Genomic DNA, 72089 nt, shown 5'->3' on the forward strand with positions numbered 1-72089 from the left:
TTGGAATGATTGACCAAACAAAGCCTCTCGTAATGGCTTTGTCAATTTCTCTAAATTAGACTTACCAATTCCGGCCGCCCACGCGTACTCACCAGAAATATTATACTCAAGGAGTAAGGATGATTTCTTATTTGATTGAGTTAAATTGAGAATATTAATGGGTGATTTCAGATCTTGAATTTAAAAAATTATGATTGTACCCAAAGAACCCTCAATAGAAATTTATAATGTAAGCAAATATTATTATTAATTTTTTTAAAAAATTTATTCAATCCAACCAAAATGCAGACGATTAACCATCGACTTTAAAAGTGGTATTAGAATTAAACTAAAATTGATTAAATTTATATCGACTGAAATTAAACTTAAATTAAATCGAAACCCGCCAATATGATTTAGATCCAAAATCAACGTTTTTCCTAAGAGACCCTTAAACTTGGTGTTAGGTCCCTAGGCCTTAGAATCAGAACCGCTAATTGGATTTCGGCCGGAAAGGGAACTGGACCGTGGCCGGCCCTACTAGTAATCATTAGTACTACGGCCCAAATCCTAATGGACTTGAGCCCGAAACAGTGAATCGTCGTATGGGCTTAAAAGCAAATATGAAATAACCGGATTGTTCTTCTTGACAATAATTTCTAGTCCGAGAAGCGAAGCCCTAAAAGTATAACGAACTTTGTGGAAGTGGAAGTGAAAGAGGAAGAAGAAAAAAGAGGTTTGTTATCAGTTGAAGAAGAAGAAGAGGATGGACGAAGAGCAAGTTGTGAAATTCGTGGAGACTTATTTGAAGAAGAAAGGTTTTAAGCAAGCAGAGCTCGCTTTCCAAGATGAAGTTCAGCACAACTCCAATGCCAATTCCGTCGACATCCATTCCGATCCCGATCTCTCCCTTCTCCTCCTCTCCCTTTCTCAGTAACTCTCTCTCTTTCTCTTTCTCTGTTTTGTGTCTTTTCATGTCTATTTTGCTCAACTGGATAGTAGTATTCTTTTTTGGGGGAGATTTTAGGAGGTAGAGAGAACATGCTGCTCTTGTTGAAGGTCCAAAACCATAACAAGTCATTTAAAATTTCATAAACAGTACTTCTTAAACGTTTATGATTCACATGCTAAAGTGGAGAATGCCAATAGATGCAAACAAATTTTTTATGTGTAAAAAGCTCCTGATTTTCAATTCCTTGAGCTGTTATAATGCAAAAGTTTGAAGAGCTAACTTACGAGCGGAGTTTGTAGGTGTAAATGCTGAATTAGGAGAATTCTTTCTGCTAGATTCTCAAATGGGTTACTTTTATGAGTTTATTCATGGGCTAATTATGCTCTTCAATGGATGGTTTAACTTTTTTTTTTTTTCTATTTTTTTTTTTCTCTAGGTCAGAGGATACTCCAGCACGATACAATGATGAATATAGTAAACTAAGGTCATGGACCCATAGTTCACTTGATTTGTACAAGGTACCTAGTTTGTTGAGTTATTTACTTACTTGGTAATTGCTCATTTTGCCACATACTTCTGTTTTATTGTGACATTGATTGTCTTTGAATTATGCAGCCTGAATTGCTTCGTGTGCTTTATCCAGTATTTGTACATTGTTATATGGATCTGGTAGCAAAAGGGCATATGCAAGAGGGTAATGTATCCTTCCCGTGTCTTGAAATTGCATATTTTGAAGTGGCACATCAGTATAATAATTATGGCATGTTATCTTATGCTATTTTGGTTTGTCTTCCCAGCTAGAACATTTTTCAACAGCTTTCGTGAAGATCACGAAATGATGCACTTACGTGACCTTCAAAAGTTGGAAGGAGTTCTTTCTCCCTCACATTTGGAGGTTGATACAATTCTGAAGTATTGTTTTGCATTTTCATTTTTATTTTGAATAAATCACTTCCATTAAAAAGAAATAAACTCGTGTTCTTATTCTTTAGGAAATGGAATTTGCTCATACTCTTAGGCAGAGCAAAGTCAACATAAAGATATGTCAGGTAATACCTCAGTTTCTCTTAGTTTATTTTGAAATATATCCAATTACGATATGAGTTGATGACTCATGTTTCTGGTATACTTGGTTTATCATACTTGAATACGTTTGGTTGCATTGAGATTCTGCTGGGGCGAGTTACCATGGGCAGTCTCAAGGTGAATTGAGATAAATGCTAGTGCTGTTAATATGGGTGTGCATAGTTATTAGGGATCTTGAACTAAACAGTTGTGCTGAATTGAACTTATTTTACTATTTTGGTTTGGTTCTTATATTGCACTAAGAACTAAACCAGAACTGTACCAAACCCGTAGCGAACTAAAACTAAACCAAAAATCAATTTTATACATATGTTTTTCCTATGATTTTGTAGATATATTATATACTTATATTTATATGCAATAAATTGTAATATATATATATATATATATATATATATATATATATATATAATTATGGACTATATACAGTATTATATTATTTTTCATTTCTTTATCTTTTCTTAGTAATTTTAGTAAATACATTATTCATCTTATAATTCATAAGTATAAGTGTATTAATGTATTGTATGATATGCTTAATCTTTAATTATATATGTGTTTCATAATTAAAGATCATATAATTAAGAAGTAGCTAAAAGGTATATTATATGATATAATGTATATTAACAACCAACTTTAAATTTTAAATGGTAATTCAATTATGACTTTCCATGACAACAATTGTATAAAATCTTTTCAAGAACTGAACCCTATTGGAACTGAAGTATTGAGAACCAAACTAAATCGGAACTGAAGCATCGAAGAATTGAATTGGAACCATATTGAAATTTCGGATCGGTTCTTGTTCCTAGACAAACTTCGAATCCAAACTGAAATCGCACACCCTTAGCTGTTTGTGCTTCATGGTTCAAATCCAATGCTTTTAGTTTCTCACTGAACCCTGCAGGCATGTTTACTTTGAATCATTGCCTTTTGTTTACATAGATTGTTCAGCTAAAAATAAATGGTTGTTGATTAGTAAATTAGCATGATTGAAATCTATTCACCAATTCATGCAAATTACTGAAAAGCTGGCTGTCAATCAAATTGCCAGTACTCCAATGAGCTTCTGATGCAGTATCTACGCAATACAAAATCTACTATGATGCTTGGGATTGTTAATGATCATATTAATTTCCAAGGTACATCTGTTTACTTCCCATTTCGTTGCATGTAGTGATTATTCAAAACAGGATGTGCGAAACTCGCATATAATTCATGTTCTCATTTGCTGGCAGTATCTCCTGGACAGCCCAGCTTGATTTCAGATGATGCTGAGGTTGTAACATTAATTGGAAGCAGCCAGGATGCAGCTAATCAGATAAATAAGAAAGAAATACATTGGGGGGTGAGTAAATGAAGCTTTTGAGGTTCTTCTAATTTCTTATTTCTGCATATTGAATGGGCAAATGACAAATTGGGTGTTGTTTGCTTGGCATTTATATAGCTTGTTCTTTTTTTAAAAAGATAAGGATCATCTGATTTTGCTACTCGAAAAGAATGAAAGCTTAAAAGTTTGAATGATGTGTTCTTATTTGCATTTTGGTTCCGAGCTCGTAATTGAGTTTCTTTGAATTGCTGAAAATACTGCCCAATTGATGGGACTTCTCTCAAGAATGTGATGCTTGCTTAAGTTAGGTTTATCATTGCTACACTTTCTATTGTTGCTTCTCCTCTTTTCTTTTTTCCCATATAGTTGTTGGTTATGAGCTTTAATCATATAATTGTTGTAGCTGCTTGAAGATTCTTTGGAGGAGCGCTTAGAGAACGCAGGGGCTTTGCTCTCAGATTCTGAAAAGACTGAAGGAGAAGCCAAAGAGGGTGACCTGGATGAAACCAAGGTACATATGCTCATAAATCACTATATCTTTTCCTTGCCTGCTTGTAGAGCATGTACTAGTGTTAATAATTTGTGTGTTTTTCAAATATCTTCTAGAACTATGTGGATTATAAGATTACTGTCATACAGCTGCAATTTTGATTCTGTTTATGGTTCATGTTGTGCTGTGGTGCTATCTGTTTCTTGTTCAGAGAAGATCAATAGAAGGTGGAAAACAAGGTGCATCTGTTAAAAAGTTGAAAAAGGACAAAGCTGCTAGTGCAACTGCAAAAGTTGTGCGTCCTGAGACTAATACTGGATCAATGGCACCACGAGTCAAATCAGAACTTCCCTTGCCAGTAATGTATTTTCTAGAATCTTATTTCTCTTTCCATATAAAATATACATTATGGCTGTTACCTATAGTTTTGTTTTCTTGTGGAGCTAGATGGTATGCATTTGGTGTTAGGATCCAGCAAAAAGATGTAGCAACGTGATGTTCGTACCACATGCGAGGAAAAAATATATTTTGCAGTGATTAAATACAGGAAATAGGAGATAGATTGTAGCTATTATCTAATAATTTGCAGCATACTATATTGTAAAAATAAAAAAGTATATTTGTTGGTTGGAGGCATTTCTTTTATGGTTTTTCTGAACTGTCCTGAAAACAGAACATTAGCAAAATTCCCGCCCACCTCACTTACACAATGCATGAATGCTTGTTCTCATGACCATTAAATTACCTTAGATTCAACTAAGATTTAATTAGATGATCAGTGAATTTTTGCTGGTGTTTCATATTGACTCTTTGATGTCATTCATTTCTGTTTTCTTTTTTCTTGCTTGCTTGATGGCTGTAGTTTATCAATTGTGCTATGTCTTGTAATTTTTGGATTGTATGTAATCTGAACTTAGTCATGGTTCATTCTCTACAATCTACATAAATATGATTTTTGCAATGTTTTCCACGGTGAGGCCCTTGCACAATTCCTTGGTCCAGGAATGACAAGAAAATGAAACTGATAATGCTAAAGCATTCTTCTAATTAACATTTTAATGATTCTTCAGCCCAACAGAGGTGGAACAGTCTATCGTTGAAGACTTGAGAAACCGTGTACAGTTGAGTAGTGCGTCACTGCCATCTGCTAGCTTTTATACATTTATAAACACTCACAATGGGTAATACTTATTGTTCAATGACCCTTTTTTTATAAGGTTTTGATTGACTCTTGATTTGTTTTCACTCGCTTATTATTTTTACTGAATTTCCCCAGTTTGAACTGTTCTTCAATATCCCATGATGGATCTTTGGTTGCTGGTGGATTCTCAGACTCCTCCTTGAAGGTTTTTCCCTAGCGCATAACTTAGCCCAATATATATCATGTTTGCCATTCTAATTGGTAATTTTGAACTGTGCTTTCTCAGGTTTGGGATATGGCTAAACTTGGGCAACAATCTGGCAATTGTAAGTCTATAGAAATAGGAGATAATTTTTGTAATAATTCGTTATTTCTTTCATTGGCACGTACTGTTGTGAGTATAAACATGCAATGTGGGTAAAATTTTCTTTACTTGGTTGCTATATTATTAGTGAAGCATTTGCCTGCATATAGTGAATGGCAACATTGTGTGTGTATTTTATGTATTGTTTACCAGTTTAAGAACTTTTATCTTATTAATTATTGACATGTTAAACGGCCAAATTACAATATAGGAGATGCATAAATATGTTCTTTTGAGAACCATAGCAGGCCGTAATCAAGGGTTTCTGGTTAAGAAAATTATGATATCTCTCTGCATTTTTTGTTATTTATTCTAAAACTCTCCTATAATCTGAAAAATAACTTTGTTGAATCATCATTTTTCATTCTTAGTTCAAACCTAACCTTAGAGCTTCAAATATCCTGGGTCTTAAATAATTTGTGCCACAATTGCAAGATGCTTTTGCTTAATGGAAATTATTACCTCTCTTATGATATGGTTTTATGTGCTTATATGTTAATTTATGTCATGCAATGACTGACATTTAAAAGAAGATTTGGTGTTACACAGTCTTGTTGTCAGCTGTTTTGCAGGGTGAAAATGATACCGCTCCAAGTGAACATGTCCTAGGGCCAAATGGTGTCAAAAGATCCTACTCGTTATTTCAGGGTCATTCAGGGCCTGTTTATTCAGCCACATTTAGTCCTCTCGGGGATTTTGTTCTTTCCTCTTCAGCAGACACAACGAGTATGTTATCCTATTGATATCACCATTCTCTCCAACTGTGTGGGTCTTTGCCTTCATTTTAATTGTATCTTGTTACATCTTATGGTCTGCTCTAAAAATCTTCTCTTCTGCAGTTCGATTATGGAGCACAAAACTAAATGCAAATCTTGTTTGCTACAAGGGTCATAATTATCCAGTATGGGATGTTCAGGTACGGATTTCATATTTATTTTTATTCTACTGTTTAATATATCCCTTGTACTTATCTAATATTTGAACTTGAGGAGAGTATAACAGGGTGGTAAAGTCATGCTTCTCATGCTTTCTACTTTATCTACTGGTGCAGTTTAGTCCTGTAGGACATTATTTTGCCAGTGCTTCTCATGATCGAACAGCAAGGATTTGGTCCATGGATAGAATACAGCCTTTAAGAATAATGGCAGGTCACTTGTCTGATGTTGATGTGAGTAATTTCTTTTACTCTCTCTCTGCAACTGCTTTTATAAATATTTTTTTTCTCATTCTGAATCTCTAAGCAAAATCAAGTCATACTTTTTTTGTTTTAATAGTAATTAATAATATTGTTGAGAAAACTTAGGTTGTGGTTGGAAGTGGGGGCAGCTCATTTGACTTGTGTATAAGAGAACAAAACTTATTAATTGTATAGTGGTCCTTGGAACAGGGCTATTGTTATCTAAGTTGGATGTTATTATGTTATCAGATGTAGATGATCTAGTTTCAGCGATTAACCATTTATTTCCAGCATAGGATGCTTCTGTTGAGGACCCTTCTTTTTCCTCCGTCTCATCTGCTATTGTAATGGCTTCAGTCTAATAAACTGCATTTGTATGTCATTTCAATTGTCTTAGACGACAGCAATTTACCAACGTAAAAGGTGGCCTGTTGCAAAACACTTGGTAATATGATATAGGATAAGTTTACATCTGAAAAAAAATGAAAAACACGTGTTGTTTATGTAAAAGCTTGTCTCATTTTCAGCCCTGTCAACTCTGTTGCCTGATGATGTGACCTGGAAGACTGATTTTGTTAATTACCTTACCCATTTTATCCAATTCCTCACCATCTCCTTGTGTGATGTCCGTTATTTTCAGGCATATTTGTTGCCATATGCTATGCTGTAAAGGTTGTCAAGGACATCAGCCGGATGTTGCAACAGATTTTTATTAGATTTAATGGACTATTCTAACAAGAATGGAGAATTCTGTTCTTGTATATTATGATTGGCTTTATATATGTTATGAGATGAGCAAAGATTTATTACTGTGTTTTCTAGTTCTGAAAAATCATTGACATTGAATTATATGATTTATTTCAGTGTGTACAATGGCATGCCAACTGCAACTATATTGCGACGGGCTCAAGTGACAAAACAGTTCGACTCTGGGATGTACAGAGTGGGGAGTGTGTCAGGATTTTCATTGGTCATAGGAGTATGATTTTATCACTTGCAATGTCACCTGATGGCAGGTATATGGCATCTGCCGATGAAGATGGCACGATTATGATGTGGGACCTTTCAAGTGGCCGCTGTGTTTTGCCTTTGATGGGCCACAATTCATGTGTGTGGACACTAGCTTTCAGGTGAAAATCCTTTGTTGCTTATGAATGCTGAGAGAACTTGTTATCTGTGTGAACAGTTGTTCTAATTATTGATAGCTGGATTACTGATAATTTCTAACAATTCTTTCTACTCCTGCCAGTTGTGAAGGTTCAATGCTTGCATCTGGCTCTGCTGATTGTACTGTGAAATTATGGGATGTAACCACAAGCGCAAAAGTAACAATGACAGAAGAAAGGTGAGGTGTTTTTTTTCTTTCTTTTTTTCCTTTTATGGATTCTTTCCACTTTTTTTGGGTGGTGCTTGGTGGGGATATTTACTGAAATATATTTCATTCAATCAGCAAAAGTGGAAGCGCAAACAGATTGAGGTCATTGAAAACTCTGCCAACAAAATCGACACCAGTGTATACATTAAGGGTAATTTCCCAAACACTCAAATTCTTTTACTTGATATCCTTCCCAGTCCTTTAATATGTTGTCTGGTGGTATATAATGTTTGCATGTTACTCTGGTATCAGTTTTCTCGGAGGAATCTTCTGTTTGCTGCTGGTGTCCTTTCAAAAAGTGTGTGAGGTGCTTGCAGCATTATCAAGGCATGACGTGACTGAAGATGTTGACCAACTAAAGAAGTGCAGATTGGGATAGAACAAGGTTATTAGCATATTTTTTGTCATAGTATTAGCTAAAATTGGCCCCAAGAAAATACCTTAGTTCGGCCAACCTTTGTGTAATCTACTGAGCGCCCTTCTGTTTCTGCCGGGCACCTGCCGGGCTGGTTATCTGCCATTATTTTAATGTAGAAGTAGGTTGCAAGTTTGGATTCTCTGAAATGAAATGGCACAAGAATGTCAAATTAGAAATTACTAGTGAAAACATTCATAAGCATATGAATTATGAGAATTGAATGAGTAATCTGCCAGTTGCCTGCCAATTAGTTGATGAAAATGAATTATATTGAAAAAGATTTGCTGATGAAAATTGTTGTCATGCAATTCACTCAAGTCCTGTGCGGTATATATATATATATATATATTTTTAACAAGTCCTGAACAGTACTTTGACGGGGAAAATAATGCACTCAACAGAAACATTTTGACAATTGGCAAACCTATGGGATTTGATAGGGATTAGACTCGAGCAAGCACTGCAGCTAAACATTTATCTAGAGTTTCATTTTCATTAACATCTTTTTCATAATTAATTTCCACGTTTCGCACCCGGGAGTAAGCCAAGCACCTCGACCTTGTCTAATCTATTATTACTCTATATCTGCCAATCCAATTTCTACATTCGTTCTTCAGCAATCAAAAAAGTAATCCAATTTAACAAAAAGGATATATTTTACATGAACAGTGATTAACGGCTTCATAATTAAAATATATTTAATTATTTTAATATCTTCTAATTAATATATTTAAGAAAGTGATAGTTGAAGAGCCACCAGCCAAGAATGTGTACGGGTTTTTATTACTTTCCCGCCATTACCGCTTTTGTCCCTTGTTCTCTCTTATCCAATCCAACTGAAAATTTTCATCACCTACAGCCTAAAGGTTTGGGCTGGGTAGAGATTAGGATTCAATAGACATACTTTGCAAGCATCAGGTATATACTCACTAATTTCTTCTTCATGTACTGAATTACCAGAAATTATTCCTACGTTCTCATCTTTTCCCTGACTTGCCCTGTGTAAGATCTTTGAAGCTGAGGTCCAAGCAGTGAATGATCGCTTCTGCACAAATATTTCCTCTGTCAGTAATCTATTGCGGCATCAAAGGTAATTGAATTGCTGCTTTTTGTGGTTTATGCTGCTGCTGGTGTGTGATGTGATTTGCATATTTTGTGTTTGATGTTGAAATTTTCTACTAGAAGGGAATCATTTTTGGTGCCATGAACCCTAGACAATTTTATGAATTAATCATATGCAAACTTGACCGTGAATTTACAACTAGGCTTCACTAGTCTCTAACAACCCCTAGTTTAGAATATCAGTGCAGTTTTGGTGATTAATACGACGGAGTTATGCTTAGCAAAAGGATTCATCTCTGATGATTTACCTCTTGGAAACAAAGAAAAAGAAAAAAAGAATTCATCTCTGAAATTAATTACCCTGAAGTTCTACCTCATCACTTGATTCACTTGATGTTTGGGCGTTATTGGAATTGACTCCTTCTCAACTAGACACTATCGCAATGTAAAATTGTCTGTCTACTGTGTTGGACAGAAACTGTTCCTGAAGATGGTGACATCAAAACCCCACTATGGATTGAAGAGTGGTAATACCTATTTCATCAACAGATAGTAATCTAATCATTGCTTGAAATATGTGGTAACACTGTTATAGGACTTATGCATCAACTGATTGTTCAAGAATAAACTCATGAATCTACTTGAAAAGATCAAACTATGTACAAACCTTAACTCAACTAAGCCTTTATCCTAAAAATTTGGGGTCGGCTATATAGATTCGTTTTTTCCACTCTAAACGATTTTGGGTTAAATCCTCAGAAATATGTAATGCTTCTAGGTCATGTTGTACTATTCTCCTCCAAGTCAATTTAGGTCTACCCCTTTTTTTCTTTCTATCCTCTAACCTAATGTGCTCTACTTGTTTAACTGGAGCCTCCGTATGTCTAAGCTTCACATGACCAAACCACCTCAATTTTCCTTCTCTCAACTTATCTTCAATTGGCACCACTCCTACCTTTTCTCTAATACTCTCATTACGGACTTTATCTAGTCTAGTATGGCCACTAATCCACCTTAACATTCTCATCTCTATAACTCTTATCTTAGATGCATACGACTCTTTCAGTGCCCAACACTCACTACCATATAACATAGTCGGTCGTATGGCTGTATGGTAAAATTTTCCTTTCAACTTATTGAGAATCTTATGATCACATAAAACTCCCGTGACATGTCTCCACTTCAATCATCTGGCTTTAATCCTATGACTAACATCCTTCTCACATCCCTCATCTAATTGAAGGACTGAGCCTAGATATTTAAAGTGATTACTTTAGAACAGTACAACTCCATTCAAACTAACTCCTTCCCTATCATCCGTTTGGCCTTCACTGAACTTGCAATGTATGTATTCTGTCTTCGTTCTACTTAACTTAAAACCCTTTGACTCTAGAATACTTCTCCAAAGCTCTAGCTTTCTATTGACTCCTTCTCGTGTCTCATCTATCAAAACAATATCATCCGCAAACATCATGCACCAAGGAATACTCTCTTGTATATGTTTTGTCAATTCATCTAAAACTAATGTAAAAAAGTAAGGACTTATGGCTCATTCTTTGAGTAATCCAATTGAGATCGGAAAATCTCTTGTGTCCCCTCCCACTGTATGCACAATAGTAGTTGCTCCTTCATACATATCTTTCAACACTTGTATGTACCTAATAGATACCCTCTTTTGTTCTAACACATTCCATAAGACATCTCTTGGAACACTATCATAAGCCTTCTCCAAATCAATAAAAACCATATGTAGATCTTTCTTCATATCTCTATATTTCTCCATCAAGCTTCTAATGAGAAAGATCGCTTTCATAGTTGAACGATCGGACATGAAACCAAATTGATTGAGAGATAGAAGTATCATGACGTAGTCGATGCTCCACAACTCTCTCCCACAACTTCATAATATAACTCATGAGTTTAATTTCCCTATAGTTTGAGCAACTCTTTATGTCTCCCTTATTTTTAAAAACTATGTACAAACCTTAAAAAAAAAAAAAAAAAAAAAAAAACACACTAAAGCCTTAATCTCAAATTAGTTAGGGTCTGCCATGTAGATCTTTTTCCATCACTCAGCTATATTAGACATGTATAAACCTAACAATAAAGAAAAATAATAACAATAAAAAAAAACCATACCATAAGCAATGGAAATCTGTAATCTCACACAAATAGGAAATTGCCTAGTGAGTGCCTGTTTGGTTCAGGTAATCATGGAATTGAACCATATACCTTGGGTTTAGATATCATGGAATTGAACCATATACCTTGGGTTCAGATATCTAACTGTTCATACACCTATGTTCAAACATCAAAGTACATTCTAGCTATTTAATCAATGTGAAAAAAAAATGAATTGATTTTCTTTTTGATTTCGAAGAAAGTTAAAGGAGCATTGTTCACATTATTCATCATGAACATGTTCATCAAAAATTAATTAGACCAATATTCTCCCTTTTCCCATAGTTCATTCTGCTTATAATGAATAGCAAAATTTCTTGAAACCTAGTGTATACCCTGTCAAATATTATCTAATACAAATTCTTAGTAATATTCCACATAGCTTTCTACTCTTATTATGCCTAATTATATTAACCCCCTTACCACAATCCACTCTCTTCTCTCTTGATGAAAGCAATAATCACACATCAACTCTCCTTCTTTTGATCTTATCAAGTGTTCTTTCTAATCAAGTAGGTAAGTGAAATCACCTAATCAGGTTTATATCAAGTTTAATTCAGGTATATAGTGCTTGATTCTAAGAGCTGCCTTCTAAGAGCTATTTGGTCCTTGGTGTTCAATGTTTAGTCTCGGTTGTATTTTGTTCATCTCCAAGGTTTTCTTTTAGCATGATGCATCCTAGATTCGGGTGTAATGGGACTGGCATGGGGCAGTATGAATGTTCCCATGCTAAGTTTTTCATGGATTATAATTTTAATAAAATAATTTTTTCTTATAAAAAAAAATAGTGCTTGATCTAGTTGCACAAATGCCTCCATAATAAAATATTGTCATTGTGTCTCAAAATGCTTTTTGTTACATACAAAAACTCAAAATTTAAAGAATTTGAGCACAATTGAATACCAACAATGCTTTTTTTAAATCATAAAAGTAAAGAAAAAAAGGAAAATTTTGATAGATTGAATAGGTTTACTACGATAGATTTTTAAATAAATGATGCATAGTTTTGGGTTAACTCAAGAATTGAACAAAACCATTCAATTTCTCAGACAATTTAATGATGTGTCATAAATATTCCACTGTTGTAATTTCTTCTGAAATTTGCATTTTAAAGGCACCACACTGCTACTACACTGATAAATTATGGATGACTACAAATACAAATGCAAATTGCATTGTCTCCCACTGAGTAAATAACTCTATGCAAATAAAATGAGCATGATTTAATAAGGAAAAATACCATGGAAACTTCTATAAATAGGCTTACCTCTAACATAGATTATAGTAAAAGGTGGTATTTTTACTTTTTCCTCTAGATACTACAAATGATATATTGTGGTTGTATCATAAGATGTGTCATGGCTGCCAAATAATCAACTACTATGTACTTGATAATAGAGACTTGTTGATCCGACCAAAAAATATTGAACTTGACAAAAATATTTTTTCGATTGCCCTGACCCAACTCGATTAAGGCTTGCTTCCAAGGTGGATTGAACTTGGGATTTCACTTTTCGTTGGGGATCAACCTGCTTGACTCCACCTTCCAAAGTACTACCTTTTTGAACAAAGGATTGTTATGCTGTATAAAATTTTCATGTCGTATATGTTTGAGAGGTTTGAAATATAAGCACACTGCAGGTAGCACATTTCTATTTCCATTCATAGCAAGGTTTGCTGGGGGAAAATGGAAAAAGATTGAGATAGCTTGAATTTGAAATATATATATATATATATATATATATATATATATATATATATATATTTCATGATTATTACTATATATTGTTTATGGTTAAGGTGCAAAAGGCAGTGAAACCATCTTTTTTTTTTTTTTTTGGTCTCTACCAAACTATTTACAAAAAATAAGAAGTTTTTGGTAAATGCCCAACCATGGAAGCGCAAAAATGAGGATAGATTATGTTCATTATTACAATTTAGTAGTGCTATAATATTTCTAAATACTGTTTTAACATGGAAGGAACTAGAATTCACAATTCCTGGACAATTCAATCTTTTTTGCCTTTTTTTTTTATTTCAATAAGTAATTCAGGCTTTTTATGTATTGATACCAATTATTTTGGTGTCAAAATGATGAGCCAGCTTTTATTTTTTTATTTTTATTTTTTGTGTTTCTAAGCTTACAAAATTAAATTAAGAATGAAACAAATACAATTTATGTAAATATTCAATTGTTTATATTTTATAAGATTTCTAGTCCTAATATAAGAAAATATATTATTTGCATTTTAAAAACGTTAGAAAGCTAATATAGGCCATTAAGAAGGAAATTGATCTGACAAGTTATCAACATAGGGCATGTCAAAACTATACCTTCTTGTTAATATACTTGTAACATTTGTGTATACATGTTATGAAAACTGCTACGAGAATGTATAAAGCAAAGATATATTTCTCACTTACCTATATGGTTATCTTATGCATTGGTCAAAGATATTTATGTGTTATGCTTAAATAACAAAATTTATGCCATAAACAAATTGTATTGAAACTATAGCATGTTTGGAATTGTGATTCTAACCTTTTTTTTTTTTTTAAGAAAAGTACTATTTCAGATACTATTGGAAAAAAGTAATATAAAAAAGTTGTTTAGTTATTTTGAAGTTCTTAAGACTCAAATAGGTCAAATTTAACTTAAAATCAATCTCTAATGGTCTCTAACAATATATTTAAGGAAGTATTTTTCTCAGCAGCAGCTCAAACAATAATACTAAATAAATCATAAAGTAACAGAACAACAGAGAGTAGTGGAATAAAGATATTATTTCACAGAATTTAGTGCTTAAACTAACAACAAAGTAGTGACTGAACTACCAGAAACATACAGTACCATGTCACCTTCAAAGAACAAGAAAACAAGTGCATCTTGAAGCAAATTGAAAATGTATACCTTGTCCCTTGCAAAGAATGTGTTATTGTAAACTCCATGGACGGAAACATTTGCTTTCTAAACCATTTGAGCATCCAGCTCATATATTTAACATCTGCAATGCAATTATAGGTTTTTGTTTGCATAAAATAAATACTATAGAGCAAGAAATATCATATTACATGTATTCTTGTCAATGAATAAACCATAAGAATTATTCCATGAACTTCTGATGATGTTGTATAGATCACAATTTCATAGGGAAGAATGTGATCAAAGCTGTCCACTGAATGCTCAAACCAAGTACAATGACCAATAAGGATGCAATTGATGATCCTATAATCTGAGAAATTTTAATTGCCTGTAATTTCTTGAAAAACTACTTATTCTTTATGTAATTTTAGATATATTTTTTTGCCTAATACAGCATCGATGTGAAATATAAGTTGCCAAGAGACACAATAATCACAAAATGAGATGATTTGATAGGTTATAGACGGAAGGAAAGAATGAAGTCCTCAGTAAACCAATAATAAACGAATAAGATATAGATTCCAACAAAAGAAGAGAGAAAATGCAAGGGAAATCCATGAAATACATAGAACCAAGTGTTATATATGTATAAATGCAAGAAAAAAATGTTTTCTCGAATATATCTTAAATTTCTGACCTGTTGGATTAGATTTCTTCTAGGGAACCTTTCGCCCATGACAAATAGGTTGACTTTTCTTAATCGAGTACCTAGCTATCAGCAAAAACTCAGAACATACGAAAAAGTTGCAGAAAACTTCCCATATGAGGAAAGAAGCATCATTATTGTACCTAATCTAAAGAGTCCTTCACCCCCTCATATGCACCCAAAAACATCACATCGGATCAATCATCCACACACATATACACTAAAAGAAACAACTCCTTTGAAACAACCAATACAGAAAATCTGGAAAAAGAAGTAAAATCTTTTCAGAACCCACTTGAGTTACTGTGAAAGTGACCAGATAATGTCGAAAATCATAGCAAAAAGGAGCCACAAGATATCCCTTGTGCAATAGCAACACAAGCAACCCTATTCCAGGTAATTAAGATAGGGTTTTTTGAACCATAAAAAGGAAAACCCATTTTTCTATTGAAAGTTTTGAAGGTAGTAGTAGATTCAGGTGAATACAAAGTCCAATCAGAAGCAAATCTCGAACTTGGTACATAAAACCATGCGCAGGAATAAAAAAAAATAGAATGCATATTATGCAGAGATGATAACGATAAGAGTAAGAAGCCAAAAAAATGGAGAGAAGGTTTTGCAAGTGAGGACCATGCTATAAACTTAGATAACGTGAATCATCTCCCTTCCCCATGCTATATTCATTGTTTTGCCGCTAAATCTGCACAGTAATCTCGACTACCTCTTAAGCAAACACCATCAAAAGCCACGCTTTTGAAGCTATTAAATATATAATTTAATGCATAAACTTAAATAAATTCAAAGAAAGGCAAATACATATTCCCTTTTTGGTAATAATTAATAGTTGGCACCATTTTTTCTCTGTTTGCTCAACCTTCATATCCCATCTTCGTCCTCTTGGAAGCGAAAAAGCTCTTTGAAAACCGATGACGAAAAAGAAAACAAGAGAGGTATCAATCTGGAACAAAAACAGGCCAGGAATTTAAATGACCTGAGAGAGATCAAATTCCGGCGCTGGAAGCTGACAGAAAGAGAAGTGAGCACACAAAAGCAAAGGTATAGATTTATACAAATGCCTCTGTGTGCTCACTCTCTTCTGTCAATTTCTATGTCCCAGAAGTTGATGAAAGGAGATAGGTATCAAAGTAAAGATGAGAGGAGATCATCGGTAGCAAAGTAAATAATATAAAGACAAGCTACCCAGAAATGGAAAAATAGAGAAGAAAGGAAAAAGAAGCATAAAATGTACAAAAGAATGGAAGTCAGATCTGAGAATACAGTGAGACCCATTTAAGGAAAGTTACCATAAATCTACGGTTCACACTCCTTATCCTGTAAGACTGAAAGGCTTTAATGACGATTTAGGGTTTTAATGGGACCAAGAAAGACTGTAGCCACCAGAAAGTCAAGAACCCTCTCTCTCTCTCTCTCTCTCTCTCTCTGCTCTTCCATGACCTTCTCTCTCTGTCATGCAAGACGTACAGGTGTCGGTGAAACGTACCAAATGTCCTGTCTTTATCTGAATCTGAACAAATCTAACAGTGAATACGCTCAAGCTCAACTCTCAACTACTGAATACCAATATGAACGGCTTTAAAAAGAAAAAAAATAATCCAGATGTGTTGGGAGGAGAGAAGAAGAAGAAGAAGAAGAAGAAGAAGAAGAGGAAGAAGGCGGAGGAGAAGGAGCAAGTGGTCTCTCTCTCTCTTTCTATCAATTTCTCGACTCCTCTCTCTGTGCCTGTGTTGGGCGTATGTACTCCTTAGGGATGTGATTGGTTGGCTGACAAAGGTGAGGGTACGTGTTGCTTTCATGCGCCTCACTTTCGATTGATTTTTGCCCGTCCGATTTTTAGGTTTTTTTTTTTTTACTCGTATTCGCCGCCGTTGGATTGTGGTAATGGTTGGGATCTGAATATTTTCGTCCCCAAGTGGTCTTTCTCTTGGTAATTGGGCCCCGATGGAACTGCGCGTCTCTGGGAAACAAGTTTTATTCTGTTTCCTGCATCCGTTTTCTTTCCATTTTCCTGCATCCTATGAGACGTGGCACCCTTGCAATTTAACTTCAATTAAATACTATTTTTTATTAAGTTTTAAAATTATTACCCCTTTAATTCATATTTCAATTAAAATTAATTATAATTTTTTTTAATTTTAAAAATACTATATTTGTTTAAAACTTTGATGATGATATCATTTAATTATAATAAAAAATATTAAGAAAATTCTTTATTTAACAAAAGAGTTATCCAATAGAAGCATGCATGCGATTTTGTTTTTTTTTATTTTAATCCATTGTTTTGAGGAAAAACTTATTCTAAAACTCCTCAATTTCTTGTACTTTTGCTGAGGATTTGGGTTCATCTCAAACCCTAACCTTGGGCAACCAGCAGATCATCAACCGTAACACAATTAATAGTCTTTTCTCTCTGCGTTTGTTCCTTCGCGTTGCATGCACCTGTAAATCATTGGTCTTGGGGAAGATGGTTGATCTTCAACTAGCATATATGCAAAACCTTGTTAGAATAGATATTGAACTAGATGATTGATCTAAAAGAAAGATGACAGATCTTGGAGTAGAAAATTAATAAAAAGTGATCCAGTACACGAAACATTTCATACTTATAAAATTTAGAGAATTGATGTCACATGTTATTTTTATGGCTCAAATCTACGATCTTCAAATTACATATGAAATAACTTTATGTTATATCAAAACCATATCTTTGATTTAGGGACTTGAGAAGTGAGCCCTCACACTCCTACTTGCTATATCTCTGCTCATTCCAATTACAGTATGATATTGTTTGTGAGTATTGAGAGAGATTGTGGCAATATATGTGTTTCTCTGTTTAGTTTGACTTTTGTTTGTGTGAGATATTTGGGCTCATAAATGGAATGAGATAGTTTAGAGAGAGTGAGGGGAAAGGAGAGGAAGAGAGTTTAGGTAATTTGTAAATATATAAGAATAGAAAGAGATGGAGAGAATTTGATGATCTAATTTAGGAAAAGAGAGGAGGGAGAGAGTGGCTGAAGAGAGAGAAAATATCTATGTTTGTTTTTTTATTTATTATTTTTATTTATATCAATGTCATTAATTAATTTAATTTTTTTTATTATTTATTAAAAAAACTCTTATTGTATCAATGAGTTTTAATTTAACGATGCTAGAGTCGTTTCAATATTATAAAATTTTGAATTTGAATCCTAATTATAAGAAAAAAATCTTCAATATCTTAAAAATGAAAAATGCCCATTAAAAAAAAAAATCAACTCTTTGTATCTCATTTGTTCGTTTTATAATGTTGATGTACTTTATTATCCAAATTCTTTCAGTTAGCATAGTTTATCTTAGGATGGATGTTTTGGGAAGGTATGCTGATAGTGGGATGAGCCATGCAAAGTTTTTTCTGGACATTTATTAATAAAAGTTCTTATATTTATAAAAAATAAAAAAAAATTGAAGAATTGAAAATTAAGATTAAATTTTATTTAATTATCATTGCATATTATGTCAAATTATTTCTTTTTCTTCTCACTGATCATTTTAAAAAGTATTAAAATATATATATATAATATAACTGAAAATATTATTTTATAATACTAAAAAAGTATTTGAAACTGATAAAATTTTATGTGCTGAACATAAAAGTGGATTAGGTAATTTGGGAGATTGCGGAAATTAAAGAAATAATTGGTGCATTGATAATAATTGATGATTGAAAAAACAAAATAGAACAGAACGCAGAGGAGCACACCCTTTTCTGTTTAATGGAGAAGCCTCGCCTTTAAACCTGCTTCGGGAGCTTGTATTTATTATTACACAGTCCAGTGGGCGGGGACCGACTGTACTCATTTATATTTCCTCTCTTTTCTTTTCTTTTCTTTTTTTAAAAAATATATATATATATTAATTTTATGAGTCACTTTAATTGTTAAATATATTTCAATTTTTTAAGTATTACTTATTAGTCTATGATTAATTATTTTATATATAAATTTAATAAAAAATTAATTCAATTAAAAAATAACAATAAATTCCTTTTTTTAATTAATTAGAATTCAATTTTATTAAAAAATTTAAAATTATTTATTCTGATGTAAGATAATATGCATTTATTTTTATATGCTAAATAATTTTTGAATAGAGTAATATAGAGAGACGTTGGTAGAAAATTAAGAAAATAATGGGGTTTTATGGGGAGCAGAGACCACGCCATTAAAGGACCTAAAGACCCACATCTAACATCTCTTTCCTTTGATTTAAGTACTCGATAATTTCGAAGGGTCAATTGGACCATTCATACTTCCAAGGCATTACTATTAAAAACCTACTAAGCTATCATGCTTACTATTGATTTCTTTCAATATTAAATTTTTATAAATCTTTTAACAAAAATAATATTTTTTTTATCTGATTTTTCTTGTATATTTAACAAATAATTTAATGCTCTATTACTAACAATTTTAATTTAACATACATTATGAGACAAGTATGTAATATATTATTATATTTTATGGAAGATAATTTATAAAATTACATATATATAGAGAGAGACACTCTGCAAATTGCAAACAACTTGGATGAAATGTGTGATTTTTTTTTTTTAAATTAAGTATGAGGTTTCAAATTTCATTGAGAAGAAAAAATTAATGGTGTATCTAATATAAATTTAAATTTATATAAAAATTAATTTAATTATTATTAAATTAAATATTTATATTGATACATGTATAATATTAATTAAAAAATATATATATATAATGTATGAAATTATATGTAAAAATTTAATTTAATAATAAATAAATTCATTTTTATGTGAGTTTAAACTCTTTATTGATACATTCAAGATTAATTATGAATGAAATTACTTTCAATCAATATAAATTTTATTTTTATTTTTGGTGATTTCAATAAAAATCATAAGAAGTAAAATAAAAGTTAGTGGCATTATTATTATTATTATTATTTGAGAAATGGTGTTGTCGCAGTTGGAAAGACATGATTCGTTAGTGGTTTTTTGCCTATCCCGACACTCCATGTCAGCACGAACGAATCACGACAATTAGGGGATCGCAGCCTTCATCTGCCAAGTGTCATTTCCAGCCATGCTGCATCTATTCCTAGGGTTAGATATACATATACATACTTGATAAGCATAAATTCCAAGTTATAAATGAATAAATTACAATTTAATTTTTAAATTTAATAAAATTTATAAATGAGTTCTTTCCTCTGATTTTTAATTTAAATCACTGCTAATTTTAATAAAAATATTAAAATTTCCTTTATCTATGAATATTAATATAAAATAAAAATAATCTTTGAAATTTTAATTTATTAACAAACTAATTACAAAATTAAAAATTTATAAAGTACAGAATAAAATGTTTAATATAATTAATAACTAATTTTACAAAATAACTATTAATTACAAAATTAATAGTTAAAGTAAAATTTTGCAAAATTACGTATTATTAAATCCCAAAATAGTCCCTTGTTTTACGGAATATATTTTCAAGCTTATCATTATTTTATTAATATAATATTTAAAAAATAAAATAAAGTGAAAATAAGACCTACACCCATCCCTCTCTCCTCTCTTGCGAATGAGCCCTTCTCCAATCAGTGTTCGCCAACGGAGCTTCGGCCACAAAACCACTAGGACCCACCCTAGTCTCTCCATCTCCCTCCGGCAAGCATGTTGATACCTGTAGCAAGATCGATGGTTAACGACAAGCAAAAGAGCCCACCAATGTTAACCTCTAGAGAAAGCCATTATTAGGTTTTTAGTTTTTTAGTGATTTTTCGTGTCCCTACCATCGCGAATCAGCTTGCTCTGACATGGAGAGACCTTCCCGACCACTTTCGTTGTCCAACTTTGCCGAAGAACACAAATCGTCGATGAGAGAGAGAGAGAGAGAGAGAGAGAGAGAGAGGCAAAAGGAAAGATTTCTGAAAACGTCAAGATGAGCGAGTAATTAATTTATATTTTATTATTAATAAGATTCATATTATTTTGAGTGGCTATGAAGAGTTCAAATTATAATGAGTGTGAATTTATTAATTATTAAATTAAATTTTTATATTTAAATTTATATATTATATACATATATTTTAATAATATTTATTTAATAATTATTACACTCATTCTTATATAAATTTTAAGTTATATTGAATGCATTGTTTCTCATTTTAATGTTTTTTTATATCATTATTATGACTTTATTTTTATAAAATAAAATTTATTTTATTAACAATTATTATTACAAACTAAAAACAAAATAAGCAAATTTCCTCTTATCACTCTTAAGAGAGGATTTTCTAGTCTATATTTCCTGTAAATGTTGAGTAGCTAGTTGGCTAGTTGCATGATTGCAATAATTTTGACAAGAACAGCAATAATATTGAAAGCAATGATGTTGATGTTGAAGCTGATCAGCGGCATTAATGGTAACAGTCGGTAACAATAGATGAGATCATCTCTATTCTAATCACTGTTCTTCTGGATATCTTTTACTTTTTTTTTTTTTAATTTTCAAAATGTCAACTTTTAAATATTATAATATTTTTCTTTAAATTTCAGCATATCATGAGAATTTGAGTAAACATTAGATTTTGTTAATATTTTAAAATAATTTGCCTCTAACTTTCGAGAATAAGTTAAATTCAGACTTTTTTTTAAAATAATATTAAAATCTCTCCAATTAATATTAAATTTTTGTAAGTGTTTTATGTTTTAAGTATTTTATATAATTTAAAAAATTATAAAATATTATTATGATTAATTGTCTCCAACTCTTGTAAAAAAATTTGAGTTTTTAATTTAGATTGGAAATTTCAACTTGTCCTATTTATAGAAAGTTGAATTTTTGCACAGAAAGATTGATAAGTCATGCATTTCAATATATTGCGTGCAGAGACTTCTATTTTCTCCACTAAGCACATCCTAAAAGATTGTTTTGGTATTAACCCAGTCTTATATATTTAATTATAATTTCTTTAACTTTTCTCTTTATATTAAAAAATTATATACATACATTTAGGATTGATTATAATAATAAAAATAATTCATTCAGTCTAAGAGGTCTTAAGTTTTAATTTCATCTCTGACCTCTTAGTGTAGTATCATGTTGACATTTAATTAACGGATTCATATTTAAGTAAGATTTATTATCTAAAATCTTAGTTGATTTAGAAATATTTATCAATAAGATAGAGGAATATTTCCTGTGTAGAGTAAAACTCCTATTTTAGTATTATTTCTAAATTTCTAATTATATTAGGATTTGGGGATTAACACTATAAGTAGAAGTATTGTATATAAATTAATTTGGCTTTGATCATTGAAAAGGGCTTTCAACTCATAGAGTGGGGTTGTCACTCATTGCACAAAAGGGTTTTGCCAATTGCTAAGAATTTGGCTAATAGTCTCATGAAGAGAGAAAGAGGTTTTGATATGAGATGGATAATGACATAGCCCAAGAGAAAGGGGCTATTATCCATAGTTGAAGCCACTCTAGTGTTGGTGTAGAAGCAATTAAAATAGCAAACATATTGAATTATGTTTAGAGGAGACTGAGAAGACTAGCTAATATATTTAATATAAGCAGTTTTTATGAGGTTCTGGATGAATATTTTATTTATGAATAATGAAAGATGGCATACTTGTGGATATAACCTATGTGAAGAAGGTGTTTTATATGTTTTTTTTTTTCATTTACACGCTTTCTCGATGCATAATAAGGTGTATAATTAGCTTATCCGTAAACCCGTTTCTTTTCAATAATTGGGAGAAATTAAACAGGAAAATGATAAGTTGTGGATGAAATGGAAATATATACTGTAGGAGAGGAAGCATGAAAAACACAAGTTTAGATCATTGAAATTCAAAATTTTTCATCTAGGGTCACTTGCATCATATAAGATTCATTTTTATCTATTTGATTTCAATGATAAACAGCATATTAAAACTCTTTTAATACATTTTTGGATCTATATTTGTCTTTTAAAATTTTAGAATTAACAGATTAATTCATTAGAACCCTAGATTAGATTGAGAATAAGTGCACTAACCTTTTTTTATGCACTGCAGTGTGTTTGGCACTTTTGGGATGCGCCTTAGGACACCAGGTGTTGTCCTTCTAGCTTGTCCACACCAAGATCACCAATGGCAGCCCTTGAACAGCTTCTAAAGCTTTTCCAATCAATTAGAAAATCAAGTTTTTCCTTTTGAGAGATTACAGATGTAAACAGGACACTATAAACGATTTCTAGTATTTTTAATTCAAGAGATTGTTGTCTAATCTCTTTGAATTGATGAGAGATGAAGAAGAAGAGAAGGAGTGGCAAGCAAGGGTAGCGGCACAAAGAGAGAACAACAGCTTATTATTTTTGTTCTTTCATCTTTACACTTATATAGCTAGGTCACCACTTAAAACTTTTGCCGCATATCACCTTTTGATTAGCTATAGGTTTAATTGACCAAATCACATTGTGCCAAGTGTCAAACCCATATTTAATCTTGACTTTGATCATCTTACATGATTAAAAGACATATGGCAAGCTTATGTGTAGTGCCATGTGTCACCATCTCATGGAATCACATGTCACCCTGTGAAATGACCAAAATACCCCTATGTCTTAATTTTGAGTTCTCAACCCAAAATAATTATTTCTCTTCTTCTAATCAATTTATATCAAATATAAATTAATAAAATAATTATTTCTCTACTTCTAATCAATTTATATCAAATATAAATTAATTAATTAATCTCTATTAATTAATTTCTCATAATTAAATTCATATTTAAACACTTTAAATATAAGTTTAACTTATACTATACATCCAATAACCTAGGTTTGGTTTCAAGCCATGCTAGGGACTTTGCAATCTAATTGCAAACCAAACCTATTTAATTAATCAATTAAACTCTTTAATTAATTAATTAAATCATATTTAATTTGGTGATTACTTGTGTATGTGTGTGACTTACTAGGCTCACCACTAATTAGCAATGAAACATGATATTAACTCTTAATATTATCAGAACTCTTTCTTACCATAAATGATTTCTCTAAATCATTTTATTCAGCTCATAGACTATGGTTAACACCTAGCATAGCATGCCATAGCCACCCAATCAGTAATAAGGTTTACCTTAAATGAACCTATAATCATATGTTACCATGCACTAGAATCTCTCTATTACAAATCCCAATTCAAGTTGGAGTCATGATTTATGTCAAACTCCATTTGCTATGAATATTATGTTCTCTTTTAATTTCATTTCTTAACTAAAAAGATTTTCTCATCAGAAACTCTTTTCTGAATAAATCTATTTGTCTTGACCAGGAACTTGAAACATCAAGAACAATTAAATGAACATAGGATTTTATCCCTATTTACTTAGAGGAACAGATTCCATCTTGATCAACACCTACCTCCATATATAACTAGTAGGAGCCAACACATGCCCATATACCCATACACTGTACAAGTATGAAAGCAGTATCAAACTCAAACTATCTATATACAAGATAATTATGCTATCTCAGGTCTAAAGATATATACTGATATGATTTATGACAATACATTGACAAGAGTAAACTCCATGTGCTTATCATAAATGTCACTGGTTCGACCTACTTATCATGTATAAGTGCCTATCATGTTTGTTATATGGCATGACACTCACCATTCCATCTTATTTACATCTCATATAAATAACTTGGGAATAAACATGATTACAATCTTTCTGGATAAGTCATGTCCTTATTGTGAAGTATCATCGATTGTGAACCTATTTATGATACTTTGTGCTAGAAATACTGTCACTTATATTCTTAACAACTTAAGAATAGAATTTTTAACAAAATATCAATGGACCTTTTCTATTACACATAAATATATTATGTAAACGAAAAAGTAAAAATATCTTTTATTAATAAAATATGTATAAGATACATACTAAATGATATGCTCTAAGACATACTACTAACAATCTCCCACTAGCACTAGAGCCATTCATTACAATACCTTAGACCCATCTTCTCAAGATGTCAGTCTAACTGAGCTTGTGACCAAGGTTTAGCAAATGGATCAGCTGGATTTTCAGCTGATGCTATTTTCTACATGGCTATATTGCATTGCCCAACTATTTCTCTGATAATGTGGTAGTGCCTATCTATGTGTTTGGATTTCTAGTGAGACCGGGGTTTCTTATATCCAAACAACTTCTTTTGCAGCATTTGATGCAGTAATATACTCGATCTCTATAGTGGAATCTGCAGTCATACTCTGTTTGGAACTCTTCCAACTTACTGCTTGTCCATTACAAATGAACACATATCCAGAGGTAGACTTTCTATCATCGATATCTAATTGGAAATCAGAATAGTATAACCATCCAATTGCAAGTCACCATTTCCATATACCAAGAATAAATCCTTAGTTCTTCTCAATTACTTAAGGATAATCTTGACAGCTATCCAGTGTTCCAAACCTGGATTGGATTGATACCTGCTAGTCAAACTAACAGCATATGTGATATCTGGCCTAGTACACAATATTGCATACATGAAACTTCCAATAGTTAAAGCATATGGAATCCTGGCCATTTTATCTCTTTCTTAAGGTGTCTTTAGAGATATCTCTTTAGAAAGATGGATACCATATCTCACTGGTAACAATCCTCTCTTGGAATTAAGCATGTTAAACCTCTTTAACACATTTTCCAAGTATAGACTTTGGGATAAACCAATTATTCTTTTCGCTCTATCTCTATAGATGCGAATCCCAAGAATATAGGTTGCCTCCCCTAAGTCTTTCATAGAGAATGTATTTGACAACTATAGATTTACAGTTGTTAACATACCTGTATCATTACCCATCAACAATATGTCATCCACATATAAGACAAGGAAAGTGATAGCACTGTTACTAATCTTCTTATATACACATAGCTCATCCTTATTTTTTATAAAACCAAATGACTTAATGGCTTCATCAAAATGGATGTTCCAACTCCTCGAAGCTTGCTTCAACCTATAAATGGATCGCTTTAGCTTGCACACTTTGGAACCATCTTGGGATTTAAAACCCCTAGGTTGTTCCATGAAAATGTTTTCTTTAATGAATCCATTGAGAAAAGCTGTTTTGACATCCATCTGCCAAATCTCATATTCATAGTATGTAGCTACTGCTAATAGAATCCTAATTGATTTAAGCATGGCAACAGGTGAGAAAGTCTCCTCATAGTCGATTCCTTGCCTTTGGCGAAACCCTTTTACTACTAGCCTTGCCTTATAGGTCTCTACCTTTTCATCAGAACCAATTTTCTTCTTGAAAAACCCATTTGTTCCCTATAGGTACAATACCTTCAGGTGGGTCAACAAGATCCCAAACTTGATTCTTATACATGGAATCAATCTCGAATTTTATAGCATCAATCCATTTTGAAGAGTCTATATCTGATATAGCTTCTTCATAGTTAAGTGGATCATCTCCATGATCAACTTCTTCATGAGTAGACAACTCTTGTTCTTCTTCATGAAGGAAATCATATCTTACTGGTGGGTGAGATACCCTGGTTGTTCTACGAGGAACAGCTATAGATGTTTCATCAATAGGTGTAGGTTGACTAGATGGATCTATATCCGTCTGATCTGTTGGTCGGTCAGAATTCTCCAATTCTAACTCTATTTGCCTTCCTTTGCCTCCTTTTTGAACAAACTGTTGTTCAAGAAATGTGGTATCTCTACTAACCACAACCTTTTGTGATGTAGGCAAATAAAAATAATATCCAAAACTATCTTTTGGATATCCAACAAATCGATCATTTTCTGATCTAGTTTCCAATTTGTCAGTGTTCAGCTTTTTGATATAAGTTGGACAACCCCAAATCTTAACATGCTTAAAACTTGGTTTTCTTCCATGCCATATCTCATAAGGTGTGGAAGAAACAGATTTTGATTAAATCCTATTCAGAATATGCAAAGCTGATTCTAATGGAAATCTCCAAAAGGAGATTGACATATCAGTATAGCTCATCATACTACATACCATATCCAATAGGGTACGATTTCTCCTTTCAGATACACCATTCAGCTGTGGTGTTCCTGGAGGAGTCAGCTGGGAAACAATGTCGTGCTCTCTCAAGTATTCATCAAATTCAGTATTAAAGTATTCACCTCTATAATCTGATCGAAAAGCTTTAATACTCTTTTCTATTTGATTTTCTACTTCAAATTTAAATTCTTTGAACTTTTCAAAGGATTTATGTTTGTATTTCATCAAATACAACTACCCAAACCTTGATTTATCATCAGTAAAGGTAATAAAGTAATGAAAACTACCTCTAGCCATTTCTTTAAATGGACCTCATACATCACTATGTATTAGCTCTAAAATATTTTCAGCTCTTAGCCCTTGTCCTACAAAGGGTGATCTAGTCATTTTGCCCTGAAGACAGGATTCATAGGTTGGAGTAGGTTCAGAACCCAATGAGGATAGAATCCCCATTTTCTCTAGTTTTGCAATCCTTTCTTCTGCAACATGACATAACTTTAAGTACTAAATTTATTTTGAACTTGAGTTGATTTTCACCATGGCATTGCATTCATTTAGATCACTTGCATTCATTTTGTGTTTGTCATTATTATCCAAATAATGAAGACCATCATTCATATAACCCGAACCAACATATTTATTTCCAAAATAAATATTACAAACATCATCTGTGAACTTGAATTCATAGCCATTTCTAGTCAAACTAGATATAGAAATGATGTTCTTAAAAGCATCAGGTACATATAAAATATTATCCAAATACAAAACATATCCAGACATGTAAAAAGATTTAGATCCTATGGCTAAAGCTTCAACAGTTGAGCCATCGCCAATCCGGAGTCTAACATTTCGAGAACGCAAGCTGCTACTATTTGCTAGTTCCTGCATATCATAAGAAATGTGAGAACTGGCATCAGTATCTAAAACCCAAGCTGTAGATGAACTATGAGTATTATTAGAATCTAAATAACAAGATATGGACATACCTTCCGAAGGTGTATCCTTCTTGTCCTTCAGAGAAGCAAGATACTCTGGGCAGTTCCTTTTCCAGTGCCCATCCTTCTAGCAGTGGAATCACTTTCCTTTGCCTCCATCAGCTTTAGTCTTCCATTTTGTTTAGCTATTTTCTTGGAATGACCATGAATCTGAGATTTCTTTTTCTTATTGTCCTTCTTCTTGTTGAACTTTCTAGCAGAAAAAGATGCAATCAAAGCTACCTCTTTTCCTTTATTGCCAGGCATATCCTTTTGGGCAATAACCAGCATGTTGAGTAAACTAGCCAAGGTACATTCCTGTTTAGTCATACGGAAATTTGTTACAAAATTCCCAAAAGACTTAGGAAGGGACTGAATGATCAAATCCGTCTGCAATTAGAAATCCATGTTAAAGTTAAGATGTTTCAGCTGCTCAATCAGCCGAATCATCTTGTGGACATAATCCCTAACATTCTGTCCCTCAAACATCCTCATGCGGAATAGCTGCCTAGATATCTCATACCTAGCATTCCTGTTGTGCTCACCATACAACTCTTGTAGGTAAAGGAGGATCTCACTCGCACTCTGCATGTTCTCATGCTGCTTCTGTAACTCATTACTCATGAAAGCAAGCATGTAACACTTAGCTCTCATATCATGCTCCTTCCACTTATCCAAAGTTTCATATTCCTCTTAAGTGGCCTCTAGAGGTAAGGGACCAGGAACATTTGAGTCTAGAATATATCCTATATGTTCAAGGTTCAGGATAAGTTTCAAATTTCTTAGCCAATCAGATAAATTAGGTCCTGTCAACCTATTACGATCAAGTATGCTTGCAAGGATATTAGATGGTAGTGGTTATTCTGTGCTCATTATTATCAGAAAATTAACTGTAGAAAATAATCAGATTAATTAGTAAATATATCATGTAATTAACCAAAATGATTATGGTCTTTTAATAAAATTGGTCCTCCCACTAACTTAGCGAATCCTACACTTCCAAAGTAGAAAACGAAAATCCTAGTTGGATGGATTTCTAGTGGGTGATTGAATTCTTATAATCCTATTGATCATCCTCAGGCGCATCCATTATTAGAATTACAATAAATTATAAGTGAGTAACTCCTTGCTCATCACATCTCATGTGAGGTTCAATCCTTTACCTAGCTCCTAATGCTCAAAATCTCAGGCACATACATTATTGACTTATCTTGCATTAGTTAAGTTAATCCCATTGAGTCAATAAACATGCAAATAATTTTAATGTCCTCAGGCACATCCATTATTGGCCACTAAACCATTTACATATTTACAACATCTCATGCTTAACAATTATTCTTAAGAAAATCTCTTAAATTAATTGCATCATATGCAACTATTTAAAATTTCTTAAAATAATTGCCCAATAGAGGGCCCATGTTATAATTAATTTACTTATAGCATATCCAACTTAATCATTTGTTTGGAAGATTTTGTGGTCGTCCTAATTATTATTAAGAGACCACTTTGCATATTATCCAATTAGAATGCATATATTATATACTTGCATACATTCCCATACATCTCATGCATTCATGGATAATAAATAAATATGGTATGATCATAGACTTTTCTAAGGGATTCAATTCTGAGCCACCAAGAATTGAATCAGGGCATTCCTAGGTGCATTTCATTCATTCATATTATAAGAGTTGCTAAAGAAGTACATAATCAACACTTGATCTTGAATTCCTCCCACTGGTCCCACCAATGCTCTTGACCTCCTTGATCTTCTTTCAATTCAATTACATAGTAATCCTTGGCATACCAAGGCGAATTTACAAGAAACAATTAAATGAAATTACAACCCAAAAAATATTACAACCTTTATAATACATGCCCAAAATAAATTAAAATTAATTAATTAATTTACAACCCAAAGAAATATAAAAGAAATAAATCCAATCACATTGGTCTTTTATAGTCCATAATCATCCATCATGCATATCACTATTTAACAATTAAATAAAACATACATACTTAAAATAAATTGAATATCTCATATTCAACTTAAAAATCCAGAATTGAATATGATTCAAACAAATTTAAAAATTCATATTTGAATCTCATTCAAACAAATTTAAAAATTCATATTTGAATCTCATTCAAATAAATTTAAAAATTCATATCTGAATCACATTCAAACAACTTTAAAAATTCATATTTGAATCACATTCAAACAACTTTTAAAATTCATATTTGAATCACATTCAAACAACTTTAAAAATTCATATTTGAATCATATTTAAACAACTTTTAAAATTCAGATCTGAATCAAAATTTAATTGTGTGATTAAAACACCTGATTAAACATTTTAATTAGTCATAGGATGAACCTTAGATCATACAACAATTGTAGATTCAAAAACCAAACCTTGCGCACACCATTGGAGACCACAAAGTATGCGCACCATTGGTGTTCATCACCTTGCCGCCACTTTTCCTTTGCAACTAGCAATGGATCTATCATCTCATGATCAAACCACAAAATTAAATCATATAATCAACAATCTAAATGGCAAATATAGTGGCTTTGATACCAATTGTAGGAGCGGAAGCATGAAAAACACAAGTTTAGATCATTGAAATTCAAAATTTTTCATCTAGGGTCACATGCAACATGCAAGATTCATTTTTATCTATTTGATTTCAATGATAAATAGCATATTAAAACTCTTTTAATATATTTTTGGATCTACATTTGCCATTTAAGATTTTAGAATTAACTGATTAATTCATTAGAACCCTAGATTAGATCAAGAACAAGTGCACTAACCTTTTTTGATGCACTGCAGTGTGTTTGGCACCTTTGGGATGCACCTTAAGACACCAGGTGTTGTCCCTCTAGCTTGTCCACACCAAAATCACCAATGGCAGCTCTTGAACAGCTTCTAAAGCTTTCCCAATCAATTAGAAAATCAAGTTTTGCCTTTTAAGAGATTACAGATGTAAACAGGACACTAAAAACGATTTCTAGTATTTTTAATTCAAGAGATTGTTGTCTAATCTCTTTGAATTGATGAGAGATGAAGAAGAAGAGAAGGAGTGGCAAGCAAGGGTGGCGGCACAAAGAGAGAACAGCAGCTTATTATTTTTGTTCTTTCATCCTTACACTTATATAGCTAGGTCACCACTTAAAACCCTTGCCACATGTCACCTTTTGATTAGCTCTAGGTTTAATTGACCCAATCACATTGTGCCAAGTGTCAAACCCATATTTAATCTTTACTTTGATCATCTTACATGATTAAAAGACATATGGCAAGCTTATGCGTAGTACCATGTGTCACCATCTCATGATGCCACATGTCATCCTGTGAAATGACTAAAATGCCCCTGTGTCTTAATTTTGAGTTCTCAACCCAAAATAATTATTTCTCTTCTTCTAATCAATTTATATCAAATACAAATTAATTAATTAATCTCTATTAATTAATTTTTCATAATTAAATTCATATTTAAATACTTTAAATATAAATTTAACTTATACTATACATCCAATAACCTAGATTTGGTTTCAAGCCATGCTAGGGACTTTGCAATCTAATTGCAAACCAAACCTATTTAATTAATCAATTAAACTCTTTAATTAATTAATTAAATCATATTTAATTTGGTGATTACTTGTGTATGTGTGTGACTTACTAGGCTCATCACTAATTGGCAATAAGACATGATATCAACTCTTAATATCATCAGAACTCTTTCTTACCATAAATGATTTCTCTAAATCATTTTATGCAGCTCATAAACTATGGTTAACACCTAGCATAGCATATCATAGCCACCCAATCAGTAATAAGGTTTACCATAAATGAACCTATAATCATATGTTACCATGCACTAGAATCTCTCTGTTACAAAATCTCAATTCAAGCTGGAGTCATGGTTTATGTCAAACTCCATTTGCTATGAATATTATGTTCTCTTTTAATTCTAGTTCTTAATTAAAAAGATTTTCTCATCAAAAACTCTTTTCTGAATAAATCTATCTGTCTTAACCAGGAACTTGAAACATCAAGAACAATTAAATGAACATAGGATTTTATCCCTATTTACTTAGAGGAACATATTCTATCTTGATCAACACCTACCTCCATATATAACTAGTAGGAGCCAACACATGCTCATATACCCATACACCGTACAAGTATGAAAACAGTATCAAACTTAAACTACCTATATACAAGATAACTGTGCTATCTCAGGTCTAAAGATATGCACTGATATGATTTATGACAATACATTTACAAGAGTAAACTCTATGTGCTTGTCATAAATGTCACTGGTTTGACCTACTTATCATGTATAAGTGCCTATCATGTTTGTTATATGGCATGAGACTCACCATTCCATCTTATTTATATATCATATAAATAACTTGGGAACAAACATGATTACAATCTTTCTAGATAAGTCATGTTCTTATTGTGAAGTATCCTCGATTGTGAACCTATTTATGATACTTTGTGTTATAAATACTGTTACTTATATTCTTAACAACTTAAGAATAGAATTTCTAACAAAATATCAATGGACCTTTTCTATTACACATAAATATATTATGTAAATGAAAAGGTGAAAATGTTTTTTATTAATAAAATATGTATAAGATACATACTAAATGATATGCTCTAGGGCATACTACTAACATATATTGATCCCATTTTCGAATCAGAAGTGTAAAGTGAATTTAAGTGGTGAGAATGGAGTGGATTCTCTTCCACCATATGCTGCAAACTTTGAATGGAATCGTGATCAAATTTCAAGAAGAATGGGATCGGTATCATCTCATGATTTAAATTTTGAAAAACATACACACTTTCCTCTTATGCTTAATTGCTGTTTTAGTTTATTTTGCACCATCCACTAAAATTCCATTACTAATTAAATCCATTTGCACTCTTACAAATACATGCATATAAGCTTCTTAATTTTCTAAATTACTCAATTCCTCCAAGACCAAAAGAGTTAAATTATTAGTGTAAAACTAACCTAAAATGGAGGGCTTTTAAAAATGGGTTTGATATCATTGAATTTAAGTTCATCAATCAACACTTAATTTTTTATTATTTCAATCTTTAAAATTATAGAAAAATTACAGTTTTTATTCTTCTTCATCAACTTGTTCTTTTCTTTGACAGTGTTTTTGTTCTTCTTCAAAGGGTGATGTACTTTTAGCATATTGATATTGTTATCGAAGGGTAAACAAGAAAAGAACTGTCCCATTTTGTTCAAGAATCATATCTTCTTTGTATTCTCAGCCACCACTTTAAAGATACATAGAATTTTACTTTGCAGTAACCTTTGACCAATAAAGCATATATATGGATAAAGGCCCATGTAGAAATGATAATAATTTTTGGAGTTGATTATATCAAACTAATTTCACATCAGTAAATCTTTCAGCACTATTTTTCTTCACATTATTTTAGATTTTTTCTTTTTTTTTTTTAAGATAAAAGATATCATTTGTATAAATGGAAACAAAACCCTAACAATAAACAACCTACTCATGTATCTATACTCATAAAAAACTGGGAAAAGAAAAAATATACCCCTTACAAAGGTCTGTGGAATAAAATATAGATCTTTTACAGAGATTTTTTACATATACAGATATTGTAGATTAGTGAAAAACACATTAATCATCGAGTAGATTGGTCAAAAGGTTCTCTACCATCTATAACATGGTAGATCCATAGATTTGGAATAATTCCATGAAAAGATCCATAGATTTGGAATAACTAGCTTATTCTTTGACAAGCAAAGGTGAGAGCTGGCAGGAGACATGGTCTTAAACTCTAAATGGGTCGTTGATGAAGGAACTCATCTCTTTTGACATTTTAGAGTGTCGTTTTTACTTGGGATTTGGGTGGTATTTTACTATTTCCTATGACCACATTAGGGTTTGACAAAAGTAAACATGAGGCAAAAAGGGCAGAAAATGGGGTTAAGGAGGAAACCTGGCCAAGCGGGGGGGCAAGAAGAAGTTGCATGTGGAGATTGGGACCAGCCATAGTCACAAAAGTTAGGGCTATCATATGATTATTAAAATGAATGGAAAAATGTGTATATATGAAGTTGGGAGAGAAATCAATTATTATAAGAAAAAGAAAACACTAAAGAAATTAATACAAGTGGACAACACACAACTTGACGCACTCACAGCAATAAAGTGGCTGCAAATTAAAAGAATTTATTGGCAACTCAAATATGTCAAAAGGAAGTCACTAACTATAACAGGAGAAACAATTAAAGAAATGCAGCACTAGATTGATAAAGAATCCACAACAAGGTCATGTACATGATCATCTCTCTCTCTCTCTCTTTGCAGACACAAATTTGTGGATTTTGGGTCCAAAGTCAAATTTCTTGTGGGTTTTTTGAGAAATGTGTGGAGGGTTTAAAGTCAATCCAATAACATAAAATTCAATGAAACAAGACAACCTACTCGTCAGATTTTGCTTTGTTGGATTCTTGCAAGACATTTTGTTTCTTTTTCTTTTTAATTGTGGATGAGACTATCTCTATTTGTGCTGTGGAATGATATAAACTCTATCTTATATAAAATAATTTTAATATAAATATTCACACCATAAAATAATATTTTATGGGTAAAGGTTAGTGCGTTCTTGCGTAAACTGCTTTCATGGCGTTTGAATAAGTAGTTTAGGTCTCATCCGCTAATTAATTAACTAAAATTTGTTTTCTTCATGAATAGTTAATGATTTGGAGAGAAGTTGAATATGTGGTCTTCCCTTCAATTCAAAGGCTGTCTTTGTGATTTAAACGTTTATTCCTGAGAGATGCTGACCCTTTTCACTTACACTATCTAATCATAAATGGGAAAAGATGATTAAAAAAAAAAAAAAAACCTAATCATTCATACGTATTATTAAAATTATTTAAAATGATTTTAAATTGAATTGCATTATTACAATATAAATGTAAAAATTAAGATAAATCATATATTTATATTAAGTGAATGAGTATTCTGATTGGATCTAATAATTTGTCGAAGATTGGCAGCGTATAACGGGGATGAGTTGGTTGAAGGGGAGCATTGAAAAGAAAAAGGGTTTAACACTCCATGGGCTTCACTATTGATGGCGTCTGTTTGGGCCTCCACAAAATCTAGAGGTCCTGTCAAAAGATGAGTTTCCAGAATGGAGTCCTTCGCTTGTCCCTCCTGATCCTCGAATAGCCCAGAGGGGGAAAAAACTACAGAAGCTTCATCTCATACCATGGAGTCCTTAGGATTTCTGTTCTATAATCTATCCCTGCATTCAAACCTACATGTATATTACTCTTCCATTAAATGAATGAATTATCATTTGTGTTCAAAAAAAGAGCCGTTATCATGAACTTGAAGCAGTTTTTACTATTCTGGCATTTAATTTTTGGATTAGTATTAAGAACTCGTGCACACACACACACGGTTATTTCACCACCACAACATGTTTCATTGTGCTTAATATATATGCTAATGACATGGTTAAGTCCTTGACATCTCTAAAAGTTCTAAGCTGCTAAATCTCCAACGTTAGATCAATATTTAATTCTAGAATGCTTAAACAGAAAAAACACTTACGCAAGGCTAGAAAAGGGGAATTCCAGCAAAAAACATTGCTGACAGCAGCATGATCGTTAATCTATGACTTATCTATAAAAGCATATCTATTTAACAAAGCTAACCCAACGTATTCTACTGCCACTCCCAAATAACATAAAATTCCATCTAGAAACAATAGTTAAAAAACTAACCTACAACCACTGTAGACTAAGACTATAACTGTTTGACATAACCATGCTAGCCACAACCTAGGAATTATGTCAAAAGATGACAACAATTGTCAAAAGATGACAAAAATTACACAATCAATGGCTTACTCTCTCTGAATGTGGCGCTCACGCATCAAAGAAAGCAGCAACAAAAGGCATATGTAGCAGTTACGATAGACCATAAGAGTTTAAACTCTTCGCCGCTTTTTTCCACTCTTCACCTCACTTCCCTGTCCTTTGGTTGAGCTTAGAGATTTCCCTTTCACGCTTTCTTGTGGTTTTCCAGAATCTGTTGGGTTCTCCTTATTATCGTCGACTTCTTTCACCTTTGATGAACCAGATTTCAACTTTTCAGTAACATTAACACTAGATTTGCCACCACTTTTTGGGGATTTACCCTTGGCATTAGAGCTAATCTTTGGGGTATCTTGCTTGGATTTGCCAGACTTCACGGTTTCTTGCTTGGACTTGGAGGTTTTGGGTGTCCTCATCTCTTCCTCTTTGGACTTTCCAGTCTTGGATGGCGTGATGTCATCATTCTTTGATTTGCTGCCTGTTTTTGAAGTAACATCAGCAGATTTACTTCCACTTTTAATTATGGCAGCATTATCATCCTCGGCTTTTTTAACAGTTTTTGAATCATCCATTGATTTGCCATCCATTTTATCCACTTCCTTTGATTTTCGTCCAGACTTCGTTGCTGCACTCTTGGATTTTCTGGAGGAAACTCCACCACCCCTACCAATTGAATATACACAGCTGTCAGAAATCCGAATCTAAAAACAACACAATAAAAGAAATACTCACCTCAATGGAGAAGCATCCACCTTTCCTTGTTTCGTTGACTGATCAGTATTTGTTTTTGTTTTCTTCTTCGGAGGCCTGGTTAGAATCATCAGTCAAGTAAATGCTAATTGTACTTTAAGATCAAACCAAAGCAGGAAGCCAGACAAGTGATGGCTCAGCCTTGAGGACATAGATTAAATGTGATATAATATAGGGATACCACTAACACAAGAACCAACTAGAAACTCTCTAAACTATGTACTTCCTCCAAGTCACATGACCAAGTGGTTGGGAAAATAAAATCCCAAATCAAAAGATAGCATTATCAACTAAAAGGCTAATTTAAACAATAAAAACATACATTTCAGAAGGAACATCCGAAGTTTCGGGATCAGATGCTTCTCCCTGTCAGAAAATAAAAATGTCTGTTAAATCAATCTTGAAAATTCGGTAGTGCACTAGTCAGGTAGGTAGCCACTTACCTCATTTGGTGCAGACTCCTCTCCAACAATTTCCCACTTTTGCCTCTTAAGATTCAACACTTCTGTATCCCCATCATCATAGGCAACCTACATAATGAATATATAGTCAGTTGTACACACATATATAAGTGTGCACTTATATTGACTCCTTTATGGAGATGTGCGTCATGCATGCATACACAAATGAAAGTAGGTATTGTTTGTATATACTTAAATAAGTACGCATGAAATTAACTATAGATAAATATGCATGTGCATATCATATGAAACAGAAATAATTCTTTGAGAAAGAAGAAAACGAAAATAAAGCAGGAATAAAGTAAAACTCAGTTAAGAACAAAATGGAGATAGGAATCTGATATTGATGTCTTCACCTCATGCTTCTTTTTAACAGGATCATAAGAACGTATTACACCTTCATAAAATCTGCAAAATCATAAAATGAACATAAGATCAAAATACAGCACTTGATTTCATTGAGGACAGAAATAGTAGCTAGAAAAGACCATGAGAATCAAATATTACAAATTCGATTCTCACATAGTGGTGCAGGGGAACATTTGAGCTTTGCTCAATGCATAACGGATGAGATGCAATCACAATGGGTATTTGATGCATAACTTACTGACCTTTAGAGGGAAAAGGCAACTATGAAATTGGTGTAATGTGGCAATCATTTAAAGGCATGCCCACTTGTGAGATAGCCACAATTGGAGATTTCATTTGGCACAAGGAAAAAAAAAAAAAAAACCCTTATTTGCAATGACTTTAGCTACATTATGTAAATGGTATACTACAAAAGAATTGCCATAGAAATTCAAAAATTTTGGTAGCGTAAAAAAATAATAATTCACCATTAAAACCTCATGTATTAAGATAAATTGCCATGGAAACAATGCCAGGTCAAGGAAAATAATGATTCAAGTAGAGTTAATAAGTAAATTCCCCATCAAAATATGAGCATGAAACCAACAAGTTGTCTGCTCTAGGACATCATTGAAACAAATATCAAATCTGAAGAGATTCAGTCAAACTCAACAATGTCACACTTGGATACTAATCCATATGAACACACATGCATTCACAAACAATGCTCAACAGTAGAGTTTTGAGCATCAGTTCTAGCAATGGCTTACAGAAACCAATTGCCCTTGAGGAAAAAAGGAAAAAGAGAAAGTCAGAACTTACGTTTGATCTATAGGCCACCAAACTTTAACCCTCAAATCAACCAGACTAGCGTTGTATTCTCTAGTCCTAGATGCCTGACACAGCAATTGTGTAAATGAGAAATTCACTAAGGAAATCCAAAAGCATTTAAGCCAAGCAACAAGTATCATTTAAACATGAGAAACTAAATAAAATAAAGCATTTATCAACATTTTCCTAAGACTAACATACATAAAGATGGCCCAAACTAAAGCATGCATCAGATTTAACGGTAAATGTCAGGCTTTAAACTGTTCACTTTTTTTTTTTGGTTGGGGGGGTGTTATACATGATGCAGGAGGGAAATTTTCTAAAGAAAAAAAATTAAGGCCATGGCATCAGCACTGCTGCCTCTCCTATGGTAGAATACATATGCACTCTGCACAAATAAGTGATCAGCAAAAATCTCAAGCAACAAATGTCACAGGATATGCATAACTTTAGGTTTTATAAATGCATACCTTTTCATTGCCTGAGGCACGCTTCCTCTTGCTGTTGACATTGGGGGTCTCCTCCAATTGATGCTCATCTTTTGGTAATTTTGTTGCTGACTTTGGTGAAGATACCTTTTCCTAAGAAAATAAGAATAGCAACAAAAGCTATAATTAACTTCTATTGATGGATTCAGCAAACTAAATTTAGATGCAACAGCATTTAACAAAACTAAGTCATAATTGAAGGCCAAATACCATGTTATCATCTTTGGTTGAACTTTTGATCACAATCTTTTCTGTAATGGATTTTCCACGACTGTGATGTTTCTTATCCTGAGACTGAATTAAAGAGGATTCATCACCATTGTTACTGCTTGCATCCACCTTCTTTGAAGACTGCTTCAGTGGTTTTGCCTCTGATTCACTTGTAGTGCGGCTTTCCTTCTTGGATGCATCTGTTGCCATTGGTGCCTTTTCCTCATTGGAAACCCTAGCATGTGCCCTTCTTGCTGATCGCTTATTTAGTTTTGCTTCTGAATCACTAGCTCCTTCAGATGCCTTTCTGGGAACATCATCAGCAGATGGTTCAGACTCTTTGATCAAGCTCTCTTTCTTCTTTGATCTCCCAGCCTTCTTGGAAAGACTTTCATCAAGGAGGCTTCCGCTTCCAGATGGAGAAGCAGCAGTCATGGACTCGCCCTCTAATGCCTTGGGGGAGGAAGGCTGACTACTACCAGCTTCTTTTCTATTTTCTGAAGACACAGCTGCCTCAACAGATGGTTCCTCGTGCGGTGAACCAGGAACATTCTTGCCATGAGTTTTATCATCCAGTAGTTTCTCAGCTTCCCTCTCAGCAACAATATGAGAACTCTCAGATGGTTCTGTCAACTTTGTTGACGAATTAAGTTTCCTCCCTCTCTTTTTGGTTGCCTGTGCTGGCTTGCTTTCCTCATTAACTGCCTTCTCAGTCTCAGTATTGTTTGACATGTCAATACTTTTTGACTTATCAGCATGATTACCATCATCTTGCTTCTTTAAGGAACACGAATCTGCCAAGGAGTCATCTTCACCAGTCTGTGCAATACCATTGCTCACAATTGATTTGGGAGATTTGTCATTTATAGGATCAGCTTGTTTAGGAGAACCTGCTTCAGCTGCTATATCTTTATCATCCTGGAAGAAAATACAAATTAGAAAATAAATGTAAAAGAAATACTACAAAATTGACAATGAAAATTGTCATGCCCGGGGCAACCTCATCTGATGATACTCCAGCTGGTTTGCTTTGTTCAACCTGCAGAAATTTAACAAAGCTGAGTTAACAGAACCAAAAAACAATGAGACTTGAGCCACATGATGATAAGTTAGACTAGTAAACAGGAGCGTACATAAACCATGTATACTTTATAAAACAATTTCAACAACATGCAATGCATAAGCAACTGTGTTAATACCTAGCACAAACTGCTAAAATACCATATACAATGATAAACAAGAAAATTCCTTGTCTAATTCTCATCAAAGTACTGTGGCCAAAGCTTTCCTAAGAGTTCCATGCCAGAGAAACAGGATCCAATGCCACCAGACTACAAGCTAGGAATATAAAAGCAATGCATAAGACGCAACTCTATTCCAAGCACTACAACATATGCCAACATTTGGTATAAGCATTGGAATTAAAAACAGATTGTACGTCTCTTCAAATGTTTAAGTCTCTATAGATGGTTACTTTCAAATAGATAATTATCCATAAGAGTTCTTAGCCCCATAATGTTAAATAAAAATCTCCTATCAATTAATTGGTAAAAGAATGCAGAAAGAAAAAAAAAAATGTTCAAGACCTTCATCAATCAACTCATGCATAATTGATTTGCCATTAACTAAAATCATCACAATATGATACAATACAATGTTATCTTCAAAAGTATCAGAAGCTTACTTTATTTTCATCAGCAGCATGAGCATCATTTTGTTCAACAGTTCCAGATTGGCAAATAGAGGCAACTATTTCACTGTAATCTTCTAAAGAAATACCCAAAGATTTCACAGCATGTTGCAAGTAAGGCTTAACTTTGGTAGCACAACTTTCAAGTACTTTTTCTCCCAACTTACATGCGACAGATAGAACTTCCTAAAAAACAAGGAAAGCAATTAACAATTCATGAAAACAAAAAGAGAATTTTTTTTTTAAATAAAAAAAAAGGCAAAATAATCATAGAAATGATGCTGACCTCATTGCCCCTTTTCACACTGGCTAAAAGAGGAGAAAGAAGTTCTAGAGAGATGTCTTCACTTTCTTCTAAGACAAGGGTCATAATGGTCTCCATGGATGAAAAAATATTGTCTGAGTGATCATCCCTGGGAGGAAAGAATGAGTCCTCAGTGCAATGAATAGTCGTTCAAACATAGTACCAAGTACAAGATAGTAGAAATGTGCTTATGAAACTATGCTGTATAGGAATAAGGGCATCAACTTTAACTAAAACGATCTTTCCTTGAAACAGGTAAAATTATTGTTGCCCCAAGTGAGTCAGCATTCCTCCAGGGGTGCAATGGGTGTCTACCTCCCTGGTACAGCAATCATGGCACCATGTCGAGCCAAAATTTTTCCCACAATAATAGAGTAAGACACACAAACTAACATGCATTTTAGAAATTTGAGTTATACATCATAGAATTCAACAACTCCAGAGTCCAGACCCTCCACCTCATTGGCATTTCAATAGAGATAATGTAAATTTTATTTTTCAATATGCATCCAAAAGCATGAAGAATTATCACCAAACGCTAAAAACCACCCTATGTTGATCCTTGATGTGGCCACAAAAGAAAAGGAAAAAGGAAATTAGGGCAATTGTCCTGTTGAAAATCATAATAAAATTCAGAGTCCACAATGATAAAAACCATTGACAGAAAAAGCATATGACAAAATATCACCAAGGAAAAGCGATTATTTCACTAAAGATAGTTCATACCTTATAGCATTAAGGAAATGCTGGAACATCTCAATTATCAGAGCATCACACTCAAGATCCAACATCACCACACATGACCGAACTTTTGCAACAGTTTCAAGAATCAAAGTCCTTTTACCATACGATCGACTAGACTTGTCAGCTAGATTTTCAAATGATGATACAATCAGCTGAAAAACATCCTGCATACCCATGAAATGAAAGGTAGAAAAACAGAAATCAGATGGTTCAAAACAACTACGAGAGCAGATGGCCCTTAATCTGTAAAAGATCTAAGTTGTCAAAACCACAAACTCCTTGGCACCTTCATCTGATCATCATCATAAGGAGCATCTGGAGCGGTTATTCTGGTTATTTCACTAATGCAAGAGGCAACCGCTACTTTCACATCAACATCAGCATGCTTAAAAAGTTGCTCTGCTACCAGTGCTTTCAGAGATGGGGTAAGTGCACTTTGCATTGATTTTGTAGGGGACTGCTCCACTTTTGATAAACAATTCTCGACTTGCTACAATTATCCAGCAGGAAAGGAATCAAAGGATTAAGCAAATGCAGTATCCATTCAAAACAAATACATTCTACCAACCATAGACGCTAGCTTCAACCATAATGAATGGGAACCAATATAAACCAAAGTCTCAACTGAAACTGATTCAGAAAGCCCATGCACCCATGTGCATGGGCTTTTTGATAATTATCCAATCTTCTAAACTTGAGTGTTGGTATCGCAACTAATACTGATATTAACTTGGCAATGTTTTTACCAAATCTATGAAAAAATTAAGATGCAAAGAAAACCAAAGGCACAAAAGAGGCAATGTTGCAACCAACTTTAGCAAATAAAAATCATGTCGCTCAACCAACTTTAGCATCAAAAAACCTAAAAGGGATATTTGATTTTGCAGTGGACAAAAACAGCAGTTTCGATGCAACTAAGAACAATTACATGACACCATTTGACCATAAAAAGTAAAAGACAATAACAACAAATGACTAAAGTCACTAAACCCTTTTTATGATTTGAGCGCTGTGTGCTGTGCCCTTTTTCCCTGTTGCCTGTTCATAATGAGTTTTCAAGCCTTCAAGGGCATGCAAATGAAGTAACAATATTTGCAAAATAATACCAAAATCTGTAATACAATCAAAGGTTTTGCGTTCTGTTATCTAGAAAAAGCACAAAAATACGCACACTTATGTCCATAACAAACGAGTCTTCCTTATTTTACATCCGCTTCAAAACAGATATGGTGAGGAAAAGTGAGAAACATTCTTGCATAACAAAACCAAGAGGAGGATTTACTACATTTTGAACATAAAGCTTCTGTGAGGGATACTGGTCTGAATAGCATTTAATTAAAAAAAGGGCACTACACCCAAGGACTTTTTTTTACATCATGAAACTCACAATGATGCTGTTACTAATGTTCATTGTATATATAGAGAATATAAGCCTAATTAAAAAAATTAAAAGATTGGCGTCCAAATGTCAACTCAAAGGAGATAAATCAAAGTTCCAACATCATAGAGAACCTCGTCCATATTAACAAAGATAACAAATGAAAGAAAAAGGCAAGAAAACTAAAAATCCTGTTATATGGAAGGAAAACAGGCACACATTTACAGAATGATATATAAATGAATTACTATTAATGTTTAAGCTTAAACGGGCTAGATATGAAAACAGGAAATTCTCAATAAAAAAAAATCTCTCTTTTTCAAAAAAGACAAATTAATAGAAAACCAGCTCAATACACCGATGATTTTCTCTCTCTCCAAAATATCCACCTGGACCAATATATAGGATACCATCTTAAAAGGTTTCCTTTTCTCTCGGTCCACGGCTTCAATTAGCATACGGAACATTAAATGAAGTTCTAGATAATAACCAATACTCAGGTTTTGAACGATCCTGTGTTTCCTATTAAGAAATTATCCCACTGATAACAAATGACACGAAAGCATCATTTGTGTTCTAATTCAGTCCTCGTGTGAAGGGAATGACTTTAATCACATGATTCTCAAAGATATCCAGAAAGTTAATTGCTGATATGGGCTTGTTTTTAATGCAAAATCAAATTTATTGCTCCAAGTGCCAAAAAAACCCACGCACTTTCATATTTAAAATTGCTAGTGATCATGTATATATGCAAGCTATATGATATATATATAGCTTCGCATGCTACATGATATGTTAAAAAATAAGACAAGAACTAAATAGTTTCATTACTCCCCATTAGGAGCACAATAAACAGCTAACTATTTTCATTGGTTGCACCTTTTTTTCAGTATCAATAAATCAAAAACGTAAATCTGTGAGCATTAAACTGCTAGTGAATTATCTAGTTCCACACTATAACTCCCACCAATTCACGCTACATTTCTACCAGCACTTCGTTTTTATATGACACATGTAGCAGGATTCTATACGTGTAACGTAGAGCATCGTAATTCGCAAACACCAACATTACAAATACACGAATATCAAAGAAACAACAGGAAAAAAAAAAGGAAAAAGAAAAAAGACCAAAAAAAAAACCCAAACCCAAAAATGATTCCACTTAAGAACGAAAATCTTGAAGCACCCAGAATGCAAAAGCAGGAACTCATCGAAAAAATAACACAGTAATTACGTAGAAAAAAGGCAAAATAAGCATACAAACCAACACGTTTATTCACAAAAAAAAGGAAAAAAAAAATAGGGCTTACGTCGAGAAGAGGAAGAAGTTCATCGACCGAAGAAGGAGGGTTAACAAGCTTAGTCCCAGCTTCCATAAGCTGTAGCTCGAGCTCTTTATCCGACGACGCCATTGTTTATGTGATTTGTGGCTAAATATATAAAGATATAATAACTTATATCTACAGATCCTTGGAAATCTGAGACTGAGGCTTGAATCTCATACCATTGAAACCCGAGAAATCCACCTGAAAGGACGAATCAAGGGGATAAAAACAAGATTTGGGGTGCGAGATTTGGGGATTTAAGAGGAGATGGAGAGTGTGTTTAGGGTTTTTATTTGAGAGAAGAGGGGGAGAGGAGAGGAGAGTTTGAAGTGAGTGTTTTGGATGTAAATTTTGAAGAGAAAATTAAAAAAGCCTAAATCAGCGTAAGCAATTATTTATAAATGGGAAATGATTTTTCTACCTTTCCAGGTAATTTATTTTGTACGCTTAAAGGAGAATCCAGCGCTGCCTTGGCTCGGATTCTGCCGCGCTCGTCAATTCGGGTTTAATTTGGGGGTTCAAGTCCGTCTTTGGTTTTTCAGGCTTCCCTCGGGACCACCTGGGCTTTTTCTCTTGGACCGCGTCCTTTTTCAACCGTCCTCCTCCCCCTTTCCTTTTTTTTTTTCCCCCTTATTTTACGATAAAAAAATATATTATTTTCTAATTTTGAAAATTACTCATTTCCTTATAACCCTTTCCTTCTGAGGATGGCCACAAATGGAGTATTTTCAAATATTTACTCTAATTGAATTTCATTATAATTAACTTTTTAATCACCACCATGTGTATCAAATTAGTTATAATTTATAATTATTTTTGTTTATATAAAAAATAAAATCTAAATTAGTTCACATTTATATTAAAATATAACATCCCTTTCTCTAGCAATACAATAAAAAAAAAAATCTAACAGTTTTTTCCTTTTAAGTCATATTATTAGAAAAAAAATTTCATTTTTTTAACTTTCTCTCTTATCTTTCTCTGTTTATCCTTCTTTGCATGATCAACCATAAATTATTTAGTGCCAAGGTGATTGGGGAGAACTGATTGTTGTTGAAGTTTTCTTCGCCCTCGCCACTTCACAAATAAAACTCTCAATCTCTACTCGGATTAGCGACGTTGCCAATTTTGAATACAGGCTTATAAGATTAAGAACAGCTTCAACCGAGGAAGTAGAATATGCCAACAATGGGGTGAAAATACTTGTTTGCACATATAATATTGCTAAAGTAAAGAAATTACCATTCTAGGGTGTAATAGACAAATTATATTTCAAAAGGAGCTAACCTCACCTTCGCATATGGCTTTTCAAATAAGTTGGATTGGACGATTTGAGCCTCCGGCTCGCTGAGAACTACCGACTATCTAAGTACATCGAATCACCACACTGATATCGGAAGCTATTGTAAAGTAAATTTTCTACCATCGAAGGAGAACTCGCCTCTTCCATCGCTTGGAACCAGCAATGCAAACGGCTCGAAAAAGCATGATGAAAAAGAAAAGCATAAAGATTGAAAGGCGATAGGGTAGAGACACTGTAAGGGGAAAGACTACATGAACCTCACACAAACTCCAAAGGAGGGATGACATTAGTGGTTAGGTAAAACCAGGGAGAGGCGATGTAACAACCCAAAAAAATTTTTAAATTTATAAATAAAATAAAAATAAATATTATGTTATTAATATTTAGAATTTGTTTGAACTGATTTTAAAAATAAAAGAAAATAATAAAAATAATAATAAATAAATAAAGTAACAATAATTAAATTAATTAAAGTTAATTTAGTAAATGAGAATAAAATAATTAAATTTCCTAGATTATATTTATTTTATCATTACTACAATTTTATTAAACTTTAACATAATAAAATAATTTTAGATCTAATTGTAAACCCCTAATAAGTTGAGGGACTAAAAATATAATTAAAAGATATAAAAAAAACCCATAAATTGAAAAAACGCAGCAAGCCCCTCCCTCCCATCTCTCTCTTCCTCCCATCTCTCTCCCTCTCCCTCCTCGTTCATTGCGTCTCTGCTCGACCCAGTGGTGAGCGATGGTCGGCAGAGGTCCGGCAAGCTCCCAGCGACACCGGCAACCCCTTGGACAGTGAACAGCGGCGAGAGGAAGCCCCTAACGCGCGCGACAACCAAGTCTTTCCAGGAGTGATTCCGGCAGTTTCTGGTGGCGTTCCTGCCAAGTGAGGGTGGCGCTCGACTCCTGAGACCACGGGCTTCCATCCCGACCGGCGGTGCTCCATACCGTAGAGGTTTCCGACGAGTCTCGAAGAGAGAGAAAGAGGAAAGAGAAAGTGACAGCAGTGGCTTTCCGGTCACTTTTCCGGCGATTCAACCGTTGAATCGAAAATCCGAGACCACCAATGGACTCAGGACGACAAGATCTTCGAGATAGGATCGGTACCGCTCTGATCGGACACCGTTTGAAAAAGGCGATAATCGGATGGTCCAGATCGTTTGGTGAGATTTTCGAACTTTTCGATTTTTAAAATTTAAAAATAATTTTATAATAATTATTAACATAATTTGGACTTCATTTAGGTGCAATCGAATCGAGAATAGCTCACCGGCGTCGGGACCACATTTTCAGCCAGATCGGGCTGCATGACAGCTTGTCTCATAATGTGATCAATATTATAGTCAATCCTAGCATTTTCAGGCATTCTAGACGCGTTTCAGGTGTTAGAATTGGCATATGTAAACCCGAACTCCAAGTTACTTATTTTCGGTTAATACCGATTTAGAATAAAATTTATAAAATATTCGTGGATGATCAGAAAATTTTAATTCCTTTTGTAATAGTCTTATAATATTGTTAAGGACAGCGGGGAAAAATTTTAGAATTTTTAGAGCTCGTTTTTGTAGTTTTTGCAAAAGGGCTAGTTATAGGGGCTAAATTGTAATTTTTTAAATTGTGGTTGTTGACTGTTTGAGGGGGCCCAGGAGGGGCCTTGTGATGTGATTGTGTGATTAGTAGATATAGAAGTGTATTTTGAAACCTTTTTGCAAGTTGGGTAGGTCTTAGGTATAGGAAAAATTCTGTCGAATTTTCGCCATGAATTAGGTTGTCTGTTGTTTATTTAGAGTTTTATTTTGACTTTGTACTAATAAATTTATAATATAATTATTAGGTGATCGCGATCAGCTATTCTCCTCCATCCAGCAGCTACAATAGTCATCGGTGTACTGTGAGTAAAATATTAATTTTAATTGTAATTTCGATATTTTTATATGTACAAGCATACCCGTGCATCACATATATGTATGTATCTATGTAGTTAAACTCTATGCACGTTTTATGTTGCATTCACAACAGTTACAGTGCCCTGGATGTGTTTGTGGTAATTTAGAACAGTGTGCATGCGTTGGCGTGCGAGTGGTATAGTGTTGGATATGGACAGGATGGGTAAACACAGCTTGAGTTCTTCACTGAGATCCGATCATACGGGGTAGACACGGCTTGAAATCTTCGTTGGAACCCCGTATTTGGTTTATTAAGAGAAAGTCCGCCTTGAGATCTTCGCTGGCAGAGGTTGGATTAAGAGGCTATATAGGGGATCAGCTCCCATATATGTATTATTTGACAATGTTGGGTGTGTAAGTGCTCCAAATTGCTTTTTTGCTGTTATGATATGAAAATATTGACGTTATTGCATTTTACTCCACATGGTGCATTAGGTTTAGATAGCTATAGAGATTACGGTTAAAATTTGTATTTTACTCTCTGAGTCGAACGCTCACTCCTATTCACCATATTTTTCCAGGCTACAAGAGAAGACCTTTTTCAGAACAACCTGTTCCTTTCCTCGCAGGTTATGAAAATAAAAATTACTTAACTGTATTATTATTATATAAATTTGTAATTTAGAACTCAGCATGTACTAGTAGTAGCATTAATCCTATCAGTGACTGCATGAATTTAAGTTTTTATATTAATAAATAAAAATTTTTATGAGTTTTAAATAGTTTGTAGATGATGTAACAGGGTTGAGTTAGGCTCCCATAATTTTAATTTCTGATAATTACTGGGCTAAGTTGGCCCGAAATAAAATTATAATAGTTTAATTTAAATTATTTTATATGCATATTGGGCCTAAATTGTGGACCTAGTCATAGGTTGAGGAATAGTTAAGCTTACTACGGGCCTCAGGGGCTTTAGGCTGGCCAATATTCTAGTGCCGGTCCGGCCCATAGGTTGGGTCGTGACAGGCGAACATTCTCTTTCTAGTGTAAATCTCATTCTTGCTAATATTACTATTATGACACACAAATTTATGATAAGATCGAAATAAAAAAAATATATAATAAATAATATTTAAATTTCTTAATTTAAAAAATAAATTTATGCAATTATTACTTAATTTAGAATGGGATTATAATTTTTTTAAAAGTTAAAATATTTTTATATTATTGTTTCAAATATATTTATATTATCTATGTAATTATAACAAAATTATTATTAAGATGAAAACATTATATTTATAAAGAAATTTATGTTTTAAATTAATTTACTGCCTTTCTTTGTTAATAATATACATATATATATTATGTAAAAATAATAATTATTTTTATAGGTGTACATTATTTTACTGCTTCACAAATTAAAATAAAATTTAGTTATCTCTCATTCTTTCATAATATAATATATGAGTTTCTATTAAATTTTTTGTTGCACTACTCTTTAAAACTCAATTGAATTAAATTTTAGAGAAATTTATAATTTAATTCTTAAGTTCTACCTTATGTAACATTTTAGTCTGTAAATTTTGAAAAGTAATTATTTAGTCACTAAATTTTACATTATATCACACTTTAATTCATATAATTTTAATATATAAAATAATTTAATAATTATGTCAATAGATAAAATTGTTGTAAACATTAAACTTATAGGGACTAAATGATTTTATATATTGTGGAATTAAATAATTAATTTTTTAAAATTCAGAAACTAAAATATAATATAGTGTAAAACTCATAACCTAAAATGTAATGTAGTAAGAGATCAAATAATTAACTTTTCAAAATTTAGAAATTAAAATGTCATATAAAGAAAATTTTGAGACCAAATTATAAATTATCCTAATTTTTTGTTGATGGATTATCATAAAACAAAATTTTATATAATTATTTATTAAAATAAATTTTCAAATAAAAGTAAATCTATACATAATTAAGTAAATCTATACATAATTAATTTGTGAAATTAATTAATTATTACAATTTAAAAACCTTTTTAGTAAAATGATTATAAAATAAGCATATAAAATTCCATACATACGTGTACACGGTACACCTTGTCTACTCATAAAGTAATTTTCCTTTTTGGCCATTTATGTGAAGACCTTTATTGTTATTATTATTTTTTAAAATCTTCACTATTTTATCCATGTATTTTTCCTTTCTTGTCATTATAGGCATCGAGCGAAAGAGGCTTCGCGGACAGGCGGTGACGTTCGGCACATAGCGACTTTTGGTGACAAATATCAAAATGCTAAAAATAAGAGAAAGGAGGGTCAAAGTTCATCATTTGTTAGTCCACATTTCTCATTATTAGAAGAGAACGAGTTTTATATGCCCAAAAATAATAAAACGCTTTATTGGGATGAGACATAAATGCATAAATATATAAATATTATATATTTATGTCTTAAATACACAGTAGACCAAGTATAGAAGGGGCAGGCAAGTTGATCACTGTACTCTACAAGGCACATCAACCAATAGTGTAAGAAGGGGCAGGCAAGTTGATCACTGTACTCTTGATCTTCGTCATCATATTGATGCTGTTAGTTACTCCCTGTGAGCCTATTCCGCTGTCCTTCAGACCCTGCACAAGGCGATCGATTTGTTGTGATGAATAATGATGCATTGAACAAAATAGGATTTGAAGAGATCAATTCACACTCTGGTTTCCAATTGTGCAAATTTCTTAAAATAAGGTTCAGGATTATATATGGAATGCGCACTTTTATCAATTTGTGGTTGCTTGTAAAGACTGGCAATTAAAGTTCAATCTGCCAAACCATGTATGGTAGTTTACCAACTCAAAAATTTAATAAACCGATTATCTTGCACAGAAAAGATATGATCTACGTCTAGATCCAGGAGTAGAAAGAAATTTCAAGTGATGTAATTATTTCATTGTGATTACTATATCCAATCTAGAAAGAGCGAACAAATCTGTAAAATTTAACATAGAATATTCACCTGAAATGGAAAATGATCAGGTCCACGAGCTGGTGCTGAATTGATCTGCACTGTTCCTGTCTCCATAGCATCACTGATCAAAATTGCTTTGTTTATATCTCTTGTAAAGACACATCCCTGAAACAATGCAACAGCTTAGTTACTTGGACAAAAAATAAAATGCAACAACTAAGAAGGAAATTATTTCAAAATGCAACAACAGTGTATTCCGAACAAAAAGAAATAAATGTTTGTCATTTTGCCTGAAATGACAAATATAAAGTGAAATACAGCATTAGAATTCCAATGAGTTCTAAATTTCAAATGGCTTAAAATGAATAAAAGATAGGTATCCATTGAAATTAAGGCACTGTAGATGAGCAATGTTATACCTGAAGACCATAATTGCTAGCATTACAGTGGTGGATTCCCTCTTCAACAGAGTTTATCCTTATAACTGGTAAAACTGGACCAAAAGGCTCCTCCCAGGCTATCCTCATGTCAGGTCGAACATTATCTAACAACAATGGCCATATGAGATTGCCCTCTCTTATGTACTCCTGACAGAATGTTGCTCCTTTTTGCTTGGCATCCATTACCAACCCTTCAATAAAGTTTGCTGAGGATTCTGTAACAACTGGAGTAATATCACAGCCGTCCTCAGGTGGTCCAACTGTCAATTTTGCGACTTTGGCTTTAACTTTCTCAACAAGAATATCAGCAACCGATTCAATAACTAGAACAACCTTGACAGCCGTACACCTTTGACCGCTGACATAAATTATTGTTTAAAACTATTAGTATACATGCAATAATGGAAAACTGCGCCATGCAGAGCAATAACATAATTTTGGTGGATGATATCGTGATTTGAGACTTTTTGTGCTAAGGGAGATGGTTTCTCAATCTAGAATTTAACTAGAGAATTTTTAAAGTAGTAATCTACTTGACCAAAAGTCCTCTATTTCACCTGTATGAGAAGCCTCCTTTAACAATATTTGCGGCAGCTAAATCCAAATCAGCATCTTCTAAAATGATACAAGCATCTTTGCCACCCAATTCCATCTGAAGAGGGATCATGCCTGCCTTCTTTGAGATTGCTATTCCAGTGTCTCCACCTGTAAAGCTGAACAAGAGTGCCCATTTGTTAGGACTTGATAGAAGTTGCTCTTCGAATTCTAAAAAGGAATAATATAATTTTTCAATTTTATAAATGCCTATGCACCCAGACGTACAGATGCAGCACACGAGATTTAGAATCAAATATATCATAGAATAAGGACAAATGAAGAACCAGGAAAAATTATGAGAACAACAGATTTTGAAGAGGCCAAAATGTTACCTTATACAGTTGACCCCTGGATGCATTGTGAGGAAGTCACCAATCTCTGAACCCTTTCCAGTAACACAACTAATAAGGCCCTTGGGAAAACCAGCCAAGTGAAAGCAATGGATCATGTGAAGTGCAGCTACAGCACCCTACAGGGAAGAGGGCCACCAGTTTATGATATTATTTGACACTGAAAACAGTTTAACCAAGCATGCTTGAAGGTCCCCTAGATTATGGAATAATAATAATAATAATAATAATAATAATAATAATAATAATCTAATACATCTACTGCAAATAAGCAATGGAAAAAAGGGACCCATACCTGGGTTGGAGGCTTAAGCACGAGGGAGTTTCCAGCAATTAATGCAGGAGCAATTTTTGACACAGCAAGATTCACAGGATAGTTGAAGGGGGGGATTGCTAGAACCACCCCAAGTGGAATCTGCATGCACGAGCCAGTCAAAGTAACAAACATTATGCATATGAAAGGTGCATAATGATACAAACTAAGAGCAAGTTTTGTTGTCCCAAAGAGGGGAAACTCGGCGTATTAATAGCTCTAGTTAAAGTTACCCAAGAAGGAGAACTCCAATGCAACATGGGCATTGCTTTCTCAATAGGCTAGCGGTAACAGAAATTACTGAAAAGATGACACTTGAATGTAACATATATATGCAAGCCACTGTTTTCTCCCCCTTTAGCCCCATACTGTGATATGATATGGGACAATCACAGCAAGACACAGAAAATAGAATAACTAGACAATTTGAACTTGCAACCCCAAGAAAAGAGGTGAAGGCCAACTACACTTCCATAGGACCCACTAGGTGTTAATATAATTAAAATGGAGATACACAAACATATGAGGAAGCAATCCATAAATCTAAAACATGAGCATCCTTGGATTTTACAACCAAGAAAAAGGAGCCACAATTTCCTGCTTAGCTAAAGAGTTTTACTCCTGAAACTTGCTTGCTTTAAATTTTTTATTCTATTTGTCATTCATAATTCTCATGAGTTCATTTGGAATAAATTATTTGCAAGTCAAGAATTCTCACACAATCATGCATAAATTCTATTTTTTCTTAATGTATTATTTTTTCAAGTTAAAAGAATTGAATTATTTCATTCTAAACATGAGAATTGACAAAAAGAAATCAATTGAATTGAATTCCTGCAAAATTATAGTTTCCAAACAGGGGCAAATGTTTTTGTCAGATCTTTTGGTTTGATAATTTGAAGTCTAAATTTTTGAACTCATTTTTTATGAGTTTGTCTCATAATGTTGCAGTTGAAGCATTAATTCACCAATCAAATTTACATGTTATACGTTCACCTAAGTAGAAACTAGAGGGGAAATGTTCTTAAGTTATGATATGTAATATTTATCAGACTTTATGCAAAGATTAGGATGTGAAAACAAACATCAATGAATTGAAACCACAGGTATGTGAAAACAATTCTCCAATACACAGGTTAATTCATGTGGAATGTCCTCGTGGAAAATGTCCGTTCCCCACAAGGGAGAAGAACAAGGCACTTTGGTGATAGGCATCATGTGAGCCTGCCGATAGGAATTTAATATCTAGTAAATTATTTCACCAGTTAAAATCACAGTGGTATCCTTATGGCTTAATTGCCTCTAGTACATGGATATTCCTTGTGTGTTTTAATATTCCCTTAGAAAAATGTGGAAGTGCTTGACTTTTATGTTTGTGATGAGTGATGACAGAGACAATTGAGGAAAAAAAAATGCCTGTATCGGTGGGCGAAAGCAAATCCACTTGACCAAAACAAATTTATGTAAGATAAAATAATTTTTTAAAAAATAAAGAAAGTTTATGCATGCAAGCCCACTCATCCTGACAATAAACAAGTTTCCACTTTCCAAAAAACAAAGGAGTGAAATTACCTTTGAAGTAAGGCAGTATTTGGTTCTTTCATTCCCAGGAAAACTATCTGAAACCAAAAACTTTCCTTCTCCGAGAATCCTAACCCCTTCTTCAGCACAGTAGGACACCAAATCTCCGGACCTCACCACCTATGTCAAAAGCAAATTTAGTATTTAAGACACAATTTAAGACTACTTAATAAAGTAATATTGGATAATTAAGTTGTGAATTAGAGCAAGAAAGAAAATTCCAAAATTGCAAGTAATCAAACAGTATTATAGAGAAATGAAAGTCTTTGTCCTACATACTTCAGTCACTGAATCCTTAGCCGGTTTTGCGATCTCTTTGACCAGGCACTCTGCAATGGGCGCTTTGTGCTCTTTCAAGATTGCTGCTGCTTTGTGAAGCAATTCGGCCCTTTTCCACAGTGGAGTCTTTGCCCATGATTTCTGAGCTGTTTTTGCTGTTTCTATGATCTTGTTCACCTCTTCTTGAGTACAAGCTGCTCCGAATTTAGTTTAAGGACAAAAAATGAGACAAGTCAACTAAATCATCCCACCAATTTGATTAGCAGTAGAAACCATACACCCAAATAAACTCTTGCCAGATTAAGACATTAAAAAATTATCAAAACTAAGATCGTCTGCATATAAGCCTTGAACTTTACACAGTTGAACAAGAATTAGATAAAGGGTATACCTTGAACCCTAAAGTGGGTTTTTCTGGTGGTGGGATTGATGATGGATACTGATTTTCCAGAGGAAGAATTCCTCCACTCACCCTCTGAGTAGAATTTATATACGCCATCTCCATCAACTATGTCAGTAAAAACTCCAGTTCCAGCCATTTCTTGCTAGTAAAACTCTTTTGCTGATTGCAGTAAGGAAGGGACAAGATAATGATTGCCGCTGCTGGGCGAGGCTTGGACTGGCAGCGTGAAAGGACCACTTGTTGGCTTTGATCACTTTACTATTGGCGCCGATCCAAAAACTTTGGGACTTCCACCGCTTCAGTAACACTATGTCTGGATTGGAGAAAAATAAGGGAGGAAGGAAAATGATCTCTTCTCTTATTTGAATTTTTCTTGGTTAGATAGGATCACAGACTCATCTAAATGCATAAAGTTTATATATTTATTTTTTAAATTTATAATAATAAATCAATGTAAAAATTTTCTTATTTAAATTGAAAATCATTATTATTTTTTCTTATTTTGGAGAGACTATGACAAAAATAAAAAGAATATTTTACTATTTAAATTTTATTTTATCTTTTTTTAATATCTAAATAAAATTATTTTTTTATTTCTATATTTAATTATTTTAATTTTAAATAAAATAAAATAAAAATAAATATTTTATTATATAATTTTTTTTTTATATTTAAACAAAGAGACAAATTTCCATCACTTCTATTTTCTTTCTTTATTTGCTTTTCTTTCAAACAAAGTTTCCAAACGTATGGCTGAGAACGTGCCATTTGGATTTGTTTATTCTAATTTTCTGCGTGACCGGAGGCCACTTCATGGAACCTGGACCTACCCCTTTTTTTTCGCCATGGCTATTTTGGAATCTGCATTCATTCGTTAAAATTAAATTATTTTCTCAAATAATTTTAGTCATGCAATTTTTTATATCAATTTAATATTTAACTTAAATAATTTAAAAATATTTTAAATTAAATCAAATTTTAAATAATATAAAAATTATAAACTTCTATTTTTATTATAATATATTTGTCTCAAGGGTTTTTTTGGGTCGCTTGGGAAGTCGCCACTTTAATTTTGAGAAAAATTAAAGAAAATCATTTATAAAAATAAAATTTAAAATCACTTCGAAAATAGAGATTTTAGATTCAAGATCCGTATACGGGTGGGAAGGTGTTAGGCACCCCACCTCGTCCCTCAACGAGGATAAGCGGATTTAATGTTATGCTCTTCATAATTTAAAATTGATAATTAGGGGATTGGAATGACGATGTTAATCCTTTGTACGGATAAAAGAAATATTTGATATTTCACTATTTAGGATTGCCCAAGAACACGAGTACATGAGATGACCCTTCAATGAATAGTTGTTGTGTAATGGACTTTTGTTGGGGGTTAATTCGTATATTGAAGTTGTGATGTTTTAATTTGGATTTAAGTTAAGGGAATTTGGGTAAAAAACTCTCTCCCGATCTCTTAATGTATTCGATTAAAAATTTAAGGGGGAGATTTCGGATAAAAACTCTCCTCCGATCTCCACATATTTTATTAAAATTTTTTACCGAGAATTCGGGTAAGAACTCTCTCCCGATCTCTTAGTGTACTCTGTTTAAAATTTAAGCGGGAGATTTCGGATAAGAACTCTCATCCGATCTCCACATATTTTATTAAGATTTTGGCCGATAATTCAAGTAAGAACTCTCCCCGATCTTCACATATTTTATTAAGATTTTGATCGAGAATTCGGGTAAGAACTCTCCCCTGATTTCTTAGCATTAAGGATTTTAATTGAGAACTCGGGTAAGAACTATCCCCCGATCTCTTAGCGTTAAGGATTTTAATTGAGAACTCGGGTAAGAAGTCTCCCCCGATCTCTTAGTGTTAAGAATTTATTTGAGAATTAGGGTAAGAACTCTCCCCCGATCTCTTAATGAGTTGCGTTAAAAATTAAACTGAGTTCGGATAAGGACTCTCCCCCGATCCCTTAGTATTAAGGATTTTAATTGAGAATTCAAGTAAGAACTCTCCCCCGGTCTCTTAATGAGTTGCGTTAAAAATTAGACTGAGTTCGGGTAAAGACTCTCCCCCGATCTCTTAATGTATTTGCTTTAAAAATTAAACTGAGTTCGGGTAAGAACTCTCCCCCAATCTCTTAATGTGTTTGTTAGAATGGCGTTTTGTAAGAACTTGGAACTGAGGATTTTGGTAAAAGGTCCTTATTGACCCCTTTTTGTGGGAATGAGGTACCGAGGACACAAGAGACCTGTGTACAACTTTTCTTAGCCTACGAGACCTTATAACTAGATAGTGGATGAAAAACCAAACTCTTTGCCAATCTTTCGCATGATCACTTTATTAGAACTCTTCGATTAGCGACATCCGATCTCTTTTTAGTGGCTAGTCCAGGATTCGATCTTATCTTGATTCCCGATCTATTATATTATCACCTAGGCTCGTTCCGTGGCCCGACCTCATAACTTATTTGTTTGACCTATTCTTGTTTCCAACTATCCGAACTATGCTACACCTATCTTCCTTTGTTATTTTTATTTTTTTATACTAAAAATTTTCATATCGAAATAACCGTGCCTATATTCTTTTGGGCATTTACAAGTTGCCTGTGACTCGAACGTCTACTCTCGAAGGAAATGAAAACTAAATGACGATAAATGGAATTTGCGAATGAAATAAAAGAAGACACAGGAAATAACTATTGGCCTAGATAATCCATTTTGAGATTTAGTGCAACTGGATATAAAAGAAATTTCAAAAGAAAACTGGAGAAAATAGAACAAGGATATTCAACAAAATAACAGTTTCGACGCTTACCTGTGGGAAGTTGAGACGACAGATGAGCTAACTCCGGAATCCACAAATATTATAGAGGTGAAAGCTGAAGGCCGAATGACTCGAACTTACCCGAAGTAATGGGAATAGGTCGTAACGAAGTTGAATTCGGAAGGTAATGCCAGATACTAGAGCGGTGAGAATGAGGTGATGTGAAGATGGGTGCACAGAAACTGAAAATAGAAGTTTCAGGACTTAGAGCTCCTTTTGATGAAAATACTTAAGAAAACTGGTTTCTAAAGTTTATCAACACTTCGAAAGCTCATAATGGAAAGTAGCAACACTGAATCAAATTTCAGAGTCTTTCCACTATAATCACCACCTTCTAATTTTTTCGTCCTCCTCTACAGTATTACATGTAGGTATTTATGAGGAACGGATGCCCATATGAAGGGTCAGGATCTTGCCAGGGGGAGACAGAGGGCTTAGATTCAAAAGGACATAATCTGATGTCCGATAATTAAAAAGAATCAAAATGGAGGGTCGGGATCTCGTTCAGAATATCCGTCCTTTCTCCTCTTAATCCAACGATCAAGGATCTTGCCTTACAAAATGGATCCAAAGGCTGGGAATAAAAGGCGATGAATCTATCATTTGCTTTTTGTCGACACCATATTTTGACCGATCCCTAGAATCAATAAAAATTCTTCTTTGAACAGCTAATCACGTTTCCGATCCCTCTTTAGGCTGTCACATTTCCGATCTCTCCTCACAAAGAATTGAATTAATGCTGAGTCCTCATATTCATTAAGCCTCGCCGATCTCTCAAATCATTTACCGACCTCTCAAACCCGTTGTCGAATTTCCGGACCTGTCAAGTATATTCCTGATCTCTGTTGATAAATAAAATGAACTGGCACTAGATCTTTTCCTACCAGTTTTATTGCCGACCTCCTTTTCGGAAGATTAAGAGCTAAAGTTTTGGTTCGGTTTAACGAGGGTTCCGATCTTAAGTGTTCAAGTTAAATTTTCAATTTTAATCAAGTCCTGCTCAGATTTCTCCCCACCGATCTCATGCTTATTGTGCTTTCCGATCTTTTATACTTAGATTAATAATGGCATTTAGTTCATGTTTCGCTATGCTCATACAATCAAATACTTAGGCAATTCGAAGATTTTCCAATCACATCCATTCATTGAACAAAAGAGATATTCCATTTCATTTCATAATTTGTACAAGTTATTCTAGGGGATCACCCCACTGATTTACATTCTCGCTCACTCTCTCTCTTTCCTCGCCTCCCCTCACTATCTTCACCATCGCCCGGAGCCGTGTCGTCCATCCAAGAGAAGTCCTCTTCAGATAGCGCTTTGAAGTTCGGCCAAGAGATCCTTATGAGCATTCACATAGGCTCCGCTATTCCCGACACCATCTCTTCATCCTTTTCCTTGAGCTCTTTTTCTTTCTCCGAAAGCTCCTTATCCTTCGCGTAAGCTCCTCTACAAGTTGAGCGACTGGCGGCCGTTGGCTGAAGTGCCCGGACTTCTCTCGAGAGCCCGCTCACTTTCAGCCAAGTCACGAGTCCTTTCGGCCAGCTGGTCTTCATGGTACTTCGCCCGTCCCTCGACTTGAGATATATAATCCCGAGCGGATGAGAGTTGGGATCGGAGGGAAGTCAATTCCTGATTTTTCTTCCCAACCTCCTTACCTGCACGCCGAATCTTTTCCTCAATCATGGTCCGGTTCACTGACACTCCACGCTTAGGCTCATGGTTCGAGTCAAGATATCATCGAGACCATTCGGGATAGCCTATCCCGATCCTCTTGAAAGAAGATGGTAGATCCCGTGACTTTGGCAAAATCGGAGTTCTCCCTAACAATCCGGTTATTCTTCAAGCAATGATCAAGATTCGAGCGCCACGAGAAGAGGTCCTCCTGTAAGATTGAGAAGGTTCCCTTTCCGTGCTTGGAATAATCGAGAGAGGCGGGGCCGCTCTTCCGATCTAGGAGGAGATCCGACAGCCTCAATGGTCGCGGACCAAGGTTGAGGCGGGTCCTTTGTATCTCCCTGTGTTCATGACCGGTGTTTGAAGACGCTCCAACGCTTCATCTCCTTTACCTTCCGGAGATCTCTCTTTCCTTCTTCCGCTTCCTAGAACCCTCACCACCCGCCATACCGCACGTAAAAGAGGTTAGTGAGATCGCTAAGGTCCCGAGAATCGAGATATAGAAAATACCAATGCCGAGGTCGAGAGCTAAGTTCACGATCTCGGCGGTGATCGCTGCATGGTCCAATGGTGCGATTCGGCCACCGTGATTTGGACAGAATATTTTAGAGTGGCGGCCCGACTTTTCACTCCATCACTATTGAGCTTTCCTCTTGACTCAAGGTAATATGCTTCGAGCAGGCCCTGGTACCACCAGCTACGAGGAAAGTCCTCAAAGCAGCTCGGATCTTTACTCCTCAGAATGAAGAACCGGTTCTTCCAATTCTTAAGGGATGAGGGCAGATCGGAAAAGAGTCCGCATAATGTGCTTCGGAAGCAGGGGCCCCTGGTACCACCAGCTACGAGGAAAGTCCTCAAAGCAGCTCGGATCTTTACTCCTCAGAATGAAGAACCGGTTCTTCCAATTCTTAAGGGATGAGGGCAGATCGGAAAAGAGTCCGCAACGAGGCTTCACCGAAAGAACCAGTGTTCGCCATCCTTTCTACGAGTTAGTCTGCAGCTCTGGCGAACACCTTAGCCGTAGGTCCGATTCCCTTAGCTCGGCATAGACCTCTGAAGCTACCAAGATCCGCCACGAGTTGGGGTGGATTTGAACAATGGATGCTCGGTGAAGTTTTAGGACCTCCTTATAGAAATCGGCTAGAGGGAACCTCGCATCGCCTTTAATCGTTCTCGTACACCATGACCATGTCATTCTCTTCAAAAGAGTGATCGACACGAAGATCGCCATGGCACTTGATCACCATATGAATCAGACAAATATTGTATTCTTGAACAAATGATTGCAGATCGGATTCTCAAGAACCGACGGAAGCTCGTCTATAGGAAGGGTCTCTCTCCTTGAAGGTGGTGCAAGCCTTGATGGTATGACCCGACTGGAGCAGAGACCCTAGGGGTTTAGGTTGCACGCCGGGCCCGATCGCTTCTTCTTCGCCGACGATGACCATGAGAACTGAATGGAAGGAGGGCTCGCGCTCTCGACCTTCTGTACCACTCATTTTTAAAAGAAACAAAGAACTTAAACAAGAAAGAAGATCAAAGTCCTTACCGAGTCCGATCGGGCGGAGAGACTGGAGAAAATGAGAGAACTTCGAAGTTGTGAGCAGGGGATTGAAAATGGAATGAGAGAACAACTGGCTAACCCTCCCACCCCTATTTATACTAGTCCGAGCATTTAATGCTCGCGAGGTTCTAGGCAGCGCATCGATTGGTGGGACTCGACAGCTGTTCTGACACTTTTCTCAAATATCCGAATGTTCTGAGATCGGTTTATTAGAGATCGGCATAATAAGTTAAAAATTTTGAATAAATGATCACTAAGTGTCATTCGTAAAGAATCGATTGGATAATCACATTAGGGATCGGAAAATAATCAATGCAAAAACAATAAGATGATAACCGACAAAATGAAGCCTTTATTTCCAAAAGATCGGATTACATCATTTGGGCGATCTCTAGGGATCGGATTACACTAACATTGGATCACATCATTTCTAGAGATCGGATTGCATTGAAAATAAAATACATCCTTTGGGCGATCTCTAGGGATCGGATTACAATAAAGGTCTAACTACATCATTTGGGCGATCTCTAGAGACCGACGAAAAATCCTATCTGAAGGGGCCGATCTAAGGATCAGTTTATAACTGATCCCAAGGATACCACCAGCCGATCTAAGGATCAGTTTATAACTGATCCCAAGGATATTGCCGACCGGATGCTTCATCCGCTGTCGGAACACCCAATGTGGATCAGAATCTCTTTATTAACACTCAATGTGATGAGAAGCCAAATGAACTCAGTTGAGCAACTCGAGATCGGTACAACCGAGGCCCGCAATACGGATCGGTCAAATCCAGTTCTCTCACCATCGTCAATTAGGATCATCCAATCACCGGGATCGTAAATTTTCAGTCGGTGAGAAAGGAAATCCATCGGAAAAAGATCAAAGCCTCAGTTATAGCCAGAACTTCTACCGGAGCAGCTAGAACAAGGTAAGTAAGAAATGAAGAGAGGAAAGTCAGATGAAGAAAATGTCTCCGCATGTGGGTATATATAGGGGAAATGGGCATTTAATGTCGAAGCGAAACGGCGCACGCTCGAGAATCGAGATGCAATTAATGCTTGGACCGAATCCGCATCGATCAAGGGATAAAAGAGATCGGAGATAGGAGATCGCATGAGAGATCGGAATAGGAGCTAGGAGGGATCGGAAGACAAAAAGAATAAGACAAATCCCAATAACCGCCGCCGTAATCAGAGCCGAGGTAGTTAAAGCGCGGGCGATGAGATCTCCACCGCACGCCTAAGAATCGCCCGCACGCCGACAGTGCCGTGGTATGTCATGACACCTGTACATCCCAATCTCCACCGTTGATCTCACTTGTAAGGATGAATTCGGAACCCTTGGATCAAAAGAGAAGACGACAATACCAAAGCGTTTTCACTCTTAGCCCTCGATCGTTCCGACAAGAGGATTCAAGACCGTCGATTAAAAGAGGAAAAGGACAAATATTCTCGAGAAGCGATCTCACCATTTGTTTTGATTCTCTTTAATTCTGAACATCCGATCATGTACTTCAAAATCTTGACCCTCCATCTCCTCAAAATAAATCCCGACCCTTCATGGGGAGCACCCGATTCCTATAAATACCGCATGAAAAAGCTGCTCAAGGACGGATAAAAATATAGACAAGAGGTCGCTATTATCGTGGAGGAACTCAAACTTCATTCGCTTTGTTACTCATTGCTTTGTAGTGATTAAAAAGACTTTTGAAACTAGTTTTCGTGGAGTGTTTTCTTGAAAAGATTTTGAATACTGGAACTCTACATTTCCAGCTTGTTCATTATCCGGTCATACTCTCGCCATCTCTCGCTTTTCCTCTGCTCAAGCTCAACTTCCTTCCACCGGTTCTTACCGTTACCTTTTAGCTAAAGCATCTCTCGGTTTCACGATGCACATCAACTCTCAGCCGGTCAATCCGCCATCTTCATCACTATTTACCACCTCATAGTTATTTCAATACATTTGGCTCCTCACAGACATCAACCCTCAGTGATCAATCCGCCATCTTCATCACTATTTACCACCTCACGCTTATTTCAATATATTTGGCTCCTCACGTAAGAGTTCATATTACTGCTTTATTAAGTATTTGCATTTACTTTTCGCACTTTCTTTGTTCTCTTTACGCACGCGGTTTTCTAAGTTTATTCTAAGCAAAAAAATCTCAAAGAACGTTACTCTCGAATTATCTCTTTAATGATCGGTCCATCATTTCATCAATTTTCGTCATTTCAATACGAGCTTTTAGCTCCTAGTAGCGTGTAAGTGGTCGCAAAATATAGGTATCTGCAACTTAAGGGCCTCTTTTAAAAGAGAAAGCTTGAATAACACGTCAGAAAATAGCCAAACTATTAGGTCGACGTGAACGGAATTCGCAAGATACCATGAAGAGGAATAAAACCAAAATAAACTAGATGTAATGATCGGACATTAATAGGTATGCGTGAAATGACTACATGGAAGGTCGGTAAATCAAGTTTAGTATTACCCATTTAGTCATAGGGTATCAAGAAACCTTATCTCCAGATTTTTGAATGCCGAAACCTTAGTTTTAGGTTCTTGTGACATGTAGCTAAATTGAAATTCGAGATCTAAAGCCCCTTCCAGTGCTCCTCGCTAATCCGAAAGAGATCGGAGGAGAGTTCTTATCCGGTCTCAGCTTAAAATTTTAATAAATACTTAATAGAGATTGGAGGAGAGTTCTTATCCGACCTCAATTTAAAATTTTTAATAAATATTTAAAAGAGATCGGAGGAGAGTTCTTATCCTGGTCTCACTTAAAATTTTAATAAATGCTTAATAGAGATTGGAGGAGAGTTCTTATCCTGGTCTCACTTAAAATTTTAATAAATACTTAAAAGAGGTGAGGAGAGTTCTTATCCGATCTCAAATTAAAATCTCTAATAAATATTTAATAGGGATTGGAAGAGAGTCCTTATCCGATCCCCAACCAAAATTTTAATGAATATCTAAAAGAGGTTCGGAAGAGAGTTCTTATCCGATCTTCTAAATTAAATTTTAAATAAAACATTCCTTTTCAAGTAAAATTAACATGCAAAAGTAATTCACTAAGGTTGTCTCATTTACTTATGTATCTGGGTGATCCTAATCAGTGAAAAATCAAACATTCCTTTTACCAAAAGGACTAACATTCCCATCCGAGCCCTTCTAACTAATTTATAAAGGACGCAAAATTAAATCTACTTACCCTTATTAAGGGACGAGGTGGGGTGCCTAACACCTTCCCCACCCGCTACTTTAACCCAAACCTAGAATCTCTGTCTTGAAGTGGTTTCATTCTTTATTTATCTTCTCAAATGGTTTTCTTTAGTTCCCCTCAAAACTAAGGTGGCGACTCCTCACTCTTTCCCACTTCGGTGAGTGATCGTCCGGGCGACCGCAAAATCCCATTGCGACAGCTTGGCGACTCCGCTGGGGAAATATTGACCCAACCCCAGTCTAGAGGTCCAAAAGTAGGCTTAATTTTTGTCCGATCAAATTATATTTAGAGGGGCTCACTCGGCGATGTCTTATATGCTAATTATTATTGCTACTAACTATTTTGTTTTGCCTGTTCTATCTCCTACAGTGCTCTTCATTTCAAAGAAAAAGAAAAAAAAGAAAAATGGAAAAATAAAATCCCCCTGAATTGGGAAGAGGTAAAAATGTCCCTTCACACACTGAACACTTACACAGTGTCCTCACACACTATGGTCCTAACCCGGGCTTTCTTACCCTTTTAGGAAAGTAGGAGGGGGTCATGTAGCGGTACCCGTGGGTTTTACCCCATTAGTATCCGTGAAGGCTTCGCCAAATTGAAACTCGCTCTATTTACCGTGATACCCGTGGAATTTTCCGATAATATCATGGGGTAGGATGGGGCTCTCACTGCATGAGGGGCAATTTGGGAACTCGTGGCTATTAGAAAGTTAGATCCCGAGCTAAACCGTCACGATAGCCAAAGCCGTAGTAAATCGCCTCATAAGATAGAACTATCCGGATAGGTAGCGCTACTCCTGTTAGAGTCTCCCATCAGAGGACAAAAGGGGCATACTTACTTTACCCTATTCTCGCTTTAATTTCCTTTTGTTCATTTTTTGAGGGTAATCTTGAATCCTACTAAAACGCCTACACATTTTCCTACTTTGATAAATGTGTACGTGTCACCTCACAATAAAGATGATTCAAAATTACCCTAATTTGCCTTACTAACAAATTTTCTCACAGCGTTACCAAACCAAGAGTCTCAGTATAAGGATAGGCATCATTTTTATCATGGCATCCTTGAGTCGGGGCAGGAGAGGCTCAAAGATGCTGAACTTTGGTCCAAATCAGCTCATTGGTGGTACCTCGCAAAATGATGTTTCCGAGGCACACATTAGCTCAATACCTTCACCGACTTGGACAAAATAGAGGTCAAAATGAACAACCTCGAGGGTTTGTCTAATAGATGGAGGTTGCTTCCCGATCGTGTCAAGGTACGCTTGAAGAGAAGTACTAAGGATTGCAACCTTAATGCAAGTCAAGGTCCAAATCCTCGCATTAAAAGCCATGTTGACGGTTTGGAATCCTGGCACGGAGTGTTCTCTTTCAATGACATTGATACGGCCCCCACTATGGAGGAATATCGTGCATTGTCGGGATCCCATACTCATTGCGTAACCGATCTACTTACACCTCGAGCATAGGCGCACTGAAACGGTTGGCACATATGTTGGGTTCTCCCCGTAAGAAGTAAAGTCCAGAGAAACAACAAAGGGAACACGCATGGATGGCATTGGACGACCTTGAGAAGCGATTAGATCATCACCTCCAAGAGAAACAAAGGATCAAGCTCCGTAGCACTCGCCTTGGGAATCTATGGTCCGATCCTGCTCTGGCCATTGGGGATCATCACTTGCAGCAAAGGAGGTATTTTGGACAAGAGAAAGGCAGGATCAATCCGATACCGCAATTCTTACCGAAACCTTGTTAACCCTAACTTACCGCACAAAAGGAAAGGGTCCATTAAGTGTTGCTCTCGCTATTATACCTCTGGACTATCACCACATGTGTCCTGTGGAGACAAAAGGATTGACTTGGTACCTTGACCAGCCTCCCATTGAGAAGATGATCCGTTAGTGATCACCAAGAATGAAAAACAAGTGGAACGGATTTTGAGTTTCAATAGCCATGATTACTTGTTGGAGGAAGTCGTGGACGCCAAGCCAACCCGCCTTGATTGGTACAGAGGTATTCGGGTGTCCCCGATTGGAATAACCGCATATACAAGTTACACTCAAAGATCGTAATGAGGCGCTTTGGCTCAACACACCTATGATCAACATTAAAGAATACCACCAAGGTCACTTCTACCATGAGCTCAAGGAAGAAGAAGGGTTGAAAATGGCTCGCAAGTCCCGGGAAAACATCACTCTAATGGAGAGATCACCCAAAGGCCCAAGTGCCTCGGCGATTACCTTAAATGGAGAGCCGATAGGGACCAAGAACGCCTACCATAGAATTCAAGGACGACAACCCTCGCCAAGACGCCCTATTAGAGGAAGTCGATAATCGCTCGTTGACTCGCTACAAAAGGCAAATACCGAGAACTCACAAATGCAAGAACGAATGAAACAATTGGAGGACCAACAGAAACTTAAGAGAAGGGTAAGAAAGCTCAAGGAAGAGGCAAGGGCGAAAGGATAGGGTTCAAGAGCAAGAGGTACAGTGGGAAAAAGAAAGAAACTCTCTCAAGCCGAGGTCAAAGAGATGAAAAGGCGTAATAGTAAGCTTCAGAAAGGATGAAGTACCAAGAGGTACTCGTTGAAGAGTATAAACAGGAAAACAAGAAGAAGAAGCTTGAATTAAAAGAACAAGCACTCCTCATCAACGACATCTTGAAAGAGTGTGCTAAAGAAAGGAAAGAGAAAGAGAAACAAGTCGCCTCTATCAAGGATCAAAGAAAATGTGGACCAGTTGGAGAAAATGATAGCACAGGGAAAAAAGGAACTATTACCTGAATCCGAGTATGCTCTGAAAGTGTTCGATCCTGCCAAACAAGAGGAAAGGTTATATGAGTATCTCAGAAAATGTCATCTCATTATAAAGAACCTCCCAGAACCTAGGCCGATGTAAAGAATATGCTGTACAAATTATTCAGTTAATGAAATGATTTTTGGACCATTGTCTAAGCAGATTTGTGAATGAATAATATGACTCCCGTAGGAACTCCCTCGCTAGGGTTATGTGAAAAATTGGAATGCGCTATATGGACAGGTATCATAAATGCGCATTCAATCCCGTCATTCACGGTCAGACTATCGAACGATGCCACGATAAAGCTGAGGCGATTATCCTTTGCGCATTCCAACTGCTCTCAAATGCCATCAGATCCTTCGTCTGCATCAGACTTTTAGTTTCTTTGCAAAACTCAAATTCATTTAAATTTTTTTATTTTTTATCCTCACAGGAAATCAATATTGCTTCTAACAACGCAAGTCTGACCAAGCACACGAGCCAACCCAAGCGAGTGTACTTAACAAGATCTCGAACGAGGAAGATAATGGAAAATCAGGAGCAAGTACAGAACCTACAGGGACAGGTCTCCGAGTTGAAAGATCAGCTTTCTGAAATTATGAGACTAATGAGGGAAATGTCTCAGAACAAACCTGCTTCAGAACCTAACCCACCATTACCTCCTCCGCCTCCTACAACAAATGATCCTCAGCAAGCTTCAACCTCTTTTACCTTTCGCCTCCCATTCCGACCGACAATCATCACAATCCGGTGACCATAAATAATGACCCACCTTTTCCTATTACCCTACTGCCTCAAATGCCGAGCCTCACCATTCAATCCCGATCCTCCAGCTTTACTCCACCCTCGCCTCCGGTTGGAGGAGCGTATCATGCGGTGGAAGGAGAACATAGGGCGAGAGAAAACGAGAAACTATCTGCCCTAGAAGAAAGATTGAGAGCAATAGAAGGGTTGAACATGTATGGCTCAGTCGATGTGTCGTCACTGAGATTGGTGCCAGATGTGGTGGTACCACCCAAATTCAAGGTTCCGGATTTCGACAAATACAATGGAAACTCAGATCCTCAGCATTCACCGCAACCTACATTGCCAAAATGTCCGCTTTAACAGAAGACGATAGACTTCTCATTCACTTCTTTCACGAGAGCCTCTCCGAGAGCCTCCGAGATGGTGCATACAATTGGACAGAGCAAGTCGCACTCGGAAGGACTTAGCCGATACCTTTCTAAAGCAAGATACAAATTCAATTGTGATGCGGCACCCACGAGGAGGGACCTCCGCACCTGGTACAGAAGACCGGAAGGTTTCAAGCAGATGCCCAACGATGGAGGGAGAAGGCCGCAGAAGTATATCCTCCAAAGGACCGATAATGAACTCGCTCCCTATTCATCGAAACATTGAAGGCTCCTACTTCAACCGATGATCGAAAATACCTTCCAACAGCCTTCTCGGATATCATCCAAGCCGTGAGAGAATTGAAGCTAATCTGAGAATAGGAAGACTACAGGAGATGGCAGAGAATCCTGTGAAAAAGACAGCCAATTTTGGCAAGAAAAAGTAGAGTGATGTGCATTCAATAACTCGATAGAATAATTTTCACCAATTCCCACAAAATAACAACCGGCCCTATCCTCCCTCTCATGGCCCAACTATCGCAAACATCCCACCCCTTTCCCTAATTATTCACAACCACGCCCACAATACGCCCCACCGCAAATTTCCAACCAAGACCACCTCCTCCTCCAAATTCAACCACGACTCACCACAAAATAACCCAAGACCTCCAAGGAATCCCGATCCACCCCTTCCCTCCCTCTCGGTGAAATATACCGATACCTTGCTCAGTATAAACCAAATCGCATCACCCCTTTAGACCCAATCCACCGCCATATCCCATGTGGTATGATGCCACTGCCCGTTGTGAGTATCATGGAGGAGCACAAGGGCATTCAACTGACAACTGCGGGGCACTCAGAGGGAGAGTGCACGCTCTAATCCGGAACGGGTGGTTGAAGATCGAGGGAAATGGTTCCCTCCCCAATGTCACCTCAAACCCACTACCTAACCATAATGCGGGTAGTGGTGTGAATGTGATTGAGTCTGAGGGAGAAGGATCAACACCGGAAGTGGATAAGTTGATCCCTTATTTCAAATAAATTTTTGCCATATCAGTAAGAGAAGGTCACCTTTGCCCTCAGGTAGTAGGATTTGAAGAGAGTACGGGGTGTCCTTACCATGGAGGGGCAACACCATAAGTCGCAAGATTGTGAGGGGTCTGCAAGAAGTCCAAATTTGTTATCTCTTAAAGTTCCGAGATGCCGCATAAAGGCGGAAGGGGAAGTGAACACCGCTAGACTCACCTAAACCGCTTCTACCTCCAAGCCTAATCACTTTCTCACCCCAAGAGCCTCACCGCAAGAATGCTTATCCGAACTACGCCCCAGCTTCCTGTCACCAATACTCACGCAGTCCCTTGGAACTATAATTTCCAAGTTTTTACTCAGGGAGCGTCAAGCAGCACATCCGCCCCTAGCCTTGCCTCACCTCCGACACCACCAAAACCATGTTTCGCTCCTCACGAGCATTTCAGGATGACTTATGCTGGACCTGCTAGCAACATTACTCCCCAAACCAGTTCTCGGCCCGTTATTGCAACAAAACCTTCTCCACCTGAGCAAGAAGTCGAGTTTATAACTCGAAGTGGGAGGTGTTACGGGAACGAAGAAAGAGAGAAGAAAAAAGGGAAAGTAAAAATGGGAGAGTCATCAAGAAACACGGAAGAAGAGGTTGAGAAAGCAGAGGAAGCAGAGCCTATTGAGCGCAAGGAAGATGAAGAACTGCTGCTCCAAATAATGAAGCAGAGCGAGTATGACGTGGTGGAGCAATTGAGAAAACCCCGCCAATTTCACATCATATCACCGATCCCGAGCTCTAAGTCCACCGACAAGCCCTACAAAGAATCTCGGATCAAGTTTTGTGAACCCCGACATTACTCCGGGTAGTTTGAGAAAATAGTAGGACAAATCTGCATCCACTGTAGCCTTTTCTCAAGAGGAGGTAGACCTCGCGGGCTTAGGGCACAATAAAGCTCTACATGTAATCGTGAAGTGTAAGGGTTGTATAGTGGCCAAGGTTCTCATCGATAACGGATCGGCCTCAATGTATCGCTTAGCGCGACCTTAGCCAAAGCACGGTTGACCAATCGCATATACGCCGAGTGCAATGGTGGTAAGAGCCTTGACGGCATCAGAGAGAGGTATGGGAGACATTGACTTGCCAATCCAAGTCGGGCATGTACTTTCAACGCCACGCTTCAAGTGATGAACATTGAGCCGCTTACACTATGTTATTAGGGAGGCCGTGGATCCACTCTGCGAACGCTGCTCCTTCAACCTTACACCGTAAGATCAAATACATTAAGGACGGCAAAATCATCACGGTAGGGCGAAGAGGCCATATCGTCACTAAGCCGCAATCACTTCCTTATGTGGAAGCGGCCGAGGAATCATTGGAGAGTTCTTTCCAGGCCCTTGAATTGCAAGATATTGGGAAGGAGGGGGCTATGGCTATGGTAGCCAAAGTGCTGTCAAAGAACGGGTATGAAGAGGGTAAAGGCTTGGGCACTGCCTTGCAAGGACTCGTCGAGCCTATACCGCTATTCGTAAGATAGGCCGTTGTGGTTTGGGGTATGAGGAGGATGCCCTCGTGGATGGGCGATTCGGATGAGGAGGATGCTTCGATCGAGGTTCGACCAGAGACGGAAAATGAAAATAGTCCCGAGAATTACGAGATCTTCACCAAACCGGCCATCCAACATCCGCAAGTACGTAAGAATCGCCGGATGATCCATCCATAGATGTCATCCAACTGGATTCCTTGTATGAGGCCCTAGTTTCACCCATGGTCGAGGAGCAGAGCTCGACAACCGGACAACGGAGGATATCCTGCACTCAATTTCGAGTAAAGTACCTCCGGTTATCTACACTTGATCATTTTGTCCATGGTGACAAGTGTAATCAGTAAATGGACCTTTTCTTATGGCATTAATATTAATGAATTGATAGCGCATTTTAAATCCAATACTCTCTTTCCTTTTAATTCCATCCTTATAACATGTTCTATTCTTTATTCATTCAGACCATTCATCAATTAACACCTAATAATCCAATAGACTCGTAAATTCCTCCGTTAATTTTGAAATCCCCATAACCGCCATTACTTCAAGTAATTGAGGAAGACCTTACGTAAGAAAGCAATGAAAAGATGAACCCTCCTCGTGCCTTGTGAAGATGAAACGCGCACAATAAACTTAGGCTCGAAGAAGTAAAAAGGGAACTTAAGATAGTGGAGAGTGAGGAATTGGGAGATATGATCGGTCCGCTTAAGGAATTTCTCGACGATTTTCATGGAGCTATGATGATATGGTCGGTTTGGACCCCAGATAGTGACGCACAAGATTCCCTTAATTCCGTGAACGATCCCTGAAGCGTAAATCGAGGAGAATGAATCCCACACACCGCTTCAAGGTTCGGATGAAGTCAAGAAACAGATGACGCCGATTCTTGGAAGTAGTCAAATATCCCCAATGGGTGGCTAATGTCGTCCCCAAAGAATGAAGAAAGACGGAGAGTCGTGGTGTGTGTTGACTACAGGACCTTAATAAAGCAAGTTTGAAAGATGATTTCCCTCTCCCTCACATTGATGTGTTAGTTGACAATGCCGCGGATTGGGTAGGTGTTCGTGTATTGATGGGGCATCGTGGTACAATCAGATTCGATGGACAAGGAAGACAGGATAAATCGCTTTCATCACCCAATGGGGGTATTTTGCTATCGGGTCATGCCCTTCGGGTTGAAGAATGCCGGCTACTTACCAATAGCGCAATGGTCACATTATTCCACGATATGATGCATAAAGAAGTGGAGGTATATGTGGATGATATGATCATTAAATCCAGGAGAAGAGAGCCACGTTCAGTGATGAGGAGGGTGCTCGAAAGGCTCAGAAATACAAGTTGAAGTGAACCCGCTAAATGCATCTTCTGAGCTAGATCGGGAAAACTGTTGGGATTCATAGTAAGCGAGAAAGGGATAGAAGTGGATCCGACAAAGTTCGAGCTATTCAAGAAATGCCGCCCCAAAAATGAAAGGAGGTGCGCAGCTTTCTAGGAAAGTTGAACTACATTTCAAGATTTATTTCTAATCTCACCGCCAAAGCCGAGCCTATTTTCAGACTATCTAAGAACAATCCTACCCAAT

General features: G+C 35.4%; 3 protein-coding genes and 1 long non-coding RNA gene across 7 annotated transcripts; 1 reads left to right on the plus strand and 3 right to left on the minus strand.

The window, feature by feature from the left end:
• Positions 1-625: 625 nt before the first annotated feature.
• Positions 626-8559, plus strand: LOC110649508 (transcription initiation factor TFIID subunit 5). 2 transcript variants are annotated; one of them, XM_021804097.2, is made up of 19 exons: positions 626-912; positions 1368-1449; positions 1547-1625; positions 1729-1826; positions 1924-1980; positions 3072-3159; positions 3256-3365; positions 3751-3858; positions 4049-4200; positions 4908-5018; positions 5114-5183; positions 5265-5304; positions 5904-6068; positions 6182-6258; positions 6394-6510; positions 7384-7649; positions 7769-7864; positions 7970-8045; positions 8147-8559. In XM_021804097.2, the coding sequence occupies exons 1-19, from the start codon at positions 746-748 to the stop codon at positions 8198-8200; spliced, it is 2013 nt and encodes a 670-aa protein (XP_021659789.2). In that variant the 5' UTR covers positions 626-745; the 3' UTR covers positions 8201-8559. The 2 variants fall into 2 exon arrangements, with proteins under 2 accessions (XP_021659789.2, XP_057985567.1); XM_058129584.1 differs by having other exon boundaries at positions 4908-4958.
• LOC110649509 (uncharacterized) lies at positions 7942-16781 on the minus strand. Of its 2 annotated transcripts, none has more exons than XR_009141232.1 (4): positions 15116-16781; positions 14467-14560; positions 9270-9357; positions 7942-8452 (listed from the first exon to the last, which is right to left on the minus strand). It is a non-coding gene; the product is annotated as an uncharacterized LOC110649509 (long non-coding RNA). The 2 variants fall into 2 exon arrangements; XR_009141231.1 differs by having other exon boundaries at positions 9243-9357; positions 15116-16778.
• A 19070-nt stretch (positions 16782-35851) lies between these two features.
• LOC110668967 (sister chromatid cohesion protein PDS5 homolog C) lies at positions 35852-46130 on the minus strand. 2 transcript variants are annotated; one of them, XM_058129583.1, is made up of 14 exons: positions 45889-46130; positions 42180-42383; positions 41876-42057; positions 41132-41258; positions 40840-41031; positions 40156-40194; positions 39156-40073; positions 38928-39038; positions 38449-38522; positions 37635-37686; positions 37261-37347; positions 37140-37183; positions 36800-36874; positions 35852-36730 (listed from the first exon to the last, which is right to left on the minus strand). In XM_058129583.1, exons 2-14 carry the CDS (start codon positions 42333-42335, stop codon positions 36181-36183), a joined length of 2607 nt encoding a protein of 868 aa, XP_057985566.1. In that variant the 5' UTR covers positions 42336-42383; positions 45889-46130; the 3' UTR covers positions 35852-36180. The 2 variants fall into 2 exon arrangements, with proteins under 2 accessions (XP_057985566.1, XP_057985565.1); XM_058129582.1 differs by lacking the exon at positions 45889-46130 and adding an exon at positions 44582-45079.
• Positions 46131-50112: 3982 nt separating this feature from the next.
• On the minus strand, positions 50113-55136 carry LOC110668966 (NADP-dependent glyceraldehyde-3-phosphate dehydrogenase). The gene is made up of 9 exons (XM_021830387.2): positions 54725-55136; positions 54334-54527; positions 54046-54174; positions 52456-52575; positions 52143-52279; positions 51771-51926; positions 51193-51571; positions 50822-50938; positions 50113-50441 (listed from the first exon to the last, which is right to left on the minus strand). The coding sequence occupies exons 1-9, from the start codon at positions 54870-54872 to the stop codon at positions 50328-50330; spliced, it is 1494 nt and encodes a 497-aa protein (XP_021686079.2). The 5' UTR covers positions 54873-55136; the 3' UTR covers positions 50113-50327.
• Between the last annotated feature and the right edge of the window lie 16953 nt (positions 55137-72089).

The sequence above is a fragment of the Hevea brasiliensis genome, chromosome 11 (assembly GCF_030052815.1).
Source record: "Hevea brasiliensis isolate MT/VB/25A 57/8 chromosome 11, ASM3005281v1, whole genome shotgun sequence".
Lineage (NCBI taxonomy): Eukaryota > Viridiplantae > Streptophyta > Magnoliopsida > Malpighiales > Euphorbiaceae > Hevea > Hevea brasiliensis.

What these genes read in the sequence shown, in the direction of transcription:
- LOC110649508 (XM_021804097.2), top strand. Translation starts at nt 746, where the DNA reads ATGGACGAAGAGCAAGTTGTGAAATTCGTGGAGACTTATTTGAAGAAG. An exon ending in CTCCTCCTCTCCCTTTCTCA is followed by an intron (nt 913 to 1,367) that starts GTAACTCTCTCT and finishes TTTTTTCTCTAG; the next exon opens with GTCAGAGGATACTCCAGCAC. An exon ending in GTGTGGACACTAGCTTTCAG is followed by an intron (nt 7,650 to 7,768) that starts GTGAAAATCCTT and finishes TACTCCTGCCAG; the next exon opens with TTGTGAAGGTTCAATGCTTG.
- LOC110668966 (XM_021830387.2), bottom strand. Translation starts at nt 54,872, where the DNA reads ATGGCTGGAACTGGAGTTTTTACTGACATAGTTGATGGAGATGGCGTA. An exon ending in AATACTGCCTTACTTCAAAG is followed by an intron (nt 52,576 to 54,045) that starts GTAATTTCACTC and finishes TCGTGCATGCAG; the next exon opens with ATTCCACTTGGGGTGGTTCT. An exon ending in CTGATCATTTTCCATTTCAG is followed by an intron (nt 50,442 to 50,821) that starts GTGAATATTCTA and finishes CGCCTTGTGCAG; the next exon opens with GGTCTGAAGGACAGCGGAAT.
- LOC110668967 (XM_058129582.1), bottom strand. Translation starts at nt 44,683, where the DNA reads ATGGCGTCGTCGGATAAAGAGCTCGAGCTACAGCTTATGGAAGCTGGG. An exon ending in TGGTGGCCTATAGATCAAAC is followed by an intron (nt 37,687 to 38,448) that starts GTAAGTTCTGAC and finishes ATGATTTTGCAG; the next exon opens with ATTTTATGAAGGTGTAATAC. An exon ending in AGGAGTCTGCACCAAATGAG is followed by an intron (nt 37,184 to 37,260) that starts GTAAGTGGCTAC and finishes ATTTTCTGACAG; the next exon opens with GGAGAAGCATCTGATCCCGA.